Genomic DNA, 72,089 nt, shown 5'->3' with positions numbered 1-72,089 from the left:
GTAACTGGGGACGATCTCATTGAATCCCATACAGAAGGCCCGAGTTATGAGGGTGAACTGTCTTTTTCACGAACTCAACTACAACAGCACTGGACATTTCGATTTCTCACAAACAACCACGAGAAGAGATCATACAACATTAATGTTCTCCTCAGAGCTGTCGCAGCTCCTAAATTGGACAGTAGACGGCAACATTGACATCTTACATGACTGTGACGTCAAAACCAGTCGACTGGAAGGGCGCCATGAAATACAGCATAGGGAATATTTCTACCGAATCGTGGAGGCCTAATAGCAATTGTTAAGGTTTTTGTTGAGAATTGTATAAAGATACACAACTGAATAACACCATACAATACAAAACTAGAATGGGATCGAGTTGAGCCGAACTTTGGTTTATATTGCATCAGCTATTTCGACCTCCACGGAATCAGTGATGCTCAGAAGCTAACTTTCGGATGGTTCACAACACTCGAAACAAATTAAAAAAAAAAAAAACACTTTGGGAATTGCATTAACCAAATTCTCAATACATTTCTTAATTTCCATTACTTGTTTCAAACTCCACAAGAACGCCAGGTAGATGTATGTGTTCGGAATCCTCAAACTGTCCGGATGATCTCAGATGTGGCGTGCAAGCTAACCTGTTTTCGATGTCGTCTTAGAAATAATTATGACGTCATGTAAAAGTAGTCTATGTTTCAATGTCATTTTTTTTCAATTTATTATTTAAATCTACTGTCAAAAAATATGTGAAGATGTTTTTGTATACAGAATGTGCATTTGAATTCAATATTTTAATCCATTGACTATAAAACATGCGATGAATTTTTTTGTGTACAAAATGTAAATTAAAATTTCATATTTAAATCCATTTATATTATAATTTCTGACGATATATTTGTGTATATTTGAATTCAGTATTGATGTGTAAATCCATTGACAATAAAACAATATGTGAAGACGCTTTGTGTGTCAATTTTAGTTTAATATACTTAAATCCAAAATTAGCATTGAATAGACAGTAGTATTTGTGAGCATCGTTATAGCATCGTGACGTCAGCTTTTAATTTCGTTGAAATCCAGGCAGGAAATTGATATTGATCCACACTGATATAAATATTTATTCTATAACATCAAGGTGATAAAAACAATAACCATTTCGCTTAGCAAAGTGTTATATACATTTACAGTCTCCTGTTTTCAACAACTACAGAACGTATTTATGGAACACGAGGAAACACTTTTTAAATGTCAGGAACAGATCAAAAAATTAGAAAGTAAGACTAATGTTATTCCAAATGTTTTTCCATTGTGAATATTTCATGACATCGCTATATTTGTATCCAATATGAAAATTGATACCGGCACTTTTTGACATAGATAGTGATTCAGTAATATAGCTAACTGAATGTATTATCTGCTATATCCCCTATGTATCTGATCGTTTGTGATATTGACGTATACAAATGTATCTTAAATACGCAAGGTCTGATGTCGGATATTTATCATTTCCGCTAGGATTCGAACCCGGGATCTCTGGCTTACTAGTCTGGAGTTCAACCAACCGAGCTAAAGAGAAGTTCTCTCTCTAGCGGAGCGGTATACTGCGGCTAATATTTACCAGTTTTACATGACTAAAGAAAGGAAAGACAGCTCTCAGTTTTTACATCAACAATTTACCACTAAACCTTGACCGTGTCTCTGTAAATAGTGTAATTATGATAAAAGATAATCGACGATATTGGCCTTTAGCACTGATTCCGAAACCTAGGGGGATGGACCAGGAGCATGATGCAGTTAAACGCATGATTTTGCCTCTACTGCATCTAATTCTTAATTAATTAAACGATGTTAATAACTTATGAATTTTTTTTCTATGATCGTCAGTATTGCAGATTGTACGCACTGCTGGTGGATAACTAAGAACCTGAATGCTACGTTTTAATTCATTCGAAATAATTTTTGCACGGTCAAGAATTTACACGTTGCTTTTATAGATTAACATGAGAAGGAGATTATTCTTACCCTTTCGGAACACCTGGTCTTATTCTGCTTGTATTTTTTCATGAATCTTTGTATACATTTTTTTCATAATTTGTTGATCATTCCTTCAAATTTTCCTTTCATATTTACCATGACCATTTTTCTCATCCCCGGGACAAGCAAAGTACAGTATTTTTCTTCTCTAGCCAGGCCCCTGATTAATCACCAAGTTTGTGGTGTAAATTCCACGCTGTTCTTCTATAAGAGGTCCAAGATGGTAGTCATACCCGGATGGTCGGGTGGCGCAATGGTAACGCATTCGCCTTTCACCCAGCAGCCCAGGGTTCGATTCTCGGAACGGACGGACCCGACCACGTGGGTTTCCCTCCGGTATTCCCGACGGTATTCCCGAGCCGGTTTTCTCCCAAAATAAGACCTCTCGCGCGCTTGCATCCGTGCCAACAAGAGTGATTGGTATGAGTTGAAATAACTTGTTTCGCAATTGCTGTAAAATTATTCAAGTTTGTATATGTAACCGTGTTTGAATGATAATCGTACTGCGTGATCAATGCTGTTATATCAGATTTGCTCAACAATTCCATTTAATTAACCATGTAACCAGAAGGGAGCGTGATTAAGGTGTCATAAGTGATATCCAGCGCGTGACCACTATGACGTCAATTAGTAATTTGCCTACACCTTCTACCATTAATGCCAATTCGCATTTTCGTAATGCAGAGTTAACTGCTCTTGTGGGCATGTATTAATTAAATCGTGACATCATTAATTTGCGAAAGAAAAAAAAACTTTTATCATGACGTCACTCTCATAAACAAATGACGTAACAATTAATACTTTATCATAGGAGCAGATAACTCAGCATTAAGGAAAGATGGAATAAGGCACTCGGATTAGCGATTTCATGACTGAATTTGTCGCAAATAGTTTCACTGATAGGATCACACGATCATCAAGTCACTTTTACCCGTTTGACTTAAATGTATCATTGCTTATTTTTTCTTGTTTTATAGAAAATTAAATTCAGCGTGATGACATCATTACTTTAAATGATAATTGCATATCATTAATCTTAAATTGATGACGCCAATAAATTACATAATGATGATCACAATGTGCGCGTATAATGTTAATTAATATGTGTAGATGATGACAAATTTTCAAGTGAATCACGTGATTTTTTTATTTCCATGCGTGAATGAGGATTATTGATGTTGTCTCTTGTATTTACTATATATATATTTTGAAAATATCTTATTTCCTTTTTCTTAAATTAAAACAAAAATCAAAATACAAAACAAAACCAAAAAATAAACAAACAACACAAACAAACAAACAAAACGAACAAAAACAAAAAAAAAAAAAACAAAAACAAAAAAATCCCAAACAAGCAAAATAAGAAAAACACAAACAAACACAAAAAAAAAAGAAAACAAACAAACACAAACAAAAACAAAATAAACAGAATAAAATGCATATCTTTTGTTTATTTTTTTCATTAATGAAACTTGGATTACTGGGAGTGCCAAACAAATCATTGAAATTCTGACCTCTGGTTGTCTAATGTAATTACTGAATGTATCGTGTGATCAAACTCCACAGATATCCTTGCCTTGCATCCTGTTACAGTAATTATTCATCCTTTACATTAGTGTTCATTACCAGATGAAACATGTTCATCTCCCAATAGGTCACTCCTGATAACTAAAAAAATTAGCAAAATTTTCCGGCAAATTGAGCCTTTGGAATGAATATCGGCAAAACGTCAGACTCGTGTGAAATATAGCATAGTAAAAAGCCATGTTCTGAGAGCTGTCAACAATTAGTCTGGTGACCGCTGTCGTTCTCATTGGACATTAGTTAATTCCATCGAGAGGTATTCAAGTCGCCGGGATGATGTCCGGTTCATCAGGGTCCGCCATGGTGATTACGGCTAGAGATATAGGTGTTAATGCATCCTGTGGTTGATGGTATCGGAGGAAAAACACACCGGTATCATACTAAAAAAATCACTTTATAAGTCAGCCTTGATCGTTTGGCGTACATTTACTTCACGTGTTGTTATGAATTACACAAACCGTTTTTTAATGTCAGGAAATCCGTCTTCTGATGAGGATATTCTTTGGTCGTCGGAAATCATTCACTTTCGTTTATATTCAAAGCAACACGGCTCTAGCCATAGTTACAATTCCCTAACGGCTTCGTTGTTCTCATTTGAGAACTAGTATAATTTTGGATTGACCAAGGTTTACATGGCCGGTGTCGTCGATGAAGCAGAAAACGCTTACTCTTCCCTAACTAATGGTCTTACTTTCCATGATTTTTTTTTCAGAAAACTCTGTGAAAATCGTTCTTTTGTGCGTGTTTTTTTTTAAATTAAGATTCAGTTAACATATCGGAATTTTCTTTGTTTTGATGAGGACACGTGTGTGTAATATACTAACCTACAGACCTGTTGACAATTACGCCTAACCTGTTGTTGGCCAATACGTTGTGATTATTAGCAAGGACAATTCCATATCAACAAAAAGTTCATAAAGTCCCCTCATTCGAGGGCAGATCGATAAGTTGTAAGCCCCATATTTCAAGGTTTGACTTTTGGCGGACATATTGAATCCCTTTTTTCAACATAATCTCCTTCAGTATAGAACTATACACTTTTGCCAGCGATGTTTAAGGGCCTCAGTACCACTTTTAAAGAAGTCATTTTCTTAACCGTTCAGAAAGTCCTTGACTGCATGTATGATGTCATCATGTCACCGTAAGTGGGTACCGGAAATGGTCTTTTTCAATCTTGGAAATAGATGAAAGTCTGATATCACATGGAATAGATTGAGTTGACTGTGGCACTATAAAAGGACATAGTAAAGACTTTGTCCATGGTTCCGTTTAAGTACTATGTTCCTATAGTTTCGTTTACGTGATGTTCAATCACATGACTGCATCATTTTGGTGAACGTATTTGCGATAAATATATAGCACCGCTCTGATTGGTCAGTATATACAATACATCTATATGCTCTCACAAGCGACAGTATTCTGAAGTCGTTATGAATTAGTATTTCATCAACATTTCGATGCACCATACAAATCTGTAAATCTTAACCAATCGAAATGAGAAACATCATGTTCCTATATCATAACAAGGATAACGAAAATGGAACACGCTCTATTCATAATACACATGGTAATAGAATACCATCGAAAAAAAATATTATTATCATTATGTTTAATGTCGATCTGCGCAGGAAAAATGCACACTGTGTGTACATTATACAAAACCTGACGTAGTTTAACGTTAACACAAAATCCTGAAAACTGATCTCAAGTTGAAAATATGACCTTGATCTATTAATGATATGTCAATGCCCTGTGTACGAACCTCTCAGCAAAGCTTTGATCATCAAGATAGCGAAGAATTTGGTTGTCAGTCAGATTTGAATATCAACAGATCGTGAAATGATCTGTTGTTCAGAAATAAATTTGCTAGTAAAACTTGAGAAACATTTCAAGCGTCACATTGATTTTAAACACAATTTCAGAAAGATGAGCCGTCTGCCCATATAGATTATTGATGGACATTTTCCAATTTGTAGCCATTTCAGTTTGATAATTTCTTAATCAGAGGGTCGGTCATGCATTATTATGGACGTTTTTTTAATTTCAGAAGGGTAGTATTATTTTGTGTGTTCGATCATATTTACCTTGTTCCACCTGTGTTCTGTATTAGCAATTAATATCAAATGCAAATATGACGTCATACACAGATCATAGAGGCCACAAAGCTGTGAATGAAGACCTCAGTGACAGGTACATAAAACAGGTAGTCACGGGAAAACGATATAATCGCCGTAATATGAGAGGCAAACACTTGCTTGATGAATAAATTATAGAGCTTTTTTAATTGATTATTATAATAAAAATATTTAATGTTATTCTTGTTGGTTAATATCAATATCGGGTTGCTATCAGTGTTTTATGTTACTGATATAAAATACAAACTAAACAAATCAGAATTGATTAGTATGGCGGTAGACGTAGATTGAATTCGATCTCGGATAACAAGTCCGGACGTACGATACGATTAACCGGGTGGGCGAGCTAATTGCGGTTCTAACTCTTAGTGCGAGATGAATTTGGACGTGTTCGGTACTGGTTGATACTGTTTATACTAACACTGCCGATGGGTTGCTGTTTCCCTTGTTCTCACTTGTGGAACATGACATTCATTTAATTTCAACCGACAAAGTTTTCCTCCGTTGGTGTTATAGATAACGAAATAAACTTATCTTGTTCTTCTGGAACACCTGGTCTTAGCTCCTTGTAGTTTTTTCCATGGGTCTCGGTGTCATTTTTTCTTGTTTTGCTATTTTCTCCAGTTTTATCGAATTTGAGTGTAAAATAAGATTCTGCAGACATATCAGTGTGAAATGTATTTGACAAAATATTTTTGGAATACCATGAAATTTTATCCCAGTGAAAACATATTACATTAAATGACCACACAACATACACTCCAAAACGCATTGAGAGGATCTAACATATAGCAATATGATGAAAATACCATTTTATAATACTGTAGAAGTATGGATATTTCTTATTGATAAATATAAGTTGACATTTCCATCTGTTAAAACGAAAATTTAAATGATATATGTCCTCAGATCATTTTGAGACAAAATGACAAAAATATGTACTAATAAAAACATATGTCATGGATAAATGATCGCTTAGTCCGTCCGTCCTCCCGTCCGTGTGTGCGTCTGTTCGAATCACACTCGTGTCCACTTCATAACTTTGTAACCATTCAAAGTAGCGACGTGAAACTTTGTATGGCCCTCAACTACTCTGAGAGCCGCTTAAGTATCATGTTTTGTCCTTCAAAGGTCAAGATCTTAAACTTGGGGATTATAATTTTACACTACATGATTAAGTACAGAATGCTGTGTCTGCTCAATAATTTCAGTAAATCTGATACCTTGACCAGACATACCTGTATAGTAAAGAAAAAACAGCATTAATGTATTCAAGCCTGGTGCCGTGTACAACAATATAATAATGTATAGAATAATGCTTCTAATTGCCTGTGATTGGATATGGCACCAAGTAAAATTTTCCTTTCAAATTCTGTCAAATGGGTTTAGCCAAATATATCATTGCACGATACTCTTTTAGTAATGTATCAAGCAGTCTGTTTTTGGCTTTGTGTGTGGATCTTAACTGTGGTAGTGAAGAACTACGGGTTGCGCGGCCCTTAGAGATGGTTTCCAGCAAATTTCATCTAGTGTCTATGATCATTTTTGCGACAAACTTATGAATTATAAAGAAAAACCGATCTAGCCGATACAACACAGATACAAATTATGCATAGTCAGACAGAAAATACTTCAGATGCTAATGATGCAAAATATATTAGAACAGTCGCGTCTGTTATGCTATGAACACGTGCTATATTGGCTTCATAAAGAGCCCGTCTAGAGAAAAATAACAAAAAATGTACAGACTATTTACTAATTGCTGGTTAGTCTGCCGCTGTTGTATACCACTGTCTCATGCGGGACTACGATATTTCTTACTTGGATTGAACAGGATTTACACAGCAGGTGTCGTCAGTGAAGTTGACGACGCTTACTCTTCCGAAACACTTGGTCTTATTCTCCTTGTACTTTTTCAGAAGTCTCCATGCGAGTCTGAGCTTTGTTCGTATATATTTAGTATTAGTTTCGTCGACTTTTTGGAGTTTGCATAATGATTATGTTGATATGTTGGCATGTTCTTGTCGGTTCTGGAAAACTATTCCAATGTGTTGGACTGATGTTCTTGACAGAGTGTTCAAACATCTCTGATTCATATTTTTTAGACATTGTACTTTTCCATTGTTGAGGATCTAGTTTGAATGTTGTGGACATTTCTCACAAGGGTATTGCAGTTTAAGTAGTCTAGAGAAAGTTTTTTGTTATTATCATAACACACAGCCAACATATCTAACTCTCCTTGCTGAAAGACATCCAGTTTAATTTTTAATCTACATCCAAAATTATAAGTAGTGCTCTTGTTTGGCCACTTTCGAGTTGTTTTTTTCACATGCCTTAATACAAATCGATATATGACAGAATAGATTATTACGATCGGTGATTTGTGCTGATGATGGAAGGTATTTGTCATATTTGACAGAGTTTAAAATGTATTTTCTTCAATACATTTTAAACATAATCACGATACCATGTAATATATAATTACACACAAACTTCTGGAAACGTACAAGGAGAGTAAGACCAGGTGTTCTGAAAGAGTAAGCCTCTTCTTCTTCGTCGACAACACCCGCCATGGTCAATCCAAGTAATAATGTCACGTTCTCAAATTAGAACCATGTATAAAACAACGGAACTAACAAGAAAACTAACGAATATTAAATACGTCCAACTTTATATTACACAAAAGAAGTAGAATATTTCTCAATAAGATCACTATAATGACCGCAAAACTTCCCTATTAACATCTGTCACCGAAAATAAAACACACGTGATACACATTTTGTTGTTATTTACGCTATATTAGCATATCGTTTTGCCTTTGACATATTGCCAATGACGTAAATGCGACATATGTATATGAGTTAATCAATTAAGCTTGAAAGAAATTTATTGATGCATGACTTAATATATGAATTCACTGGTGACAAACTGAAACTTTACTGATACCGTTGTTTTATTAGTGCTACATCAAGCTGTTCTGTGATACACTAGTTTATACTGTGATATACCAATTTATCATGTGATAGGCTGATTTATTCTGTGTTATATCATTTTTTTCTGTATTATATCAATTTATTCTGTGTTATACAAAGAAAATTAATGCATAACCTTTGTAATATAGTTGATATTATTGAAAATAAAGTAAACTTTTCGAAACATTTGCAAGGTCATTATGTCATACTTTTTGTTTCATATCGATTGACTGATTTATTGATCTGTCAATCGATCGACTGATTACATAATCGATAGCCCCATCAATCATTTAAAATAATCAATATCCTTATCGATCCCGTAAAATAATCAATAAGTTATTCTCAGCTCTTAAGATGTAATTAATTACTCGAACATTTACTACCGCCAGTTATACATGTTTACTCTGGTGCTACAATGATCTCATGACGTTGATATGGAAACCGTGATGGCATTATCGCGTCTGTTTATGAACAAATTTTAGTTTTATTCCTAATTGAGTTCACTTGTCGTGCTTAATTCTCAGCTCTGTAACTTGTTGTTGTTTTTGTGTTGTTCTCGAGATCGCTGTCCTCCTGAAGGTCAAATACGGTACAGCTCTGAAATTATATCAACAGAAGTGAGAAGCGAAATGCATTTTCAAAACGTAAATCTTCAATTTTTACAACATGCAATGCAAATCGTAAAAATTTTCACTTCAAGAATAACGGTTTCTGTAATAAGCACTAGTTAATCTATTATGAAATATGAGGAAGTTTTATGGCCGCCATAGTGTTCTCATTTAGAAATATTCTATTTCCTTGAGCGATATGTAGCTAGGCGGGTTTGATAATCGCTAGTTTGCCGGTTGGTCCCGCTGAAGAACACCGTGTTACCCTTTGAGATCGTGACATTACTTACTTGGATTGACCAAGATTTACAAAATCGGTGTCGTCGCTGAAGCAGCAGATGCTTACTCTCACGGAACACCTGGTCTTAATTGCCTTGTACTTTTTTTTTTTGAGTCTACGTTTAGATCTTCCTTTTGTTCATATTTGCCCTTGTTTAATGGAATTTGAGTTTGGATTATGATTATACTGCAATATTGGTATTTTCTTGATGTTTCTTGTTGACTCTAGCAATGCTATCTCAGGAGATCTAGTAAGGCGCATGATCAAGAGGACTCAAGTGAAAAACAATGAATAACAGAAATTGATAAGTAAGATGTTTAAAGATATAAGAGATGCTTAACTTTATCTAATATAACATAATACAATTTAGATGATATTGTTAGAAATGCTAATTGGTGTCGTGAAGAACAGCGCCATTTTGATACAATTACTTTACAGATATCAAAATCTCAGTTCATTGTTATATTGTTATAAAGACGGTATAGTGTAAACTATTCAACTGTATTTTGTCTGCAAAAATATATTGTTAGTTTTAATCCTAGTCTTGGTTTTAGTTTTTTAATATACGTTACACTTTTTCTTTCTCTTCCGCTGAAAGGTCAACAGGGAACGAAAAACCCTTTGAATGAAAAAAATAAATAAGGCAATATCAGACGGCAATATGAACATAACAAGCACAAAACAACAGCAAAAATGTCATGAAACATATGAAATGAATTCCTCGTATCACAGCAAGAAAAGTTGAAGTAACGGGGAAATAAAGTTCATTTTTCTTACAGATGTTATTTATTTCCGGTTGTGATTATCTTCTCCTCGGCATGTATGTCATTAAGACCTATCTACAGGGGCTTTAGCCTGCATTAGATTCTGATAATCCGTTTTCAACATCCACCGTCATGAATTCCTGTGCCTGGCTAATTTGTACTCTATGGCTTGCCAAAGCGCTGTGAGAAATTTCCATCGCCAAAGTAAACATCAAAGAACTCTGGGTTTCTCTGGGTACGTTCTCATATCTATATCTTTTCACCGGGTATATTAGCTATCGTTTTGATCTTATATATACCAAACATTAATAGTTTAGACATAGAAAATGAAAGGTATATGATCAAATGCATGTACAACAAAAATAAACAAACAAACAAACAAGCATACCGGTTAAGTGGCATCAAAAGGAAAGCATTCATAAAAAATGATCACAATATATTTAAGAGCCATAGTATAAGTTATGAGGGATTCCGAAGGAAATCTAATCCTCCATAACTGTATATGTGATTTTAACGAGGAGCAGACCTTCTTCATCTTTTACCGCAAAGGTGATAGGTGAAAATGAAACCAAAACACTATTTCAATACTTCTTTTATATATCGCGGTAAACACATATTCAGCCATAAATTCAATTACACGTTTCATAATCAATAAAAGAAGGTTTTGTAACACTGAATCATATCTGTTGGTCAGTTGTTGTATATCTTGTTTTCATGTATTGGATTGACAAAGATTTACATGGCGGGTGTCGTCGATAAAGCACATAAGACGCTTACTTCTTCGGAACGCCTGGTCTTGTTTTCCTCCTACTATTTCGGGGGTCTCGATCTAAATCTATCTTTTGCCCTAGTTTCATGGAATTTGTGTTTTGGTTATTAATCTGCTTACTAGTTGGTATAATCTTGTTTTGCTATTGAATCATATCAGTTATTCCACTAAGTTCTTTCATTGAGATTCATTTATGTATTCAGTAAGTATTTTACAAAAAAACACATTTTGACAAATCAATATATAAAACTATCACCTACAATTGCTCGATTAATCTACAATGTAAGTCATGAATGACAGCGACTATCAATTCGGCATCAGTTCAGTACTATCATACGAAGGCTTACATGGTCAAATCACAGCCTACTTAAACTGCACTCGATGCATGCATTCAACTCTAATACAAAGGAAGATGTAATAATACTGCAGATTCTGAAACTAATATACCAAAAACAAATCATGCATTCCTCATCAAAAATATCTTTTGAGAAGGGACCCCTTGGATTTGTCGCTGTATTTGGTCCACAAAAGACAAAAGATGACTCTGAGCCTACGAACAATACTCTGTGATCGTTATGCCTGAAAACGCTACCGATAAATCACATGTTGTACAAAGAATATTTCTCTTTATTCTTATGAATACTGGGAAATTGTGTATACACTCTAATCTATGTCGCTGAGGTCTTACCGTCATACGTCTGCACTCGTCGAGTGTTACAACACAAAGGACGAAACAACTGTGTAATGCAATTTGATTCATGGTTTGGCACTACTGTATCTAACTCTAAATTACTAAAAGGTGACAATTACTTGTGTGAACTGACAAACCAGATATTGAAGAAGAAAAATATTAGGAATACAGAAATAATTCAGATACGAATGGTGACATTTTGATAAGCGAAACAGAAACTGGTGTCAATCTAGTCTTAACCGTATATTTATTTAGTTTGCATTTTTTAAGGAATGTTCATTTGTTATTGGTAAATTAATCCTTGTTTGTCACATTTTGCAAAGAAATAAAATGTGTTTCGACACCCTAATGAAAATTACCGGAGTTTTCGTTGAGATTCAGTCCTTCCCCACAAGATCTAAATATATCAAAGGTGTACTGACATTACATGTTAATCGTAAACGGCTACAAAGCAAGTCGAAATATGCCATTTATTACATGAGTTGTTAAGTCAGGCTGAATTTAATTTGGGATCTTGGAATCAAGGAAATATCACTTTTCGACTAATGATTATGTACAAAAATGTAATTTTAAGAAAGTTATATCCTTTGTGAACGTAATAGCAACAGAAAATTGTTCATTTAAATGCGGAAAATCAAATATCAGCGAGATATATGAGATTTTTTTTGCCGGCAATACTTTAGTATTTCACAGACATTCTAAAATTAATTCCATTTGAGTGACGAATCTCCAATCTGGCTGCACATGAAGATCGATTCTCGTTTAAAAAGCCGAAGTAAATGACTTCTACGGAATCAAACGAATATGTACTGGAGTAAAATGTCAACACACGTTTGACAGAAAACGCCTCCGGCTGATCTTAATGGGTCCGATGATTGTAGCCGGCCAAAATTACGGAATAATCTGAAGACTCTGCGGACAAACAGCAACGGTCTGATTCAAACAGCGGTAAATATACGCGATGTTTGGGAAAGAAGAGCAGAGGGGCGTTGACGAGATTGTAGTCATAAGTGTTAGCCAATTTTCTCCGTGAAATATGTTTGATAGAGCAGAAATATTGGCAGTATATATGGCTCTGGCAATAACCAACTAGCGAGATTTCTTATTTCGCTTGAATGCTTAATAAGTAAACGTCTGCGATGTGGATATTGGGAACACAGCGGCTTACGAATATCAGACCTAAAGCCATAGTCTGACATTAAATATATATATAAAGATCTGTTCCTGGCTTAATTTCCACATAATGCCTTTCAGTTGCCCATGCAACGGAAACAGGCAAGTGGAAAGCAGGACCTGTATTACAGATAACAGACAAAATACAAACACTGCAATTATGTAAACTGCAGACAATTTTATGTGTTTACACCGAATAATTGTTGATTTTTTTCGGCTTGCTTGACCGACTGTTATTTCTATACAAAAGCACTCCGTTCATATCAAACCTGATGTCCATTGCTAACAAGGTTGCCAATCAAAACCTGCAATAGCTACGTTGACATTGTCCCGATTGTTAAATATCTTTTGATAGTTACAAACAGAGAAAATATATATGGTAGGAAAGACAAGGATGTTCTTATAGCATAATAAAGAGGCTAAACATGTCGTAATATGGACAGGAGTGGAATAGTGTCAGGGATAAGAAGCCAATAGAATATCTTATATCTTTCTTAAAAATAAAATTGATTAAACAAGGGAAAAAATTTAGATTTACACGAAACTCCAAAACTCGGTTTGAAAGAATAACACCATGTGTTCCAGAAGTGTAAGCGTCTTCTTGGTCATCGACGACAACCCCATGTAAACTTCGGTCAGTCAAAGTAAATAATGTCATGTTCCTAAATGAGAACAAGATAAACAACAGCGGAACTTTAAGGCATACTTACACACTTCTTTATATTGAACAAGGAATTGAGCATTTCCCATCGAGATCATAAAGACGACAATCAAACCCATCATCTTCAACAATATTCTGAGTAAACAAGGTAATTCTGAGTAAACAAAGTAATTCTGAGTAAGCAGGGTAATTCTGAGTAAACAAGGCACTTCTCACTAAACAGTGTAATTCTGCGTAAACAAGGTAATTCTAAGTAAGCAAAGTAATTCTGAGTAAACAGGGTAATTCTGAGTAAACAGGGTAATTCTGCGTAAACAAGGTATATCTGAGTAAGCTGTGATGGTTTTATGTAAAATTTGATCTGCGTTTCAATTTCTTGGTGTGTTTTTGGTTTTAGCAGCTGTACTTTTATCAGTTATGTGTCAGTTTCTTTTCCTTGCGTGTAGAGGCGGTGGTATCTATTTTTGACAACTAAATATGAAGCAGTAATATAATACTTCGAGTACAAGTGTACGCAATGCTCTATTGTATCAATGCTTGACCGTAGCTTTGCACATGTCTACGATGACTGAGCACGACGTAACAAGTGATGGCCTCTATCAATCGATATCAGAATTTATAGAACCAGGGAAACAAGCTTATAATGAAAACTGACAACGGATATAAAGACAGTGTCTAAAATGATGTATTTCCACGGATACCGGATTTATTAACCATTGACTAGTGGAAGACTGCGTGATTAAGTCTGTGGTACAGATTGATCTTACCGCTTACGTCTGTAAAAATTATCTCAATCAAAGCGGGGGACCTGTGTGTAAAATTGCAACCAGATTTATTAATCAGTACTACAACCGATTAAACTAGTAGTATAACCTATCATGTATTTGAAAGAATTTTTGCATGCCACATTTCAATTTTTTAATTGTTCTTAAATGATTTCATGTACGAAAATGACGAAATTTGTATAAGTATGGGGCTACTGCATCTCCTTGTCTAGATTTTGACTTTTCTTTCCATCACTTCGAATTTTCTGCAGTCGTCTCATAGATTTCAAAATCTAGGCCCCAAGCACCACTGACGAGTCCTAGAAGTACGAAACAGCTGTATGATGTAGCATCACTGACGAGTCCTAGAAAGACGAAGCAGTTGTATGATGTAGCATCACTGACGAGGTCTAGAAAGACGAAACAGCTATATGACGAAGCACCACTGACGAGTCCTAGAAGGACGAAACAGCTGTACGAAGTAGCATCACTGACGAGTCCTAGAAAGACGAAGCAGTTGTATGATGTAGCATCACTGACGAGTCCTAGAAGGACGAAACAGTTGTATGATGTAGCATCACTGACGAGTTCTAGAAAGACGAAACAGCTGTATGATGTAGCATCACTGACGAGTCCTAGAAGGACGAAACAGTTGTATGATGTAGCATCACTGACGAGTCCTAGAAGGACGAAACATCTGTATGATATATCATAACTGACGAGTCTTAGAAGGACGAAACAGCTGTATGATGTAGCATCACTGACGAGGCCTAGAAGGACGAAACAGCTGTATGATATATCATCACTGACGAGTCTTAGAAGGACGAAACAGCTGTATGATGTAGCATCACTGACGAGGCCTAGAAGGACGAAATATGTATGATGCAATTTAATTCATTGTTTGGCTTTATTGTATCTAATTCTAAATTGATGTCAAATGGTTTTATTCGCTTGTGTGTCTTTTATACAATCTATGAAATGGGTTTTCGCGTAATATATTGCGAAGTTGTTTTGAGATAAACACGGGATGTGTATATTATGTTTGATACCAGCCTGGCTTAACGAAGGAATGGGAATATATTCGACTGTTGTTTAGCGAAATGAGATGTTACGATATACATCTGCCTGTGAAATTAATATCAAACGGCCTTGTTTTTGTAGCACACGTGTTTGTATGACTAAGACAAAGAGAAGGCGCTTGTTTATGTAAGATATATAGGTATATATATTGTACGTAAGTATCGATATACCAATAAATGCCATTTAAAATGAAAGAAAATGTTTTACAAAGTCTTAATCGTGTGGATTCTTTCTTTGTGCTTCGTGAAAGACGGATTACATACTGTTTTAAGAACAATACAACATCAATACCACTAAGTCATTCTAGCTGAACCGATAAACAAAAGCTTCAACAAACAACAAACGTGTATATGGAAACCTGTACAGAGCGCACACAGAGTAACACTATGTGTAAACAACGTCTTCTACTTTATCTACAACACCCATCCGTAACATTTACGTAGAATCCGAGTACTGCGATGTTCTGAAATTAGGAATTGAAGTATTGTTAAAAAAAATACACACACACAGCGTGGCATATAAACGTAAATATAAAATGTCATATTCTTTTCTTGCTATTTTGATGTCACCATGGTGACTTGTATACAGCTATCCCCCGCCCCTTCCTTAAGCTTTTGTCTCCTACAACCTTGTAATGTTACTTCTTGTTCTAAAAAGCAAACACTTCTATACAAATAAAACGAGAGTCAGTGCTTAAAGTTTAATGATCGACCTTTTTAATAGATATCTGATGATTACATAATAATCATCCATGCGTAGAAGAATCGAAAATTCTCGTTGACTATATTAACTTACCTTTTTCTGTTGGTTTTGAGTGTGACATAGCTCCTTCTTTAGCTTGGTTTATTCCATTACTGTTTCACGTCCTATCAACAACCATGGTCATTTAAAGACGTCCTAGAGAAAAAGACCTGGAGACTGCCTCAAGTATGCCTCAAAACTGTGTCCCAGAGATGGAAGCCCCGATACTTGGAATGCTTCAAAGAATTCTACGAGGAAGTCATGCTGGGTGTATGCATTTTTTAAAATTCTATTTTATATTGATTTTTAAGGGAAATGCAAATAATTTACAATTACAACCATGCATGTTTATCGTGCTTAGATGCCACCAATTTTTTTAAAGTCTATAATAATATTGACACTAAATCGTTCCAGAAGTTTGGAAGTTTACAACGATGTTTGGTATATACCAAATGTTTATTTAAGTGTTGGCCGTACATCAGTCAATGTAAAATAACTTTCATTCCTGTGTTTGACCTAATATACGCCCTCTCAGCAGACACCTTGGAAATCAAGCAACAATATTTCTACAAAAAATAAGACTACATTATGCATATACTGCAGATGCGAAACGACCGTGCTTACCAGCCGTTTCCCCTCCATCAACAAACCATAAACAATAGAATGACGTATGAATTAACTATCTGGGCACTAGACCTTATTATTTACGTCAGTGTCTACGCCTGATAGCATGTGTGTTTCGCTAGACGTACACATAAATACAATAGACACGTACCATTTGTAAACACGGCTCATAAACAACAACAACAACAACAAGGACTCCGATTTTATTATTTTCGTCTTTGTCTCACAATGCATTGCTGACTTCTCTGTGTATTTGTTGGTGTTTGATAATAAACATATATTTGTCAAAGCCGTATACAAAGTATGACTCATGCTTGCGAAATATTACCAGGAAACAAACAAAAGATATTGTAGATTACTTCTTTTATTCGAGTTGAAATATCCCTGAAAGACATGATCCGTTTCAGAACACGTGCACCGGTATGATTCCCACAGTGAAGGTGGATTGTTAATAGTGTGATATCGTTAATCTGTCATCGGTTCCATTTCATATTTAAACAAAATCAAGTTTTAGTACCGGATTATTTTATTTATGTGATGTAAAATTTGAAAATACATTTCCTGAGAGTCATGTGACCTGACTAATTTTATTTATGTGATGCTAAAATGAAAGTACATGAACAGTCATTTCCAAACAACATGCCGTAGGAAACGAGAATACTTTCTACGTCATTCTTTTGAAATATGAAAATATATAGATTATTACTTCAATGATATGTTTACCTGCCTCGGAAAATCGAATTTTTAGACATGTAAAAACAAACGAAATGCAATTTCTTCCCTTTAGCAAAACATGTAAATTGCACATGAAATATATAGTCTGTACTCGTGTATTTATGGATTAAAATGGTTATTAATTCAGTACGATCTATATATTCAGTTCATGAACTGAATTGAACTAAATATCTTTATTTCCTCCATATGAAAATTGATTAGAAAAAAATATGATTGTAGAAAATTAGAAAATGAAACAAAATGTATAAAAATGGTTTTGCCGTTAGCATTTAAACTGTTACAATAGAATTATTGTTAAATATTAAATGTGAATTCACATTACAGGCGCCGCAACCAATACAGAAGTGTAGATTTCATTTTGTATATTGTCTTCGCGGATTCAATCATAAGTAAAGTCCAGTGTTCGAGACTGATTTCCAACGCCATAGTTTCTCTTCCAAGTATCAATTTATTATTCGGCTATCATCATTTAACATACTAACGCTCTGAATACCCGGAAGTGCATTCACTATTGTTGTTGTGAGACAGTCTTTTTCATCAAAATATATCCGACAATCTATTAATAAATGTTTAAATGTCATCAAAATTTTGTTAAAAAGAACCGCAGATACCACCGGTAATCGGAAGGGTTTGACACGAAAACCCGATTTCTTTACAAATGTTCGGTATTTTTCTCTGGCACAGTAACCATAGTTTATGCGGGGCGATGCAAAGATTGATATTCTGAAAGCGAGTGAAATCAATCCGTTTTAAGCATGCCTCTAAACACAGATTTACCAGGCGGAGATCCCGATGACAATGATCCTATTGACATGTTATAATTGACGTTTCTCCCCTCCCAGCGTAATCAGCTAATCAACTAATTATTAAGTCCTTTTGTGGAAAAATCGTACTGTCAATTTCTCTGATTGTAGTCTCCATTAAACGTCTGATGTTCACTGTAATGAATTTCGGGTGTGTAAACGAGGAATTACATCAGAAATGATTTTGACAGATAATGTATACAAATAAGCATTTACACCTTTAAGCCATTTCGGCAACACCTGACATAGACCTTCGACACAAACGAAGCGGACGGAGCTTCTATGTGATCAATTGCTGTTAGAAACAGTTTGATTGGCTAAGAGCAAATGAGAGTCAGGTTAGAATGTATTTCGTTAGAAGTCGGTTTTTGCGATTTGTGTATAGAATAAAGATGACCATTATTGGCACGGTATAAGATCAAATAAGCTGCATTCTTAAAGGGAGGTCTGTCATCTTAGTTCCTGTTTCCTTTTTTAACAGAAACTTCACAGTCATGAAAGTGAACTCGTCTTTTAGAATACTCCTCAAGTTTTGCGACATTTCTCAATCTGAAACTGTCGAAATTAACGATGTTCAATTGCGATGGTAGCTTCCTGAAATCGCTTTGTTTTAATGTAGAAGATACTAATGCTGCAATAAAATCGATATTCATGTTTTTCACAAAGTGTAATTCAAAAACATCCTAACAAAATCCATATATACAATTATTTCCATCGAGAAGGGCTGGTCAGTTTACCTGCATATTCCCCAATTGTTTTGTACTACACTGTTAGCATGCCCTGCTCTGTACTGTTCTCCCCTCTTCTATACAACTTAAGCTGTATTTGTTTTGCTATGCATGTAAAATGGATGCACTGTTAACGTTGATAGACCGAGACGCTGATATGTCCGCCGTTAATGTGAGTCTGGAGAATTCACTATTCGTAAATTGAAATCTAGCATGTTTTGTTACAATTCACAATGGTACACCGAGACAGAATTTCTTTAACGAAATAATGAATATGAGAACATATTGTTTCCAATCGATAATTCCCTACTACGTTCTTTTGTCTCAACTCAGATCATGTTGTCTTAAAATTTTATTATTGTTTATTACAAAATTCATTGTTAAACAGGACGTTTTTCTCATTTTCACATTTTTTTTCATTTTTCAATTATAATATTTTATCTGGAGAATGAGGTTGTCACCTAAATATCACATCCATATAAGATTGATTAAGGTAAGAGATTCTGCATGTCATTGTTGTGTTGTTTGTCCTGGTAGATACATGAAGTTTATGATATAATCGTATATATGTACAACAGACAAGAATGTCTGGTTATAGCCTATTGATAATTCTACAATACAGTCTCATGTGCATTAACAATTGGGCGTACAGTGCTCATTAACACCTGTATACGTTATTGCGGGAGGCAGAATGAATGTCAATTTTCATCAACAGAGAAAATTGATATTTTTAGTACTCTGGTATTTACACCCACCTCCTGTGGGGATACATAACCTTAGCATAATAAATACAATATTTCTACTGTTGTTTTGAATCATTTATGACCAATGTTAAGCGCTTTGTCACCTAGAAGTGGAATTGCCTCTTCCAACATAATATCGTATGTAAATAATTTATTCGTTGTGGAAAGTGAATCAATGCTGCGCTTAAGTGTTTTTGGGGACAAGCTTTAATATATATGCAACTGCGTTTCTGTCTGGGACATACAATGCCTTAGTTTTTTTTATCGGTGGCATGGGTTGGTAATGATTGGGGAACATTAATCTTTAATGAATATCTCATTGTCGTATCTAATTCATTTTATTCAACCATTATTAAAATGTTAACCATGATGCGTAGATGTAAAAGGAATCCAAAGAAAATATACTGTAAAGAAATCTCAATGCATTTTGTCAAGCTTCGTCCCATTCTAAATATATATAAAAGTGGTGCATATATTCTGTGTTGTGTCTAGACTAAACTCACACACAAGATTTCCCCCATGTTTTGACTTGTACATACAATGTATCTATCCAGGTTCTTTATATCTGTCCGTTTGCCTTCATATTCGTTCTGTATGTTGAACTGTTTTCATAACTATGATATCAGCCTATGGTCTAATTTAAAAAGTTATTTTCCTTCAAGATGTCGATGTATTTATAACTTCGTTTACACTGGACAAATACCTTAGTATTAATAATGCATCATCTCAGAGAGTGAGAACTCATTACTTGAGGTTTAAGGTTAGCAGTGGAACCTAGACTCTTCTTATTGATTTGTTTAAAACAACCAGCAGCAAATTAACAAAAACACTAATTAATCCTCATTACTTTAGATATTGATGACTAATAACTCCTCATTTGGATAATGATGTTATGCACGTCAAAATTATCTGTCAGAATGTCACTGAGTGTAATACAGGAACAAATTTACTGCCGGTGTACCGTTAAAAATTAATCCCCGTTGAAAATGGACCATGCATCTATCTTCAACGTTACACTGGCGAAATAGAAAATCTGATTTCGCTAATAATAGCGACACATAGTTTGTATACTGTTATTAGAATACATGTCTGGCTCCTTGAGGACAGATGTGGAGCATTAGGTTTCATATGGTATACCCTATTTCGTAAGACCAAATCTAATGTTACCATTTTCATGCAGTTAAGTCACATGTGTTGATAGAAGTCAGTGTGGTTCTGAATAGTGATCTGTTCTATAAGATCAGTTGACCATTTACAAGCAATCTAATATTTACCATGGCGGCAGGCATTTGAATTCGGTAAACTGGATAGTATCATACAAGCAGGGTTATCTTAAATATTGAAAATGAACATAGGAGAAAGCGCCTTAATTTCAATACACTTTTATAAGTAGATTCAACAGAATGAAATGCATCAAATTGCACTATACAGCAGTTTCGTCCTTCGAGGATTCATCTGTGAGGTACTATTAAGTATATTTTGAGGCCTGGCAGATAGAAGTGGGTCATTTGAAGATAATAAAACCTTGATGAACTTAATACAAGCCAATAGCACTGAAGAGATATCAGTTTTGTATCTACCCTTGTTTAAAAAAAAAAGAAAAATATCAACATGTCGACGTTATCATAATCCAAACTCCAATACAATTTTCACAGAGACTCCTGAAACAGTACAAAGAAAATAAGACAACGGCGGAACTAAATTGCAACACTCTAAGCTTTGATTAGTTTAGATACCATATTGTAAACTGCATGTACATATACTCCATACATATATATAAAGCAAAGCAGAATTAATTTCTAAGTGTTTGACATAATATTTTGTATTGTGTGAGAGTGAGAAGGAAAAGGGACAATGACAGGTAAGAAAAACCACTATACCTCGAACATGCATGTATTAATCTTCGGACACATGTCTTATTATCCATGTACTTCTTTTGTTCATATTTTGCCCTACTTTTACTGAAATCGAGTTTGGATTAAAATTGCGTTGACATGTTGGTATTTTCTTGTTGTTTTGTTGTTTAGATAAATAGTACAAATGTTTATAAATTTCATTTTGTTTAGACTAATATTTCTTTGGCTTAGTAACGAACACCTGCTTAATGTTTATTGCTTAACGTGGACATAATTTGACTTACCCAATAAAGTATTCAGGTTCTGTCAATATACATTACAATATGATCATAATAATTAAATTTTTCATAATTACATTTAATTAATTAATTGTAATACCATAAGGCTTTTGTTAATTACGTTAAATCATTTCTTTTTCTAATCAATATTAATATAATTATTGACGACCTTAATTGAAATATTCTTTAACACTATTTTTGAATTTTATATTTCTTACGCACATTGTAGGAACTGAACTGACGGTATGTTGTCAAGCTAAACAGTATGGAGTATTTGGACCCGGTATAAATTTGTTCAGAGAGAGGTCTTTGTTCCTTGGAGACAGCAATGCCTGGAATACACTATATACACTTACTTTATCAATTTCCGGTTCGGGGCAGCTTTGTAATTAATAAGGATGTGTCTTTCCCGCAGGTATACTTATGTCACATTGGCCTGATATAACAATGGATTACAGCCATGTAGTGATTACTAAGCACATTACAAGCGCATCGCTGTGTCAGTGGTGTCATAACGCCAAATTCACTTTAACGACGTTCAAGCCAATATAGAAAGCATGCCAAACTCCAATTATTCTCTGTAATACTGTATATTTTTTCTTTATTCACTATTTGAATTACATAATTCATAATGATTGATATACTCATATCCGTATACACTGTACAGCAAAAGAAAATACATTTAAACGTAAATGATTAGAACTATATTAGACAAATACGTTTATAACAATGACATATACAATGACATATATTATAGTACAAAGTATGTCCATTATCAACTAGATATAATCAATTTTAATCATTTTCAACTTCATCATGATAATCCATAACGGGGTTTGGGGTACAAATACAAACCGAACTGATAACATCAAAAAAAAAAAAAAAAAAAAACTCTTTTGGCCTAAATGTCGTCCTATTTTGACCTTGACCTACAGTTATGTAAGTACAAGATAAATTTATAATCGGCTTATTCATGGAATGTAGAATTTCATATAGTTCACTGAATCTTTTCCTTTCCTCTAATACCTGATAAACATAGTGCAAAAGGGCATCAAATGAACACATAGCGAGAGTTTCACCATTTTTGTGTTGTTATATAATTGGTTATAATTTCTTCAAGAAACAGCATATTTCCACTTTTCAATTATCATTAAAAACTATCATCATTAAAACACTGAATATTGGGCTCGCCTGATAGCAGCCGCCGGTAAACGTGTGCCCTTAACAATTGTCACAACCACCATGTATACAATTAGACCAATATAGAAACTAAAATTAAGTGTACACATCACAGCACAGGTATATAAACAGTTTGTACTCTCATTCACTGGTTAGCAAATACGCTTACAATCTTTTTTGAGTTAGCCAAAACCTTAACTTTTTTGTGATAAATATCTCGGTATGATCAATGAATACCATGCAAGTAGATTCAAGAATCATAAAGATATATTGAAAACACCAAACCAAAAGTGGAATAATTTAGTATACAACAGAAAAGGAATGATCATTAGGAGATATGTCAGGACGGTTTATGACGTCACCTTTGCGTCTCTTGGATATATATCCAAATGGTAATAACGTCATCGTTTTGTCATCAAGACCCAGTGCCCCCAGGAAGAAATGGCAACAAGGAGATATATCGGACGGTTTATGACGTCATCACTCCGTCATTAAAAACCATACTGAACCCAAGTCTCCAGGAAAGATGAACTATGTAGATATGAGCACACAATAATATTAGGTTTTTATATCAAATTAATAACATATCGTCTGGATAATCAAATATTTCTTATATTCATTCCACCAATATTAAAGGGAAGACCCTGTATCGAAGAGAAGGGACGGTATCTACAGACACACATAGTAAATATATTGAAACATCATTTAGAATTGGACAATTTATAAGTTAAAGTTATAGAAATATTTTTCTTCAAACGATATAAGTATGATACCTGTGGCCCAGGTGCGAATTGATTTCAATCCGAGATTAACGATGCATAACTGTTCATTTGTGATCAGATTATAAGTAATAAACTAAATGATATACTCTACAAGTTTTGATTTTAAGCGATTTTTATTTTCGATATTTTGCTAATGAAAAAAGCAAAGGCGAAAATAAAAATTGCAAAAAATCATATCCCGTTTCATATTTCCGTGAAAATACATCCATTTATTCTTTGAACTATTACAAATATTTTGATATGAAAGATATTTCATTTGAAATAAACAATGTTAACTTTAAAAAAAGTGCCACAAAGCCTAACATACTTTGATACTGATTAACACAATTGTAAACTATTATTGGTGGTTCCAAAATTATATGCGCTAAATGTGTTAAAGAAATGATCTGACATCATCTGTTGAATACCTGTTTGAACAAATGCTCCACTTATCAATGGCACGCTTATCTATGAGGTAATTTCTATCCATCTTTACACATCCACTTCGGAGACAATGTTCTCACCATACGAAAAGTAATCAATAGAACGTTCGGAATGTTTCTGCGCTTTTCCTTTTGTGTTCAATGTTATCAGATACGTTACTCCACTATAAACTTACAATCTGACCTTGAGGTAAAAGACAAGTTTTTTTTCCAAAGGATCGGAATGTGAGTTTAACATGATAGTGTTCTTAACATGGATCGGCAAATGTATTTCACCATATCGTGAGGATAGAAAATTAATCAACTTCCCGGAATGTTGAAGTTGGAACAACACTATCAGACGATGACGTTGCGAAATATCTTCACTAGATTATGAAGCACCCTTTATTACAATATTTTCAGTTCACTATGATCTGAAACCGTCACAAATTATATATATATACACACACAATACTTGATCTCCGCTATAATTGATGGAGGTTGTCACATGACCGTTCCTTCCTACTGCTCTTTCTAAACAGTTTGTGGAGTAAACCTTTAGCAGCTTTGAAGGAACCTTTCCTTTCTTTGCCTTTTTTGGTTTCCTCTTCTCCTAATGAATCGTGTGAAAGTTTGAGTCTAATTTGTTTTAATATGCCGACTAGAAGCTCGTCCACATGGTGGTTTAAGGCCGCTGATGTCTCGGCATACTTACAGTCTAATTTGACGGCAATAGACCGAGCCTCTGAAAAGAAAGTGCAGATTGTGGCATTACTAATGAAAAATGGGTTTTTGTTCGAATATGTTTTTCTATCATTGTTTTCTTAAAATCCAACAACAAAATACCACCATGTCAACATTATCATAATCCAAACTCAAAGCCAATAAAGTCAGGGAAAACTATGACAAGGAGAATAAGACCAGGTGTTCTGAAAGTGTAAGCGTCTTCTGCTTAACAGACGATAACCATCATGTAAACCTTCGTCAATCCATGTCAGTAAATTAAAGTATATTTATCAGTGTTAGATTATGTAATAACCCCCTACTTATGATATGTACGTGCTCTGATCAAACTATATCATTAAATAATACATATTTTCAGTTATTCCACTGTTGGATGACATCGTTAACTTACCATCGGCACTGACTTGACGTTTTCGCGCCAAATCTATTTTGTTTGCCACGAGGATAATTGCTCGGTCCGTGGCTACCTCGTGCCGGAGCTGGTACAGCAGGTCACTGGCTGCCTCAAATGTTCGTCTGTCATTGGTTGAGTATACAACCAAAAACGCATCGACTTGCGTTTCATCAAGGTCGACCTGAAAGGTTAAATGTATAAATTATAATGTTACCCAGTCATCTCTTCTTACAGCTCTTCTAATTAAAACGTTCATTTACAATAACGTAAATACTTATATTCTAGAGGAGGGCCAGTATTGCACATACCTTTTGAAACTTGTAGGTCAACCGTTGATCTGATTAACACATCAATCATACAATTTTAACATATGTCAGTTTACTTTGTTTTTGTCATATTGAACAATGTATCTGTCTTGTTGAATGTCATCAGCTTGATTATTCTTCTCTGAGCAGCATAAAAGCTAGATTAAAATTTATCTTCTATAAATGTCTCAGATTTATAAATGTATAGATTTATAAATCAGATTTAATTTCTTCCCAATTTCTCTATTATCAAACATTTATATTGATAGACTACAACGCCAAAATTACGTTTCTGATAGGACCTCTGTGTTTGGTATAGTTAAAAAATCGATAACAGCATCCGAGGTTAAATTTACTTATACAATTGTATTACGGCTGTAATAAAATCATAAATATGGATTTTAGTCCTATATTTGGATATAATGATTCCCAAAACTTGTCGAAACAACTCACTTGCACCTTTTATCAGCGGTTTCATTGTATAATGATGGACTTCAATGATGAAAATATTGTAGGAATTATTGCCAATTTATTGCAATTATCATGAGAATAAACTTTACTTGAAGACGAAAGTAATATAATTTAAGAAACAATATGACGGAAAAGATGAAGGACGACAAAGACACAATGTTAGAATACGGATTCTTGTGAGGAGACTGTAAATGTGAGCAAAATAAATTCTTCGTTGGTAACTTTTCGGAATAAATCCATATGATAAAGATTGTACAAAAGTCACAAAAGTGAATAGCGTCTTTTCACAATTTAGACTGAAATACAGTAGAGGCAGACAATGAATTAAAGATTGTAGAAAAGACACATAAGTGAATAGCGTCTTTTCACAATTTAGACTGAAATACAGTAGAGGCAGACAATGAATTAAAGATTGTAGAAAAGACACATAAGTGAATAGCGTCTTTTCACAATTTAGACTGAAATACAGTAGAGGCAGACAATGAATTAAAGATTGTAGAAAAGACACACAAGTGAATAGCGTCTTTTCACAATTTAGACTGAAATACAGTAGAGGCAGACAATGAATTAAAGATTGTAGAAAAGACACATAAGTGAATAGCGTCTTTTCACAATTTAGACTGAAATACAGTAGAGGCAGACAATGAATTAAAGATTGTAGAAAAGACACACAAGTGAATAGCGTCTTTTCACAATTTAGACTGAAATACAGTAGAGGCAGACAATGAATTAAAGATTGTAGAAAAGACACATAAGTGAATAGCGTCTTTTCACAATTTAGACTGAAATACAGTAGAGGCAGACAATGAATTAAAGATTGTAGAAAAGACACATAAGTGAATAGCGTCTTTTCACAATTTAGACTGAAATACAGTAGAGGCAGACAATGAATTAAAGATTGTAGAAAAGACACACAAGTGAATAGCGTCTTTTCACAATTTAGACTGAAATACAGTAGAGGCAGACAATGAATTAAAGATTGTAGAAAAGTCACACAAGTGAATAGCGTCTTTTCACAATTAAGAGTGAAAGACAGTAGAGTAGAGACAGACAATGAATTAGACTGAATCGTACTAATTGCTATTGGTGTATTACAATATGATATGATTAATGACATTATCATTTGCTTTTAAACCTAAACTCGTTATGAATACAAACATGAAATACTGTAAACCTGTTTTAAATTCTATATATAGCATCCCTTATACGTGTATTGTATTCTTTAAATAGATTGATTTATAACATAACACAGTAAGATATAAATAACGTAATCCTGATACCTCTAAACTGAATTATTATTATATTTATTACTGCGGGAGGAGGGGGTGCCGTACGAGAATTAATTTATAGAAAAACAGGTCAGAAAGAACTTTTTGATAGATTGTTGACGTTTTGTCTTTAAATAACATAAAAAGAACTTTTGTTTGTATAAACAAACAGGAGCTGTAAAGTCAATGACACGACAAACTCTTCTACATCTGCCGCATACCTCGATAATTTTCATCAACGGAGCCATCATGTACAGCTTTCTACCAAGCTGTATGATAAGTCATGACTGCAATACTTCTGCTGTGAATTTTCCTTTACTGGATAGCAATACATCCGCATACTATAGTGTTTGCATGTGATTCGATATTTCGGGATCTGTTTCCAACATCAGAATTTTAGAGCAAGATATCGACAACTAATGGACAAACTCAAAACGCAGGTTTCAAGAGATACTGATTGATGGGGGTTATGAAGAAGTTTAAGGTCATTATAATCTCATTAAGAAATACCTTATTTCTTTGTGTGATGAGAAGCTGGACGTGTTTGATGTTCGTTAGTTTGCATGGTCGCTCCGTTTATTAATTTGTTCTCATTTGGAAACGTAACACTACCAATAGGTTTGACCAAGGTCGTTATGTGTCGTCGATGAAGCAAAAGACGCTTACCATTCGAGACTATCTGGTCTTAACCTCCATGTACTTTTAAAGGAATTCCGTGTAAATCATTCTTTAGTTCTTATTTTGCTGTTGTTTCATTGGAATTTAGTTAAGACTATGTTAACGATATTTCTTTATCATTTCTGGGAATCGTCAATAATGTTAGAGGACAAATGTGTTGAAAAACATTTCAAAACCCAACGAAACTAGGGCAAAACATGGGTAATGAGAATCTTATGCTTCATCGACGAAACGCGACACATAATAATCTAGGTCAAACCAAGTAGGTAATGCCACATTCTAAAACGAGAATAAGATTGACATCAATGATGCCACAAGCCACGTTCACAAGAGTCGAACAAATGTAATATTTCCCAAATACTTGACATCACGACTTTTCATTAAACTAATGTTCAACGACAGACAGCATAACTCTCATAAAAATAGAACTTCATGAAATATCCAATATGTAGCCATATCCATCACATCACAGAAGTAGTGATCTTGTCTGGTCGATACATCGCAGGCTAAGCAAAAGGAGCTGATCAATTAGCTACACACGAAATCAGAGACATTATATTAACTAAGCAAATGCCGAGGTACCAAAGGAGCAGTTTGATACTACATCGGCATGATGCAGTCATTGATTAATCAACCACCATATTCCATTTTACCATTAGAACCATCCTGTATCTCTAACAACAACGCCAAAATTGATTCATTTCTCTTAAAAGAAAACTATACTGCACTTCCCCATTAAGAATTTGCCATTTCTTCTTTTTTAAAAATGAAAAATAAATAAATAAAATCAAAATTTTGATCCTAACCTTACTTTAAGAGTCCTAGAAGGGCGAACCAGCTGTATGATTAAGTTTAATTCATTGTTTGGCTCTACTATGTCTAATTTTATTGATGTGTCTTATGTATAATCATCTTGATTCATTTCTTTAATGATGACTCCATCTTGTGGTCATCGATAAATGTCATTGCCTGCTGTAAGAATTTGTAACAAATGAAACGTATAAAATGTCAATCAGTAAAAATGGCATATAAAATAGCTAGCTCCCAAACAGCAAAGTAACCGCTACCAAATCATCTAGTTGTGTTTATATTATTGGTACGACATTGATGCCAATGGGACATGGAATAAAACGAGCTTATTTCGCAAAACTCCAATCTCCTTTAGTGTCAAATCTGCCATCTTATTCTTATTATCTCATAGTCATACTTTTACCATCGTGAGAGGAAGTTTACACACAGTGTGACTCCCTTTCATTTCCATTTCCCAAATAAATCTCAATGGTGCGATGTTATAAAGTTCAATGTCGATATACAGTACCATGAGTATAAAGTATCAATATCAAAAACTTAATGCGAAGACCTTAGGTCTGCATAATGTTGTCGTCCTGCTGTTTCATACTCTTTCCTTATCGGTTGAAAACTAGTAAGTTATTTCCTACTCAGTCTCTCGTTATATGGTTTGTAAAATTTCAGCTTACAACTTAGCTTATAAGTTACTGTTTTTGGTTGTTAATTTTACATAGTCGTTTCTCTAAGACTCAAAACAAAAGTAAAATGTATATTTTTCTCATTACCATATAAATAACTTCCCATCATTAAGACATTGTACTATATATATACACAATAGTGAGCCTGGTGTTATTAGTCGATTTGATCGCCAATAATAAATCAGTTCTTAAGATAAAAACATACTTGCTGTGTACAGACAAGACAGTGCAGATGGTGCTGATTTCTGACGAGTATTTGTCTAGGGAATGGACGAAAGATAGGATGTTTTCTGGTTTTTGTCGAGCAAAATGAGATAGTTGAATGTATATTCTGTTGTGTTTGTCTGGACTCATGTAATACGTGTTATTTGTCAGTCTATGCTAACGACATTTTTACGCCTTGCAACCATACATATACTGCTTGCCCATTTGTCATTAAGATTCGAGAGAACTGTCGCATGGAAATATATTACAAAACAGGACTTATAGACCAATGTCTTTACCTCTATGGCTTCTTCGGCGGCTTCAGACATCTAGATGTTTGGTTTTTTTTAATGAACTAGACATCAATATTGATCCTGTAATTGTTAACCTCATCATTGAATTAGGCGAAATGGACAAATTTCCCCTACCGGTCAGGTCATAGTTGTCATATCTCTTCGTTAGAAATTTCTATCGACAGGTCAGAAATGACAGCCCTTCACAACGGGGTTATCTGTTGTAGAACTTGATTCGATAACAAACGCGATATCTTGTATATATCTCACGAAACAGATCAATACTGTCGCCTTCCGGTATGGACTTTAATAATTCCGAAACATAAAAAGTGCTCTGATGCCGTGGAAAAACCAAGAAGATTTCCTTGAATAGAAACCTTTTATATATCGCAATTTAGTTATATTTTATATCGGATTATTCCATGAGTGTCTTATTTTATTCGAACTATTTGCATACTTGACTTTTACGAAGAAGATGAACATTGTGCATGATGATTGTTTGAAACAGACGTTGATAACGCCGGTCGAAAACGCCTCAAGACGATTGTTTCCCTAATGATGCAGGACCTATGTCTTCTTTTGTCTGAAACAATCATTGTGTTTAAAACATTTTGGGATACCTCAGCCGCTTATCTTGATCTTTTCCTGCAATGGAACAAACGTGGACATCTTTCCACCAAGCTTTAAGATAAGTGGGATAATTTCAATTTCCCTTTATTGAGTTTTCGATTTTTGGATATACCTGCGTACCTGCTTCCCTAACCTGTGCTTATATGTTGATTAGTATTTCAATATCGTGTTCCCGTTATCAGGATTTTCATACAAGACACAATCGTAACATAGGGATTTAAAAGATGCCAGTTGATGAAAATTATGGGGACGTTTTACAGTCGTCATAATATTAATCTCATTGAGAATTTTTCTCTGCTTTGTGAAGCTTGACGTGTTTAATGCTCATTGCTTTGCCTGGTGGCTCCGTTGTTTTATACTTTTGTTCTCATTTGGGAATGTGGCATTACTTACTTGGATTGACTAAGATTTACATTAATTACTTTAATGGAGCAGAAGCCGCTCACTCCTCTGAAACATCTAGTCTGAATTTCTTTTTTCAGGAGTCGACGTGTAGATCTTTCTTTTGTACATATTTTGCTTTTGCTTTCTAGTTTTGTTGAATTTGAGTTTGGACTATGATTATCTTGACATGTTGGTATTTTGTTATTGTGTTGTAGACTATTTTCACTAGAAAAAATGTTGTTTAATTTGTATACTTTACTATTTATTCTGTTTACATGACATTCCAAATGTTAGCCCCAGAACAATGGTTACCTGTCAACATCTCGATGTTGACTGCTTACGTCACGGCCATTAATGCTCGGTACTTCCCGGTCATCATCGACAATTTCCGCCATTAAGCAATAGTGTCTAACCTACTGTTTTGAAGTCCGTTTAACATCAAACATTCATTGACTGGACTTTCGGTCAGAATGTGTTATATCAACCCTAACATTTCATTAAACATGACACACACAGTTCATTACTTATGACGACAAAAGATGTTTATTAGAAAAAAAAGCGTTTATACAAATCCATCAAGCATGATAGAAAAATGAATCAGTTATCATATCACCTGTCAATCAATAAGACTAGTGTGTGGGACCATGCTTAATAGAAACAAGTTAAAGGGACAATTTCGAATTAACAGAACAATTTTCTAAATATCAGACATGTTTAAAAGACCATCAAAACATTCACAGTATCTGTTATATCTGAATGTGTAAACCGGTCGATTGCTTTATATTGTGTCTTGGTAAGATCAATACCAATGTCGTAAAAAGGGGGAAATAAACTTCCCTTTATCGAAAGACTTGAGTACCAAAGAAACCTTGTATTTCAGCAAGTTCTTTTTTTTAATTATCTGCTACATAGCGTTCGATATTTTTCGGACGAGTGTAATTGTAATGAATGGCTTGATCAATGAAATTAAGTCGGGTGTTAACAAGCGATATTATTGTATAATGAAGCAAGATTGTGCATAAACGTTCGATAAAGGATAATGAAGTTTAATCTAGTGTAGTAGTTTGATAGGCTTCTTTTTCATAGAATGAAGCTATGTGTACAGCTTAATCGATATGTGATCTACCCTGGCCATTCTTAGGATTGTCTTAATGCTGCATCGCTCGTATTCACTGAGCTATGAACGTAATATCATTCGACTTAACTGGAGCCTGACCACAATATCACTTAATTATAACCCAGGACATCGTATTCCTATATATCACAGTCCTGTTTATTTGGTATATACGTTCTGAAGAAATATTTAAATTCGATAAAACCTATCACCATGTGTCATTAAAATGATCATATAATAGCTTCGATGTTGTGGAAAGTGATAGCTCGTATTTTGAAAAGGACGTTTACCTCCTCCGGACGATCACAGAATACAAGTGTTGATTCCTCACCATCCAGCAATACCGTTATCATCTTGTCTTCTTCAAGATCAACTGGAAAAAATTCATATAGGTTTGTTATTAGGTATAGAATTACGTAATTATGGATATTGTTTCATCAACAGTCTATAAGCGATATTCTGTTGAGTATTAATAACGAAATGAAGATGATAATGGAATTATATATTTCAATTTCCACTTCTCATCCTTATCAACTATTTTTCCTTACATAACCACATATCATTCGTCACTACTCTACCTTCTCTACTACTCATACTTTTCATCTACTAACTTTTCTCCACTACTCAACTGTCTCCACCATTCATCATTTTCTACACCTCATCCACTATTAACAAATATCGACTTTTCACCCTTCTCCACTATTCAGCCTTAACATTTTCCACAATTCATCTTTCTTGGAACTCATCTTCCTCCAATATTCACCCTTCTCACCACTTTCGACCTTTTACCCTTCACAACTTAAAGTTTTCTTAAAATCATCCTTAACCACCATTCACTGTCTCAACATCTCTAGCTTCTCAACAACACACCTTTTCCCCATCTCTTGCCTATATTGCCTATTCACCCTTCTCCACTATTTACCTTGATTCCCTATTCATACTTATCCACTATACCCCTTTCAGAACTACCCACTCTCCGCAACTCACCTTTCAACCATTCTTAGCCTTTTCCGCTACTCACCCTTGTCCATCCTTCTCTACTTGCAAGTCTTACTCATCAGTGTTCATCCTTCTCCACAACTCATCAGTGTTCATTCTTCTCTACAACTCATCAGTGTTCATCCTTCACTACAACTCAACATACCCAATGGTCGCTGTAAGTCATCCTTCCTCACTTCTTACACATCTCCACTATCCATCCCTGTCCACTTTCTCACTTATCCACTGTTCACCGTTTTCCACTACCTCTCTTTCTTTACATCTAGTCTTTTTCCAGTACTCAATAACATTTTTTAATCGACAAGTGTTTTGTATTTCATTCTCTTCTTCTGTGGCAATGTTATTTTTTCGAAACATATCTTAATACCACACAGGTAGGTCTGTACTGATCACAATACACATCCACTCATGTAAATATGTATTCATGATTTGCAGATAAAAATGAAACAACGCAACTGTACCGACAAACACTACAGCCGGTTTACATGTTCATCCTTGGTTTAAAATCTTGGGAAATCTACGGATTATGTTCAAAGATAGTTTGATTCGAAAATTAGTTAATACTAAAAATGGTGAGCAGTATTAAATGTGCTGTAATTCGTAATGAACATCGCCCCCTTTTAAGGCCCTGTGCATTTACGACATGACAATAACATCAACGAAATGATTCAAATATTGCGCGCGTGTTTTGTCGGTGACATTTCCCTGACAAGTCTACTCGTTACTTAGGTTTTAAAATCGAATAATACATTCTTTGTAATTGTAATCAATAACACAGGACAACTCTAAAGGAAAGGTATATTCACGTTTAACATATCGCAGTGAACGCTGAATTCCGAGAATGAAAACCAGTATTGGGAAGCATGATTAAGTCTGAATCTCTTAAATACTGCATATACTGCAGAAGTGGGCTTGAGCATAGAAGACTGTATATACAGTAGGATTTTGTCATCTCCAAATCGGGTTACAAAGATTTTTAATCTACTTGAATCCTACATTGTATCCAACAGATCTGACAAAAATTGATACACTCCTTCAAAAGTTTTTTTTAAAATAATTATTCTTATGTATATCTTGATTAGATATAAAATAAGTTTACAATGTACTTTTTCTGCGTTTCAATCTTTTTAGTACACCGCACAATCTTATCCTAGTTTCACTCGTTAGAAGTGCATGAAATAACTGTATGGCGCTTGACTTTTGATCTGAACCTGGTCTATTATGATTAACAAGCCTACCATTGCCATCTCATCAACATTGACAAGATACTTTGCTGTCAGGTTCAAATACAAACAATAACATCTGCTTGTGTAACGAGCGGAAGTGATGTAGACAGGACGCTTGACGTGTGATCAGTTTGTTGTGACAGCGACATAGTCAGTCAACTCGTGTAAAGCTAGCTTGTACATCTCAGAATAAATTCATTACTCAGTCTGATGACTTCGATGATGTACGTAACAACCATATTTATAGTTTGATAGACATTGCTATCGTAATAATGAATTGATAAATATGTATTTAATCTTATATATTTAGCTACTGTGGCCGTGTGTTAAAGAAGTCTGAGAGCCTTTATCACTTGCCCTTCACATCTGGTTCGCAGGTTCGGGAATTACGTGGGGCATTCGCCAGGTACTGACCGCAGACAGGGAATCCTGTTTTTTCTCCATCTAAACAACTAAGCCTTTCAGGTTTATAACAAAGTCCATGTGCAATGAGATATAAATAACAAAAGTTTATTAAGTGTAACAAGTAAACATGAACCATGTTTAACTGACTACGAACGGATTGTTTGTAGATATGAAATTGTTGCGAAATGCATTCCTATTAAAATTGTTACTTATTACGGTGGGGGAAAAAAACAGATATCGCAATAGCTTGCGGAAGGAATGAAATAATTCTTGCCATATATGTTTAATGATGATAAAAATATGTTTACTTTAGGTTTTGGAAAAACCAAGAAGGCGCACCCAAAATATGAAGAAAAGAAATACACAAGGAATCAAACAAAGTTCTTTTGAGAATGAAGACCAGGTGTTCCAGAAGAGTAAGCGACTTCTGCTACATTGACGACACCGAGCATGTAAATCTTGGTAAATTTAGATGAGTAATGTCACGTTCTCGATTAATTGAAAACAAGTATACACACTTGAACCAACAGGCAAACTATGGTACATCGAGCAGGTCCAGCTTCATGTCGCACAAAGAAATAGAATATCTTTCTCAATGAGATAAATGTGGCGGCCATAAATCTTCCCTATAATTTTCAACAACATGAGGTAGGACATTAGAAGAGGACATCAAAAGATGTGTAAAATAAAGATATCAAACACGAGAGGAAAAAAAATTAAATGTTGAAATACATTTGTGATTGTTTAGACACCGGAGTGGTGAAACATACCCCAGTATAGCAATTATGAATTCCGATCGAGATATGAAAATCGTCCTAAAAAGTTTTACCATAAAACAAAGCAGCAACAGTCGAAATACTTTACGCTTCGCCTCTTTGGGAAATGAATGTATTCAAAAACCTCACAAAGCCGCGGTAGTGATGGGAATTATAATCATCCTTTATCTAGCACAACCAATGCAGATGCCAGCTATTCTGATTACATCTATAAGACGTGAAAGGTTGAATTCCAATTAATATTGCTTTGAAGACTACAATAAATGGCCATGTTATATCGCTATATATTATCAATCAATGTGAATTGTCTATTCATCTTTATGACTGTTCTACATCAAAGCGGTTACTTAGAGTTACCTTAGATAAGGATGCGCTGTTCGATCTCAGATGTTCTTACCTATAAAAGAGCAGGACAAAGACGTCTTGACCTATGTATCGATTACTTCCGTCCCGTAATTGCGTAACAATAGTTTAAATAACGAACAAAAAATCCAGACATATTTGAGTTTATCCTCTTAAGGTAATCATACATGCTTCCCGCAGAATAATAATTGCTCCTATCAATCGACATTTACCACATAAAGGTATCTTGAACAAAATGCATAAACCATTCCATATTTGTTACAGATTCAGACAATCATATTATGTAAACGGCATGAGTTTAACATATGGCTAAATGCCAAGTAACAAAATAGACACTAGGAAACATGAAACCAAACATGTCCATGATAGGTTGATAGCAGGGATTTTTCGTTTGGTTCTTGGTTTTGTTTTATCGTATTTCGTTAGGTAAACACAATTTTATTCTCTAATTTACAGTTTGCGCAACCGATGTCGTCAGCTGAAGGGAAAAGACCTACAACGCTACCATCCTAAATCAGATCACCATGTCCTCGTTAATGTCAACAATTTGACCAATTTGAGTGCTTGTTTGTTTAAAATACAGAGCATAAACCCGACGTATTGCTTATACATGAATAGGTTTGGCGGATTCGTTGTCATTTCCCTTGCTCACTTTTTGAGAACATGATATCATTGAAATTTATTTACACTAACATTGTGGGTGTTATTGATAAAATTGAAAAAAGATATCATTCCGAAACGCCTGACATTATTCACATGATTTTCAATTAATTATTGTTCAAATTTTGGCGTCAATTAATCGTTTTTGAGTTATAAAATACTATTTTGATTACAAATCGATATCCACTTGTTTTATAAAATAAGAAAAGGTAACATAGAAACTTTAAAGAATACTGAAAGGAATAAAAGTTCAATTTCCCTATATTTTTGTGCTAATGAATTTCGTTTTGTTACTCTAACAATGAGAATAATACTTAATGGTTTCCCATTTAATACCACATGTATTTCTCGAATATGGAAGACAGTCTCTATTGTCACAGCAGTGAAATAAAGATATTTGATTATATTATTACGGGATTTTTTTTATGTAAAAGAGGCCGATCTAAGCATAAAATAAAACGGTTTTCAAAAAAGTTTGGGAATATATTAGCGCATTCTTGGACGTCAGATTGTTTGACGTTACGCTTGTAAACCAATTTTCATATACAAAAAATTGGGAAAAAAACCCTCGAAAGTCCTCGAAAAATGTTTTCGATTGGTATGATATCATTGTACAAGCCATGTGCTGTGCAATTCTTTCTTTCGTTTTTTCCCCTAGTTTGATCGAATGACAGTTTGAAGTAAGAAGTTGTTGACATGTCCTTTGTTATTGCAGGTTTATTCATAAAAGAAGTAGAACGCAATTACCTCATGATGAAGGCAAACAACGTTCAATCAACGTCGTGTGCTGATTTATGACTACAAACGGAGCTGACTGGCTGTAAAAATTGACAGACAATATTTTGATATGAATATACAATGAACTTGTTTTTAGAGACATGAGAACCGATACATGGACTCCAATGCGTTACTTTGTTTGCATAATTGCAGCAATCTACAAACTTGTCAAGTGGTTTAGTGTTGCTCTAAATCCCATTAACAGCCAGGGTCATTTAAGGACGTGTCATGTTTGGATAATGAAGGAAAAATTCCAGTAGAGGGCATGTGATAAAGGCAGTCAAACGCCGTAACCATTTGGCCATTGCTACTTGGAACTATATACAATGAATAAAATCTAAAGCAGATGTTTGAGATTAATAAGCAATAAAAATTTATTGTCACATTAATCAGAACACATAAAATATATTTTCTTTTAAGCAATGGCAACATGCAATCAAGAAATGTCACTTTCAAATCTAGCAATGAAGTAACAATGTAAATTAGAAGGGAATGTAGCTTTTTTTTCTTTTTTCAATTTTATTAGTTTAGTTAATTAAGAGGTGGAATAAATGGTTCCACAGACTGATTTGAATCTTACTTGTATTTTTGCATATCATGCTAACATTATTCTTACTTTCCATCACACTGACAAAAGCTCCTACAGGAGACGTAATTTATAGCTGAAACAATTGAAACTATTTTTTGAGTATCATATACATCCTAAACTCCTGTTAATTCAAATGACAGGGTATGATAAATGCTAAATATGATGTTTTTACTGAATAAGTTCCCAGTCGTGAAAATGCCTTTTTTCAATATTTTCCACCACATAGACATTGCAGCAATCATTTAAGCATCCTGGTAGAGTGTATATGCTCCTTTTACAGTTCAAATTGTCTTCTGGCGGTTAAGTGGTGCAGGTCTAAAATGGGATTGCGTGATGAAAGATAATGATGTTGGTCCATACATGTTGTCAAAAAACGAGATCGAGGAACTTCTAATAACATAAATCGCTCATCAAATGCTTCAACTCAACATCCTATAAGTACGATTGACCTCCATCCGTATGTTCTTCATTAACAGTCGGACATCGACCCCTGTGTTCGTGAACAGTCCTATAACTACCGGTAAACATCAATATTGGTTCACATTTTCAATATTGTGTTTAAATACCATATAAATAGACGAGGAGACCAGTCATGAAGGACAATGGCCGCGACTAGTTCTCAACAAATTTGCTCCTTCATTTTTTTCTAAAACGTGTCAGCTTTTTGTTCCATATCGCCTTCTTAAGTATGTTATCAATACCGATTTTCACGGCTCTTATAATACAAGGGTACGGATAGGGAGTCTGATGTTGGTGTCCAACTTCCTGGTTTCTACTTCCGTTTAAGAAAAACGGAACTTGGAACCTGCCTCTGCATCCGTTTAAGTATAAACTGAACTGAGATCCACACCCCACTTTTTTTTACAATGTCGAAGTTAAGACCACAATTGAAACAATATACTTTATACTGTGTATGTTTTTGAGTGTAGTTTGAAAATTAAAGATGGAAGCTTTTAACCAAGAAATATTAATTAAAAGATCCACGCGTCCTTTCCTCGTAATATATCTTTCTATTACAACGAATGTATTACATCAATTTGTCTCAATGTTAGATATAAATATCGCATTCTGGATATCAAAGGACGTTATTTTTAGAGTAGTATGTATATATATACCATATACAAACTACAAAATATAGGGTAAGCGTATGATTTACTTCAATGTTTTGACGTCACTGCAGCTGTGACCTGGGGGCCAGTTTTACCTGGTTAGATTAAACGCGACAGCTGTTCGGTGTCGTTCACATGTAAATCCGAAACAAGGTAGTGGGTGTTCACTTGTATAGTCTTAACAGTTGGATAACAAAAACCATATGGAAACATATTTATCTTCAATACGGTCTATTTTCCCTTTATGATAAATAAATGAGTTTTTCATTGGCAAACACATCCTCGAAACCCTCAGGAATAAGCCACACAATGTATATAGCACATAGCAAGGTGTCGAGGGATGGTTCGGTGATGGCGTGACACACGCCAATCTCGTGCCATATCATGCATCTCGTGTAAATGTATGTACTGAATAAAAATAGATGTTCAATAATAAATTTAGTAATGTGATAAACTGTTTATTACCAGCTCCGGAATTTCACTGGGATTTTTGATCAGCAACTGCGCAATAATATTATCTTTACACATTAACACACATACTTTTCCAATGATGCTGGGCAGCTTGTTTCTTCACCATTCCTCTGTAGATATGAATGAAGGGAATCAACAGGTAGCATTTCATTTACAACATCATTAGCTTACATTTCGAATGTTTCGAAAACGTACTGTAAATCACTTATATTTCGATTGGGAATAATTTTCGCTCAAGGAGAATCAATCACGAATTCCAACCTATCAGGATTATTTGTACAGAAACAATTCTTGATGGCATCCATGTTGTTTCGGTTACCGATATCGGAGTCCATATACCTTACAGCACGTCATTCGCGAATTTAAAGTCATTTCTAGGACACCGTTCGCGAATATGCCTTAAGAGATTCGTTCACGAAATAAAATATTCGCGAAATCTGAGTGGTTAAAACTATATTGTATATCAATGAACAATTCTTTGTTGGTCATCATTTACTGAAAACAATTATATGCATGAGTCCTCTGTGTTCGTCACTAAAAGTGCGTACAAAGGTCAAGAATGATTGACTCCCTCCCTTCTTCTGTTAAATAAGTAAAATTCAATCCATCCCTCGTCGTCATGTTAATTTGACAGAAATCTTTTTTCGTATTCCGTGCGTTCCAGCAATGATGAATAGTGCCTCTAGCCTACCATAAAGAACACCGATATTTTTTTATTCCAGTATGAATCAGAGCGATCGACTGGAAACAGTGTCTGTCTCCATCATTTTAATTAGTAAATCTTTTAACTCTTTTCCCGAATTCGAATTTGAAATTTGACATAAATACACATCATACACGCTTTTATCTGATGGTTTTACATTTACATAATGTTCAATGTAACATCTCGTTGTATATTACGAATACGGCACGTTAAAATTATTTGACCATAGTCAGTTCGGTATGTGGGATCAACTGACCAACAAAACAATTTCAAACAGAAACAAACTTTTCTGGGATAGAAGTTTGAGGTTATTTTCATCGCTTGCTTAACTCATTGAGGATGGAGTCAAACTTCGTTATCTCGAATTCGTATACCTGGAAGACTCCGTTTAACTCGAAGTATTTTTGTCTGTCCCAAACATTTAACTAAACATTCCATCTTACTGAAATCCAATACTCGGACAACTTGGAAGTTTTCAAACGGCCACACCAACTTTTGAGAATTCGAGAAAATAAATCGAATTGGAAAATTTAAATGAAATCCACGAATCACGTATCACATTTTCCTTTCCTTTAACTATTAATAAAATCAATAATAATGACATCAATGCGACAATTTTTCTCCACAATGAATGCCTTGCAGATCATATGCAGATCCTTTGTATGGTTAGCTTTGATGCTCGTTTCTCTAGTATACTTATGAATTGCAAAATCGTTGCCATGACAGTCATTTTGTCGCAAACTCAAATATGGCTCAAACATACAGATCTAACTTTTTTGTTGAGTTTCATTGATATTACCTTAACTGTATCACTTTTCGTCTCAAATCATTTTAGAACGGGATAGAGTAATTGTTTTATGACTATACAAAATATCATCGTTTTTATACAAGTCGGAAAAACGACAAAAAAATAATTAAATATACTTAGAATAAAAATTCTTCCGTTATAATGTACCATTAATTGTGTGAATATTACAACATGTCACAGTTGTCTTTTTCGTTCTGCACGTGCTGTTTGTTTGTTTGCTTGTTTGTTTGTTGTTGTTTTGCGTTTGTTTGTTTTTGTTAGTTACTCCTGAGAGATTATCGAGTCTATTAATCACTTTACAAATAGTTTATCACACGTGACAATTGAAGACAATTTTGTCATGAAGAAGCTACATGCTTATTTACAGTTTTCAGGATGAACCGATTCGTCAGGTCGACGTCTATTTACATTTTAACAGTGTTGTCAATTTATCAATATACTTCTTCACGTTTTCCAATATACACTCCATAATTAAGTTCTTGGAAAATCTTATTTAACGATCCTAAAATCATTTGTATTTCAGATAGTGTATGTATTCCTCAGAATGTTTATACATGTATATATATATATGACTATACATGTTCAATAAAAGTGATAATATCTCATTTGGATGAACATGTAGAAGTCCATCCGGCTGTCCTTTGTGTAGTGGAATCAGTCAAATGAACCTGTAACACGGTTCTCTATACAGATAAAGATCATCACACAATCAGTTCTTAAAGAAAACTCATTCTTATTGGATTTTTTTCCACATTGCGTGGAACCGATATTGCAGACCGGAAACACCCACGTTGTGATTAAATATGATTGGTTGATTGTCAATGTTTGATGTGATTAATCCGTCCAACCTCAGTATCCCCGGGCCTTAGATAAACCTTTGACGCGGACCACCAATTATCTCCTTCAAAATGTCGATATATCAAAATATTGTCTTCAAAGATAATGTTCATTTACTAAATTAATAGGTGACATTTCTCTATCGATACGACTTTTCATCTTATCATAATAACGAATTTTGAGTGCGTTTGGCGGAATCAAACACATACCAATTATCTAATATGTACAAATATTTCATTGGTGTAAAAGCATGCCTTGCGTCTACCACATTTGCAGTAAAGCAATAATCAAATTTCCTTTCGTTACTTCTATTACTGGTATTTTTTTTCTCTTTGGCATTGTTTTGGTTTTGTTTTCATCTAACAAGGCTGGCATTCGTGCAAATCAAATGTGCTTAAAGTGCATGCTTGTTTTTTAATTATCCGACTTCACCAATATTTGTATTTTAAGGGGTCTTTGTGTAGCTCCTTGATTTCGTTTGATCGATTGTGAGTTTGGATTAAAATTTGTTTCCATGTCAGGTTTTTTTTTTTTTTCAAGAATTTCTTGTAATTTGACTAAAATCTGCCTCAAATTGTGAAAGGAATGAATAATGTTCTGCATGTGTAAAATGTTGAAAAATCCAATCCCGGGTTGGTTCTTCTAATTATCATTGCCATGGGGATTACTTATGATTTGTAGTTTCAAACGTACGGACTTCCGTAGGATGTGTTTTCCTAATTTGAGACACTAATTAGTAAAAAAAGCGTTGAATGATGGTGTATGATTCAAATGAGGACAGCTGCAGAAGCCACGCGTTTTCCTAGCGACTAGTTAGGCGATAAATTGACAGTTCAACAAGTCTTTTACTTTCGTACTTGTTATTTTCTTGTTAAATACGAGGTGTGTTATTTCTATCATTTGACAACTCGTAAAACAGGGTTGTTCACTACAAATCTTACGTCACCGAATGACATGTTTAGTTTGACGTTAAAATCCTTTACTATTGATATATAGTATTTTTCTCCCGGAGATACATCACTTTGAAATGTTACATAGATATTAAGACATTCAAATATAAATATATTCGTTAATTTTCAATTGATTGTGCAGGCTTTAATAATATTGTATCCACTTTACCAATAAGCCAAACTAGCGATTTTCCAGTGGTAATAAACCCATTTAAAAATTATGCTGTTTAGTGGGTTTAGAGTTTTGTAAGGTTTTAACAGAATCTTTCATGTTTTATTTTCTTTATCAATATTTACTTGATCAACAACGAATAAAGAAAAAAACATACGGACGTGTCCAAACAAATATTAAATCTTAATCAAGATTTAAAAATGAATACTAAACACCAACGACAGGTAATGTTACTAGGTATAAGAGTTCCTAATGATATAGAATTTAATTTTGTATTGTTTTAAAAACCTCTTTGTTCTGGCTACTCTGTACCAGTTTATTATGACATAAACCATTTCCGTGAATGCACACTTCAAGAAATATTGATAATAGTAATCTTCATAAATGAATTATATTGGAAAAGTAGCAGCTGTAGAATCAATGAAAAGATGTAAATATGAACGAAAACACCCTATTTAAATGCATGACACAAACATTTATTTTACAAACGATTGAATAACAATGAAGGTATTTGTCTACGGTGTGGTATATCCCAATATCGCAGTGTTATATAATGTTCTTGTGTAATGGTTCGCCTGTCTCCAGTCCAGTGTCTGACAACCTGTGTTTATGTATGTTGGAAATGAAGAAGATGTTTACATAAGAATACAGACAATGATCGATACTAAAAGCAGCATACAGGAAACTCTACTTAACGAGAGTTGAAGAAGTGTATTGTTGTCCTAAAACAATAAAGTCACGAAGTATATGAAATGTATTCGGTAATGACTAGTCAACATCAACATCCATTGTCAATGATATAAGGTTACCAGTTGGTCGAATCGCATTTCTGTTTTGATCTTGATTAAAAATATTATTATTCAACATGTGTCATCGGCATGCATTTTAAATGTAGATTATTGCATGGATGTCTCGCTAAGAGATTTATTTTCTTACATAACTTTTTTGTAATTCTGACTCATTCGTGTCCTTTGTAGAGCGCATTATTTCGTTAGGAGTGGTACTTGATAACGGTTACGTCACATGTCCTATCTAGAACCCTTGAGAAGCTTGCGAAAGCTTCAACGAGTGTGATCGCAATTAAACTGAAAACTTTTCTAATATGACGTGTATTGAGTGATCAAAGTCACACCTTTCAGGTTTTTTTTTATATCGGTAACTACTTTTTGGGGTATGGATATGTGGTGTATTTTTACTTAAACAAGTATGTGTGTTTATAAGACCATTTCATAATGTTGTAGACACTAACGCAAAGAGAAGCCATGATCGCAAATCAATAGCTAAATGTAAAGGGATAGGAAGCTAAAACGACTCTGGTGATATGGTAGATAGATAAACAATTCAAGATTTTATATGGAACAACACCGTTTGCTTTCTTTACAACTAGGATCAAACGACCAAATTACTGGTTGACAATTTCTCTAATAGACTATAGGTTTACCCATAATTGTGCCTTACGTTTTTGCGAACTTGTCTTTATGAAATGTTGAAGACCTTATCCACCAGACAAGAAAGGTTATACCATGTGTTTCAATTTTACTTTTATATATAACTGATGTCTTTGAATAAGATGAGATATCTACCCACGAAAAATGGAAATCAAGGGAAAAATCTCTGTTACAACACCCATTTACTTGTATTTTGATTTTGCTGTCCCTGGTATGAATTTTCCTTTTTTTGATAGTAGTATCCCAGCAATCACAACTAATAGTATTTATATGAAATAGGTGATTTTCTATTCAAAGAATTGTTCTTTATATCAAGATTTCCCGTCAAATATGCCAACAAGAGACAAAAAATTTGGAGAGACGCAGATTGATGAAAACAATGGAGAACTTGAAGTCCTTAAAACTCCTTAGTTACGCTGAGGATAGAAATTGTTGAAGCTTTGGAAATCCATGTCAAAGCCGGACGGGACGCTGTTAGATGTTTTTATCTAAAATTTGACAAATTCTATTAGTTTGCATATAGAATAATTCCAAAGAACGTCAGATACATGTGTATGTTCAGAAACGTGTCTCGTTTTCGAATCGATTAAAACCAGAAATTCAGGCTCCAGCAAAGCTCGGACCCCAAAGTCTTCTAGCAGTGTCAACCTGTCCAATTTTCTTTTGTAATATGAAGGATGGTGTGTTCAATGTTTGTCAGTACACCTGGTTATTGAGACGAGGTGAATGAGACGACGCTCAGCAGTGGGTTCGTACCGATATAAAAAAAAACGTTCTCATACATTTTGAGCTCACACTCAAATACGACTTGTGAGAAATTTTATATTTGATTTCATATGTTTCGATAATTTGAATTTTTTTTCGAAAAGATGTCAAACAAGTCATCAATTTCTATGTTTAGGTAGTCTTTTTCACTGCTATTTCTTGTTTTGAACGAGTTTATAGAAAGTTCGGTTGAACTCAAGTTTTATTCCTAAGTTTAAATAACATAGCGGCATTTCTTGTTTATAATTGGTAACCATGCCAACATGATGGGTGCAATGTTTCAGTAAGTGTTTCAAGAAAAGAACACAAATGTTAAATGATAAATTAGCCAATTAAGACACAGAATTTGAATGGTTCATGAATCAGAAAGTACAACCAAGGAGGCAAGTAGTCGATGAACTAAAGCATTTTAAAATCTTATTTAAAATAATAATATTTAAAATATAAAAGCATCTTAAAATGACTAAACTGAGGTTAACAGTGATAAATCGTTGTGTGAAATATGTATTTGGTTTTCTGCACAGGAGTTCGATGGATTTTTTCTCGATACTTAAGAGTGGACGGGCGCCCGCCAAGTTAACGGCGTTGTGTTAGCGAGAAATCTGTGATAAGAGTTGGGTTTGTGGGAACGTGAATATTCTGGCGATACTGATCAGTTGACGCAACGAAACAATGCATTCCCGGGGTCTCTTAGCGACAACACGCCTAGTCTGGAAATTTATATCACACTTCCGCTTTCAGCCGGATGTGGCAGGCATTCGGACAGGAAGTCTATTAGACTTTTCTAAGAGTAACCCATGGTAAATGTTTGTCCTGATTCAGACTCTATCCTTAATTGTCCAATCACCTAATTCAAGCTCCAGGCAAGTAGCGTGAGCATTGTGGTTAATTTTTTCAAAATAGCTTATATATCTCTGTTGTATTGGGATCAAATTAACTCGTTTTTATATCTCTCTCAAATTACATGTTGTCCTCAATTCTAGTCGGATTTCTGTCCATTCTGGGTATTAGCAAACCACCAAATGAGATTTGTTGTGTTGTGAAATGGTATTCCCCAGACGGGAAACATTAGACTTATCGACACATCCACATTGTCGCGCGTGAATTAATTAGTACATGGCCTCAATTGAGTCGTAGGTTCACGTAGATGCCGAGACATGACCTCTGGAAATACACTACTCCTCTTCCGAATAGGAAAGTTACAATATCCTTTGTCAATCATGGCATTTATCAATTAATCTCGTTGAGGATTACAAGGCATACCTTACAATCATTATCGCGGCAGCGAAACTGCGTGGATATCATTGTATCTGTGTCAGACATTATACCACGTACAAGCATCTTCTGACTCCATAACAAATGCTATACGAGAGATGTTTATCTGGTCAATTGTAGATCCGTCTTCAGAGCAAGTTGAAATTAAATTAAAATTGAATTCAATAATAAAATGAAATGTACACATATTCAAAGATTCCTAGACGCAGATAATTGAATTAATTTAAAATTCTAAACAAGGATTAAAACATTTCTCATAACATATTTCTGGCCAACCATCTATGCAACTCTTGTTTTACATTCGTTAAAATCTCACTTATCACTCATCTCGCATGGCGGTGCTCGTTATTTTGCCTGTTTGTTCCGTTGTTACCTTGTTCGCATTTGAGAACATGACATTACTTGCTTGAATTGACCAAGTTTAACATGGAGTCTGTCGCCGATGAAGCAGAAGACGCTTACTCTTCCGGAACATCTGGTCTTATTCTCCTTGTACTTATTCCATAAGTCTCTGGGTAAATCTTTCCTTTGTTCATATTTTGCTCTCGTTTTATTGAATTCGAAATTGGATTATGATTATGCTAACAAGTTGGTATTGTTTTGTTGCTTTTCTACAACAACTAGTTCTTTTTTTTCTGACATTCTATACTCAAGAATAAGCACTCTTCTTATTCCAATTGTTGCAAATATTTTCTGGGCGCATTATAATGTTGATTGCGTCACATAGGTAATAGTCACCTGACAAATTATTAAGGATTTATAAACAAAAACAACATTTTTTTCTTCATAGCATTTTCCTGACAAACTCAATCACTAATGTGACTGTGGATATTCAGCTTGTCTGATTTCCACACACGCATTCTTTCTTAGACTGTATCCGATCAAACAATTTTTAACCGGTCGTCTTTTACGCAATGTGTGTGGTGACATGCTTTAAAAATTGTCATACTCCTTTTTTTATTGTGGTGTTTGTATGATTTTCAATGCATTGTCTAGATTTACATTTGACTTGATAGTGAGATCGATTCCAATTTCGTCGAGGGAGCTGAAATCACTCACTCAGTGGGCTACATTCAAGTAGAATTACCCATTAGAATATACTACCCAATATCTATGTGTAAAATATCTAAATCTGAACATAAGGCATCCGTACAATGCCTTCCGATCGAATATTCACACTTCCGAAGCACTGGATTCCAAATTGTGCTTAATTCATTGAAATCAAATAATGGGGAACGGTATTCCACGTCAATGTGTGGAGAAAGCTGAATGAAATGTAGTCACAGAAACAAAACATCAGGACACAACTACAAATTTGGTAATATTGGCCAGCATCTCTAGTATAAACTTCACTGTTGGCACTAGGCTGTGTATTCGTGTTTTCCCTTGAATATAGTTTAGAGAAACTTTATCCCCATTACAACGCTTCTATCGTAGAAATATCTATAACGTGTCCAATCTGTATACAATAAAATCCGATTACACAGCGATTGTGTTATAAATACTTTAAATGCATCTGTTACAAAGAATGCAATGTTTCTGTGTTATCTGTGTGTGTTCCCTTGTGGAAAACCATTGTGTAGTTGTTAACAGAGTAGTAAGACATTACCTCACCTCGAACAAAGTCACATCGGTACCAATGGAGATCTGTGAAGCCATAAACTCTCGCATTTCTAAAGGCATAAAACGCTGCTTGTACTCAATAACAGTGCCTATCGGCTAAACAATGCGAAAGATTCGTCTAATATATTTTTTCCAAACGGCATAATTGGGCGAATTTTGAGGAAGCAAGCAAAGTTCGAATGCTTTGAACCTCCTATTTGGCTGTACACAGCAGATCTACAGCGTACAATGGGCAATTAAACCATGCAACGATTCCTGGCGGCCGTTAATATATACAAAACAATCAATACTCTATTGACAGGTGGGCCGATCTACTGGGACTGTGGTTTAACGGAACAAGACCACATATCCTGGGCCAAATAACACCTGGAACAGGTTAATTGAAACGCTACGTTACTTCTGAATTTTGTCGATTTAATCGCTTGAAATACCTGGAACGTTACATTTTTTTTCTCTTTGAAATTCCTCTTTCCTTACCACCATGATGGATATTTCGAAGTTGAGAAACAGATGTTCTTGATATTGATCAGTTTTGGTGATAAAATGTTCAGTTTCGTTTTAGAAATGAACTGTTTTTAATTCCATGCATGTTCGCAACATGCCAAGGCATCATTTCATAGAATTAAAATGCACATTATACAGAAAGGTTTTTTTCAAAAAGCTGTGAGCTCACACCATTATAAATACATTTGGACCTGATGGCGAAATATCGCAGACTGACTCAATTCTAGAGCAATTTGGAAATGCGATTGGAGAAATCTGACACCGCAATGGGTTAATTTATTTCAACCAGAAAATAATTAATTGAATACTGAGGTGAAACATGACATGTCAAACGTTTTCAGTGTTATTCAAAATTTAACGACTAATGACGTCATTGAAGAGAAATGATTTCATTATGGTTGTTTGACAAATTTGATTTCCGAAGGCTAAAACAATCTTTCTAAATCTAGATTTGTTTCCGTATTCTCACAAGGCAAAGTAACTTACATTTCAAGATATTACATCGCCCAAGCTACAAACTGTGCTATATAAGAACAAATCAGCATATATTTTTCGTATACGGAAACGTCATAATAATAGTATGAACTAATAACAGAATTATTTTGCTTATTGTCAGTAAGTAAAATAAGCAAAAAATATTGCGCCTTAAGACATATTAAAGGACATTTGAAAATTTGTCACTAATATCGTTACTTTAATTGTGATAACGTGAAGGCTACAATAAAGGTAATCCATTTTCATACTCCCTACAGTTTTAGATTGTTTGTATTTGTGATAATGTTTTCAATCCCAGCTGTTACATATATCAATCTGTGTTATATATATTTGAATCCCATGCATTTAAAAAAGCTCTCTTAAATCTTATCAAAGCAATGAACTACATGGAACAATCAAAACACCATCATTTCTTCTATAATTGGATAGGAAAACAATTAACAATTCCTTGTGCAACTGTCATTTGTTTCCAGGTATGATAAAGACTTGCTTGCGTAACTGTCATTTGTTTCCAGGTATGATAAAGACTTGCTTATGTAACTGTCATTTGTTTTCAGGTGTGATAAAGACTTCCTTGTGTGACTGTCATTTGTTTTCAGGTAGAATAAAGACTTGCTTGTGTGACTGTCATTTGTTTTCAGGTATGATAAAGACTTGCTTATGTAACTGTCATTTGTTTTCAGGTGTGATAAAGACTTCCTTGTGCGACTGTCATTTGTTTACATGTATAATAAAGACTTGCTTGTATAACTGTCATTTGTTTCCAGGTATGATAAAGACTTGCTTGTATAACTGTAATTTGTTTCCAGGTATGATAAAGGCTTGCTTGTGTAACTGTCATTTGTTTTCAGGTGTGATAAAGACCATTTGTTTACATGTATGATAAAGGTCATTTGTTTTCTTGTGTAACTGTCATTTGTTTTCAGGTATGATAAAAGTGTACTTGTTTGATGTGTGATAAAGACTTGCATGTGTAACTGTCATTTGTTTTCATGTATAATAAAGGCTTGCTTGTGTAACTGTCATTTGTTTTCATGTATAATAAAAGCTTGCTTGTGTAACTGTCATTTGTTTTCATGTGTGATAAAGGCTTGCTTGTGTAACTGTCATTTGTTTTCATGTATAATAAAGGCTTGCTTGTGTAACTGTCATTTGTTTTCATGTATAATAAAGACTTGCTTGTTCAACTGTCATTTGTTTTCATGTGTGATAAAGACTTGCTTGTGTAACTGTCATTTGTTTTCATGTATGATAAAGACTTGCTTGTGTAACTGTCATTTGTTTTCATGTGTGATAAAGACTTGCTTGCGTAACTGTCATTTGTTTTCAGATATAATACAAACTTGTTTTTGTAACTGTCATTTTTTCAGGTGTGATAAAGACTTGCTTATGTAACTGTCATTTGCTTTCAGGTATGATAAAGACTTGCTTATGTAGCTGGGATTTGTTTCTAGGTATGATAAAGTTTGATTAAACAAATTTATCTTTATAAGTAACATACAACTTATTAATTTTTAACCTTTGTCTTCCACTACAATCCATGATTACGGAGAATTGGCATATCTCATGATTCATGTAAGTTAATAATGCCGAACTAACAATAACGATTGGCTTATCAAACGGAACAGGATCACGTGGGATTCTACTACACAGTTCAATAACAGATAAGAAGTTTTATGTTTCATATCATCAGCATTTGAAGACGTATCTTTTACAGGGCCGCCATGGAAATTCATCTCTACGTGCAATATCTGCTTAACACGAAATGTCAAACGAAAAGTTATCGGTATGATTTTATCAAATGAAGCTAAGCACATACACAACAATGCATTAGTGAAAATATAGTGAATGTCGTGCGCATTGCAGGTGCATGCAATCTTTCTCAGACAATCTATTTTATGGTATAAATTGGAAGACAACGTTTTATCATAAGAAGGTTCATCGCATTTTACCCAAACTGAGTGTGATCCCGATACGTTGAGTACAAGGTAATGACATTTGAATTGATGTGATATACAGTTTTGTACATTTTCAAAATCAAATATAAATAATAGAATTGATATATATATAATTATTTAAATTTGCGACGATTAGAACTGTTTTTGAATTGAATAAAATGGATATTTAGTCTTTAATTATGCATACTAAGATATAATTGCACTCTCTAACATGACAACTGTTTTTTTCTATCACTTCAAGAACGCATTAATAGATGGGAACGTTATAAAACTATGTCAAATTAAAAAACGTGAAAAATAATTTCATATATGAAAATATAGAAATATTACTCACTACTTCCGGTGTCGGTGGGCCCTATATACTCTGACGTCATAAACTGGTCAGTAAGGGCCGTCTTCCCGACCCCATCTGACCCCAAGACAACCACCTGGTAATACTTTGGGATATCATCACTACAAGTCGACGTGGATATCTTTGGGGTCGATCTGTTACTATGGTTGTCAAGATTTTGGAGTTCCGGGTTTTCATCACGTATAGTAACTCCCGAAGCTAAAACATCCTTGGAAGATTTCTTTTTATAACTATCACCACGATTAACTACTCCTCTGGAGGTAGTTTTAAAGGACCTGACCCTCCTCAAACTTTGAGGTTGTTCATTCTCTGTATTGTCAAATAAGTCATTGAAGGACGACGAAAGGATTTGATGTCGCGCTCGGGAAGGCATGCTGTTCCTTCGCGGACGTTCACAGTAGTCCGAATCTTCAATGTCGCGAGTCCGGGAACGACTTTTAAATGATCTCGCACGGGTGTGATGGATACCTACAGCTGAATCAGGCGAGAGGAACCGTGAAGACGGCGAATCATTCATTCTGATAATTAAACCTCTTATTTTGTTCAACACAATTTCCGAACTCACAAACACGATAACAACTAATCCCTCATCATTACGTTAGTGGCCTCTGTAGATTAACGCTGGGCTTAATAGCGACGAATGCAATATCTATATCACGCTTCGGTAGTTAGAGATGTTCCAGTGAAGGCTCCTTCTGTCGACCTGGTCGTGTCACCATTATGACATGGCCTATCCCACTCACAGGCCTAACTACTGAAAGTCTCCCCACCGTCACACTCTGCCCGTTTTCTGCTGTTGGGGATTCGATCGCTTCTGTGCGAACGGAAAAGAAAAGTCACGTGACAAAAACTATCGATAATTGGTTTCATATCATATATGTAGTAACCCTCCCTACTACAACCTTTGAAGTAAACGAAAAAATTAAATCGCGTGTACCTTTGTAAACGAGAACTGTTATAAACAGATTTTCTCTGTGGTCTGACGTTCGATTTGAGCGTAAAGAGTATATATGCGTGTAACAGACTGCAGCGAGGAATGATGCTGGACCACGTGTGTTCGATCTCTGGGGCCATTTACAAGTATGTTTATCATAAGCGGCAAATACACACGCTGCTGATGTCGGCTGCTTAGTAATCTAAATCACGGGCGATCTCACCTGTGTGTTTACCTTGTCTTCATTAACACTGCCTGCAAATCTTTTTTTCTTTTTGCAAAACCGCAGCATATGTTACACCAGGTATCATCTAGAGAGCATTTATATTATATTCTGTGTGTTTCAGTAAATTATTTCATTACGGTCACGAACCTCTCGGTTTTGTCAGAGCAGAAATAACTCGACTATCGATTCATGAAAGGTACATTAATATTTTAGATGCTAACACACATTAACCTTCAGGGATATGCATGACCGTGTAATAGAAGTGATGAAATATGAGCGGGAAAGGGGACAAGACAATCACGCGATATACCTTTAGGAATATGATGTACAGGTGTATTGTATACCGAGTATTAATTAGCAATGTGGGAAGGGTACAATAAAGTGTGGAAGAGTAATTAAATAGTCAATGGTACAGAACAAGGGGAGGTAACTCGGTAGTCAATGGACAAATGTTTCGGGGCACCAACTACTGGTGACTGGTGTTAGAGACCAGGGGAGGTAGCTCGGCAGTCTATGGACAAATGTTTCGGGGTACCAACTACTGGTGACTGGTGTTACAGAACAGGGGAGGTAACTCGGCAGTCAATGGATAAATGTTTCGGGGTACCAACTACTGGTGACTGGTGTAAGAGACCAGGGGAGGTAACTCGGTAGTCAATGAATAAATGTTTCGGGGTACCAACTACTGGTGACTTGTAAGAGACCAGGGGAGGTAACTAGGCAGTCTATGGACAAATGTTTCGGGGTACCAACTACTGTTGACTGGTATTAGAGACCAGGGGAGGTAACTAGGCAGTCAAGGAACGAATGTTTCGGGGTACCAACTACTGGTGACTGGTGTAAGAGACCAGGGGAGGTAACTCGGTAGTCAATGAACAAATGTTTAGGGGTACCAACTACTAGTGACTGGTGTAAGAGACCAGGGGAGGGAACTCGGCAGCTAATGGACAAATGTTTCGGGGTACCAACTACTGGTGACTGTTGTAAGAGACCAAGGGAGGTAACTAGGCAGTCTATGGACAAATGTTTTGGGGTACCAACTACTGTTGACTGGTATTAGAAACCAGGGGAGATAACTAGGCAGTCAAGGAACGAATGTTTCGGGGTACCAACTACTGGTGACTGGTGTTAGAGACCAGGGTCACATTATGGTTTGAAAAAAAGACATATGTCATATATAGTACAGATAAATTATACCATGAGGTCGCATATTTGCATCTTTTCGGGAAAATTGGTGTTCTAGGATCAAAGATAATATCCAAGCACAAAAGTATTGATTATAGAGATGGATAGATTGATTTTCAATCTGGGTTCACAAACCGGAAAATGACCTGTTTCTGCACTTGGCAATGCGTCACTGCTCAATCATGGTGTCTTATAAGGGAGAATGAGTTTCTTCACAATGTTGTCAATATCTACAAAGCTGTAAAGTATATATCCACAGACAAATCACCAACAGAATACTTATTCCGTAATTTTTGTTTCACAAGGATGTATTGGTAATTAAGTCCTTTAGCTTGTCCTCCTTCCTCCGATTGAGGTCATAATTGCTCTGATGCTTTTCAGGTCTTCGGAACTTTGAACGATCTTGAAAATTACACCGTCAATTTGGGTTTTCTTATCGGTTTAAATCTTAAATTCAAATCGCTATGGATTTTTAATCTTCAATTTTAAGGGGATATATCCAAAGACCGAAACGGTAATAGATATTCCATATACAATGGTTTCTGTTCACTTTACAAGTGAAAGGGACCATGTTATAAGCAGTCCTAATGTTACTTCGAGGGTTTAATAACACACAGGGACCTGTAACTATATATCTTGGGAATGAGAGTTTGTATGGTATACTTAATCTAGTAAATTGGGCCAACGAAAGAAATTCAGCGGCCTCACAAAAGTCGTCGGCATTCGGCAAAATACAGTTCAAGTTTTACATCTTGTATACCAAAATGTTCACAAATTGCTAAGCATCCAGGAAAACATCTCTTGGAATACAACAGACTAAATTTACATACCTTTCGCTCACTGAGAATGCGAAACAAGACCGGTGATTTCCCTATGTAGCTATGTCTGTTCGCTGAAGTTCATGTCAGACAAAGCTGATATCCAGTGAAACGCCTTATATTAACTCCAAATCGTCAGTCAGGTTTCAGGTTCAAAAATAATCACAGAAAATAGACACCGTTTCACTGAATTCAAATAAAACCAGCTGCCATAGTTGATGGTATTACCAAAATAGGCACAGGGAGATATCACTTTCGAGGACACAATAAATATAATCGACAATTGAAACACTAAATGGTGAATATATCATGTTACAATTTAAACAATGAATAGCAATATTACAACAGCAATATTATAACTAAAACGCTAAATATTACACCTGCAATATTACAACTGAAACGCTAAATATTACACCTGCAATATTACAACTAAAACGCTAAATAGCACACCTGTAATATTACAACTAAAACGCTAAATAGCACACCTGTAATATTATAACTAAAACGCTAAATAGCACACCTGTAATATTACAACTGAAATGCTAAATAGCACACCTATAATATTACAACTAAAACACCTGCAATATTACAACTAAAACGCTAAATAGCACACCTGTAATATTACAACTAAAACGCTAAATAGCACACCTGTAATATTACAATTGAAATGCTAAATAGCACACCTGTAATATTACAACTGAAACGCTAAATAGCACACCTGTAATATTACAACTAAAACGCTAAATAACACACCTGTAATATTTCAACTTAAACGTTAAAGAGCACACCTGTAATATTATAACTAAAACGCTAAATAGCACACATGTAATATTACAACAGAAACGCTAAATATTACACCTGCAATATTACAACTAAAACGCTAAATAGCACACCTGTAATATTACAACTAAAACGCTAAATAGCACACCTGTAATATTACAACTTAAACGTTAAAGAGCACACCTGTAATATTATAACTAAAACGCTAAATAGCACACATGTAATATTACAACTAAAACGCTAAATAGCACACCTGTAACATTACAAATAAAACGCTAAATAGCACACCTGTAATATTACAACTCCTGTAATATTACAACTAAAACGCTAAATAGCACACCTGTAATATTACAACTAAAACGCTAAATAGCACACCTGTAATATTACAACTAAAACGCTAAATAGCACACCTGTATTATTACAACTTAAACGTTAAAGAGCACACCTGTAATATTATAACTAAAACGCTAAATAGCACACATGTAATATTACAACTAAAACGCTAAATAGCACACCTGTAACATTACAAATAAAACGCTAAATAGCACACCTGTAAATTACATCTAAAACGCTAAATACCACTCCTGTAATATTACAACTAAAACGCTAAATAGCATACCTGTAATATTACAACTAAAACGCTAAATAGCACACCTGTAATATTACAACTGAAATGCTAAATAGCACACCTGTAATATTACAACTGAAACGCTAAATAGCACACCTGTAATGATATATTGAAGCTGATTTTACTAATTTGAAACGACGATAAAAGGGAATATTTCTATATAAATACATATTTAAAATAGAATACAAAAATATGTTCGTGAATCCCCAGGATAGATCTATTGAGAATGTACATTTTGTATGTGCTGGTACAGCTCTGAGATACCAGCGCAACATAAATGAAAGCTATAGAATTTCTTTATGGTGAATTTGTTTTCTTCAAATTTAAATATGTACACACTACTTTAGTTTCGCTCACGTACTGTCTGAATTTGACAGAAGATTTAATTATATGTCTGCATCCTTGTAATAATAAAAAAAACAGCTTCTATGTCGTGTCCATATTAATTTGAAACTGGTCGTATTTCCTGACTGAAGACGGCACCACGTCAGGTAACCGTTGAGTTAGCTGATATCTGTAATAGCACTTAACGAGGAGGCATCGACCACACTCTGACGTCATAAATACGTCCGAGTATTCCTTAATGCTGATGAACCAAAAACACCCACATTGCCAATTTTTTTCTTATTTGAAAAGAAATGATCGGCTTGAGAGATAGAATTGTGGGATTTTTTTTAAAAAGGTGATTTATAAAATTGAGAAATCTCCCAGATAGATTTGCAATGCGTGATATCTCCGCAACTGTCTGATAAACACTAATGAAATGTCTCTCTCACTTATCAGCGAAATACTTTCATCTGCTGTAATGGTAGTTTGTATGGTTAAATTTTTCGAGGTTTTGCCAAACCTTTTAGCTAAAAGGATAATATTTCCTGAAGTCATGAGATTTTCTCAGCTAATTCCATCTTAAAGTCACCATTTTCGTGATTTCACTTCAATCTAAAAAAAATTAAATAAAGAACCCGTGGACAATAACATCCTTTACAGTTTCCGGGAAGGCGTTTTAAATAGAGGTCTCTCTCACACATCAATGATATTTTTAACATATTAGTAAGATCACGTTTATAAGATAACCCCAATCATGTTAAAGAAAGTGTTTCTTTCTTGAAAAGATAATATCTGCCATGCTCACTTAAGGTTTTCCGGAAACTGAACGGATTTCACCGGATGTCGCCCTTATTTACCCCTGTGTACTTCTAGGTGTTATTTACCCATGTGAGACCCAACATGTGACCCTGTTCAACGAAAAATCTTGTGTAAATACTTCACAAGTCTCCTGCAAACAAAATCATTTGATATTGCCAAGCACTATTTACAACATAGTGCGACGGCGTCATATGTTGTCCTAGGTTGTAAGATCGATATCAGCGATCGAGATGCATTTGTGGCTCAGCCTTTTGGTGACAGGACGTGTGTTTTGTCGTTTTATACATACAGTCATACCCCTACAGATCCCAATATATTATTGTATTCATGATAGCCTTGAAATGCGACATAAACAGATGATATTAACATATCAGGTGTCGATATCATCTGGCCATGTTTAAAAATACACCAATCATGTACATATTAATTAGCATTGTTATTCTATTTGTTCGTTATGGATTTTTGCCGTTGTGTACTTGGCCAACATGTTTACATTTAATTTGTATTAACAGAACATGGATACCTATGTTTACTGGAAATATATCTAATTACGAATTTTGTTTCGTTTGATCTTTTTTAGTTGTTTATGAATGTTGATGTAGCTTTTTCAAAAATTAACATTCGTTTTGAGTTAAAACAGCTAGTGGCTAAAATCAACCATGTCGTTTTTTCTATATATTTGTTTTTTATATATTATTTATTTATTTATCTTTATTTTTTTTATTTCGTTTTTTTTATTATCATTTTTTTCTTGTTTTTGTTGCTGTTGTTGTTGGTGTTGTTGTCGTCGTCGTTGTTGGTGTTGTTGTTGTTGTTGTCGTCGTCGTCGTCGTCGTCGTTGTTGTTGTTGTTGTTGTTGTTGTTGTTGTTGTTTTTGTTGTTGTTGTTGTTGTTGTTGGTGGTGGTGGTGGTGGTGGTGGTGGTGGTGGTGGTGGTGGTGGTGGTGTTTGAATTCCATCAAGTCTAGTAGAACTGGATTTCCGGATCGGACGTGAAAAATACTTTGGGGTCAACTACCCAACCACATGGGTTTTTCCCAGGTACTTCGGTTCCCCTCGAAGCAGAACGCCTTATGCCCCTACTACCGGACAAACAAGATCGATTAATATAAATTATCATGACTTGTTCGACTGTCGATGTAACTTAAAATGTATACAATTGTAGGTTCCATTTATCTTAATCTCTAAAAGTTTTTCTTTTTAAATTTTTTTTTCTTCTCAAGGAAAATGAAATGAAATCGTTTAAAAACCATCGTCAAATCAGCATTGAAAATATCGAGGAAGCAGGCAGGTCACTTATAAAAAAGAGAACGTTCACAATAATAGTTTTACTTTTATACCCTTAATTTTTTAAATTTTGTCACTCGCTTTTCCCGTTTGGTTGTGTTGTAGATAAACGTATTATCAGTGGCTGATGAAGAAAAAGACAGCAGTCGTTGTCAATGTTTTTGTCCATGTGTTTACATAATAGTTATATGATCTTAAATAGGATTTCATTTCAGGGCAACACAACGGCGAAATATATCAAATTGACATTATTGTATGGAAAACTCTCCCCGTGTCTTCCGTTCGATTCAGATCAATTTTAATTCGGTCAAACACAGGATCGCCATCTGTCTTTATGGATTTTTCAACGAGCTGTTGACAATCGTTCCGTAATATTGAACAAACGAAAAAAATCCAAATCTGTCTTTAATGTCAAAATTTTATCAGAACTAAAAATACTGACAAGTAGCAATGTTTACAATGATATTTCCTAACAGAATCACAGCATTGAGTATATTTGAATCTGCTAAATTACAGATCAACCGTGGTGTCGAGAGACCCGTCCACATAACGTGAACTGTGTTACAAATTGATCTTACACAATTTAACAAGAAGTGGTTGGCTTTTCAATCTTGTGTGAAGAACAATGAAAAAAAAAGCTGGCAACTCCATCTTGACTGGGTGATGCAAAGTGACACAGATGATTTTAACACAGAATCCAATCATTTCTCCGGATTTTATTTTCAATCTGGTTTTAGATAGAACATACTTCAGTATTGTTCACAACTACATTGTGTTGCTCTCTTGAAGGTTGAACGAATGTATTCTTTAAATTATGAACTAGGAAAATAGTGAAGGGTGATGAAGTTAAAAGTTCTATAAATTGTACAAGACGAAAATTTAATCAAGCCTTATATCTGTTAAACATTCAAAGTCTGTTAGTCCTCTTTTAGACTAAACATCGCCACAACATCACAACAACTTTGGTTCAATGACACAAATATTATCAAATTTAATAAAATATATTAACACTGTTCAAACTTGTTCCAGTGAATATTCAGATTTCATTCAATTCAAAAGTATAGTAATATGTCCTTAGTTTTAATAATTAACGGCCAAACGATAAAAAATATAATACTTATCCGCTACTACATGTAACCAAAATATTTGCATGATAATAGTTTCTAATGTTTTCAGTCAGGGAGTGTGTTTATCATAAGGAATTTAAGATAAGGTAAGGTTGCTTTACATACAAACAAACAATAAAAGTGATAGTAAAACATATTGTTTTACGAAGGTTCACATCCCGGATCGTATTTACGTGTAAATAAATCGTTTATCATTCAGTCCAAAACTGTTGAAGCTTATCCCAAACAGGATATTCGATAGCGTTTGTGAGTTAGACTAAATTTTTCCCCTTGTCTATTGGTACAAACAACATATTTTTCCCGGCAAAATTTGGATGGTTTGAGTGAAATTAAACGAAAATTCTTCTCATTTGAAGCGTTACTACACCATATCAAGATTTACGCGACGGTTCTTGTTATTGCTCTTCTTTTTGCTGCTGCTGCTGTTGTTGTTATCGTTCTTGTTGTTATCGTTGTTGTTGTTATTGTAGTTGTTGTGTTGTTGTTGTTGTTGTTGTTGTTGTCGTTGTTGTTGTTGTGTTGTTGTTGTTGCTGTTGTCGTTGTTGATGTTGTTGTGTTGTTGATGTTGTTGTTGTGTTGTTGTTGTTGTTGTTGTTGTCGTTGTTGTTGTTGTTGTGTTGTTGTTGTTGTTGTGTTGTTGTTGTGTTGTTGTTGTTGTTGTCGTTGTTGTTGTGTTGTTGTTGTTGTTTTTGTTGTTTTTGTTGTCGTTGTTGTTGTTGTGTTGTTGTTATCGTTGTTATTGTTGTCGTTGTTGTTGTGTTGTTGTGTTGTTGTGTTGTTGTTCTTGTCGGTTGTTGTTGTGTTGTTGTTGTTGTGTTGTTGTTGTTGTTGTTGTTGCTGTTGTTGATGTTGTTGTTGTGTTGCTGTGTTGTTGTTGTCGTTGTTGTTGTGTTGTTGTTGTGTTGTTGTTGTTGTGTTGTTGTTTTTGTTGTCGTTGTTGTTGTTGTGTTGTTGTTATCGTTGTTATTGTTGTCGTTGTTGTTGTTGTTGTTGTTGTTGTTGTTGTTGTTGTTGTTGTTGTTGTTGTTGTTGTTGTTGTTGTTGTTGTTGTTGTTGTTGTTGTTGTTGTTGTTGTTGTTGTTGAAGATGAAGACACTTAGCCCTTGAGAGGCTGTTTCAACGTTTTCCGTGTAAAACTTTTTTTTATTTCAATTTTAAAATCATGTAGATATTTTTCTTGTTGCTTTTGGACTCTTCAAAAAATAAAATACAAATTCTATATAAATTATCTAGATAACAAACAACTAAATTTCTCCGACGTTACCAAAGTTTTCAGAAAGTGTTTATGGCCGGAACACATATTATCTCGCATAGACATGTTATAGATACAGGGAAGATATCAAAGTCTGTAGGACATGAGGACGGCAACAACAGCAGATGAATATATTGGACACACAATAGATAAAATGGATTCGCACTTTATCATGATGACACGCGATCAGATAGTGGTAAAAATCCTGATATCTCTAAATATTTAGGGATAACTTACAATATTCCGTACAGCTCTTCTTTGATGGAGCTGTCTCTGAAATGCCTGGGTGATATTTTCGGTTTATGCCCAGTGTATCCGTCCTGTGCCATTACCGACGAATAGAAGCAGATGGTATTTATTTCCAAAGAACAGTCTGGTTTTCAGTTTCCTTATCCTTGAACACCTTGCGTGAATTCATCAGAAGTCCATCTTAATTTTCCATCTAAGGAAATCTTGTTATTGAGGGAAGCTTGTCAAATGTTTAATGTCGTGTTTTTAATCGTTTTCAGTGATAAAAAGTGATTAGCTCTGTACATTTTGTGTCATCTCTTAATATCATAATACTTCTTTCGAACATCACATACTTCACAATTGGTAAACATATAAAACTTGAAACGGTTTATGAAGTAACGAAATTATCGATAATATTATAAGATAATCAATTTCAAATTCATTACCAAGTGCAAATGGTCCGTCGCTTTTACTTCGGCGATATTCTGATAATGTAAAATTTTATCAAAAATTTGTAAGAACGTTCAAAACATATCTTTGTAAGGATTCAAAAATCTTCTGTTTTATTTAATTGTGGAAAAGCGTTCCTAAAACTTGTTTGGTTTCGCACATTCGACAGATAAGCACGCACGGAGGTCCAGTAGAGACTTCATACATTGCTACATAATCGCCTAGAGAAAAATTTGGTAGACAGAGACTGTAGATTGTCGTTAGCAGTCGACCTTTAATCGTTAAGTACAACTTTAGTACATTTCTTCCTAAAGCTTTGCCTAGTAATCAATATCGTAAATTAGGCCGATCTAAATACCATGTTGGTCAGATGACTAGATGTGTCGCTTCATTGCTGTCTAGCCATTATACAATCTCGTGGGATTTGCTCGATCTCGCGGGAGCTGATCTCTCTAATCAGGTCGCCCTTGCATTTAGCCGTGAGTGGAAGATAAAATGGGAGAAAGACGATAATGCTTTTATTTATGGTAGACGGAAGTTCGCGCTTGGTTAGCGCCAGGAAAGGTCACTTTGCTATCAAAATTTACACAATTTTCCTTTTGGCTTGAATTTGGGAACGTTATTCCATGAAGTCATCACCAACAACAATAACCCTTTCCCCTCTAATTCCACCAACAGTTCTTCCCCCTCCCCCCATCCTCTCCTCTCTCTCTCTCTCTCTCTCTCTCTCTCTCTCTCTCTCTCTCTCTCTCTCTCTCTCTCTCTCTCTATCTATCTATCTATTTATCTATTTTTGTCTCTCTATCTCTATCTCTCTGTCTCTGTCTGCCTGTATGTATGTCTGTCTGTCAGTCTCTTTCTGTGTCTGTCTGTATGTATGTATGTATGTATGTATGTATGTATGTATGTATGTATGTCTGTCTGTCTCTTTCTGTCTCTGTCTGTCTGTCTCTCTGTGTCTTCTCAATCAATATATCACTGCCTCTCCCTCTCTCCCTCCCTCTCTCCCCCTCTCTCTCTCTCTCTCTCTCTCTCTCTCTCTCTCTCTCTCTCTCTCTCTCTCTCTCTCTCTCTCTCTCTCTCTCTCTCTCTCTCTCTCTCTCTCTCTCTCTCTCTCTCTCTCTCTCTCTCTCTCTCTCTCTCTCTCTCTCTCTCTCTCTCTCTCTCTCTCTCTCTCTCTCTCTCTCTCTCTCTCTCTCTCTCTCTCTCTCTCTCTCTCTCTCTCTCTCTCTCTCTCTCTCTCTCTCTCTCTCTCTCTCTCTCTCTCTCTCTCTCTCTCTCTCTCTCTCTCTCTCTCTCTCTCTCTCTCTCTCTCTCTCTCTCTCTCTCTCTCTCTCTCTCTCTCTCTCTCTCTCTCTCTCTCTCTCTCTCTCTCTCTCTCTCTCTCTCTCTCTCTCAGCACGTTGGGTTTATTTTTACTTTTTATCACAATATTCTGTTCTTGATAATCTTATTGTTAGAAGGAAGCTTCACCATTTGCTTGTGGCTTATTATTGGTGTAACTCGACATGTCATATTTGCATGATTAGATTCTCTACAGAAAAGACTTGAGCCGTAGATATTATATAAAATCGATTTTTATATTGTCTGTTGTAGAAACATTCAAATCTAGTTTGGTTTTGTAAATGACTTTTGTCCCTCAAGGAACAAATTGTGTTTCCATGTAAAGGCTGGCGGTTCCTTGAATAATCCAACTTCAGCAGTATAATCCCCACATCTCTCCGGCATTGCGCCATGTGTAACAGTAAAACGATGTTCTGTCTCTTTTTTCTCTTTTGGTATTAAAAGCTATCTACATGTCTTAAAAATGAACGGAGATTTATACCAAATGTGAGCACATTGAGATCCCTTGGTGACCTTTAAGCACAGTATCATTACTTTTTCTCGCGTCGTTGTCCACGATAAGACACCGGACGAGAAAAAAAGTCAAATAATGAAAGAGGAACCCGCTTAAGCTGAAAAAAACGAAAACTCGCGAAATCTTAATAACGAAGCGTAAAGTAAAATGGCGTTTTTATCCCGGTTTGGCGTCTTTGCGTGATTTTGTTTTCTTGCACGGCAAGCGAAACACTAAACTGTCAGGCAGAAGCGCCATATCTTCCGCACAACATTAAAATATACTTGCATCTTTATCGCAATTTGCTGTTCTTGAAACACGCAATTTATAATTTGTCATAAAACACGGTATTCAATCACTCGAAGGCATTGCCTCCAAATAACGGTTGTTGTTCCAAAACAAAAAATTACAACAAAGTTGTCTCCAGGCTTCAGTTACCGTGTCAGTGAGAAATTATTTATGAAATCACCAAAGATCGTATCACATCAACATGTAACTGACTAGCACTTGATAAAGAATCTAGGAATTGACGTAACATCCAGCCTTCTATTATTCTTCAGAACGGAAGATCGGAAATTCCAAATCGATCTAAATAAATATACCCGAGATAAAAATAGAATTATTCAAAAGGTCCAATAGTGAGATGAAGTAAATTTTGGGGTGTTGGTTTACACACTCATGAATGAATCACACACGAAGGGTCTTATTTTCGAGAGTTTCTGTTTTTCGCTGTTTTGGAGAGCTTTCGTTTTTCGGTATTTTGAAGACTTTTTGTTTTTCCTTGTTTTGAAGAGGTTTCTATTTTTTCGTTATTTGGGAGAGTTTCTGTTTTTCGTTATTTTCGAGAGTTTCTGGTTTTCGTTATTTTCGAGAGTTTCTGGTTTTCGTTATTTTCGAGAGTTTCTGGTTTTCGTTATTTTCGAGAGTTTCTGTTTTTCCATTATCTTGGAGAGTTTTTTTTCACTATTTGGAGAATTTCCATTTTTTTCAGTATTTTCGAGAGTTTCTGTTTATAACTATTTTCGGATTCATGTATAAAAAAAATCGCAGGTATGCCAATTCCTCACATCTATTTACTAGTATGGTCGAAATGTTCTATTACATAATCTATATATACGCATGGTGATAAATGAACGCCTGTTTTGTTTGTAATTATTGGACCTGCCAATCAATGGTTTTCTCACTGTCTGGTACTGGTCTTTATTTTTGTATTAAAGCAGTAAACACGTCTATACAACATGACATTTGACAGTTAGATGCATGAGAAAGCGTAAATTCATACATTCAGCACATGCAATGCTCGTTGTCACTTCGCTGTATTTTGATATCAATTATATATTTTAAAAAACCTTAGTTATCGGTCCCATCATAACATCGTTACAAAACCACAGTATAAATCTCTGGATGTGATCAGGTTTCCCGCCATCAGCGTCAGCTTAGTGTTTTATGGGACCTTGTATTAGACATAAACGATACTCAGTAGGAGGCCGTTCGCCACGATCAAATTGACGCAGCTCAACTTTATCGATAACAAACGTCACAAAACCTGATCGGAAAGCAGAGGTATGAGAGCCCCACGGAGCACGCATGGTTAGCCCGGCGATGGCAATACAGCTACATCATTAGATTGGTGTAGATAGTTATCGTTACCAAATAGCCTTCTTTTGATGATAGTACACACAGTACGAATAAAATTATAAGCTTTGCCCACGAAGCAGATACAATCTTCATTGACCAGATAGAAATATTGATCCTTTCTCTCTCTAATAGCTAAGATTACATGGAGGTGTTGAAAGAGCCGATAACCTTCGTCATTTGATTACGACAAAGGGAGACCGGTGTTTAGACCTTATATGGCAAGGTTTAATGCTTCAACCCAGCTTTATTAGTAAGGTGAACTCTGTCATGTAATTGCTTCAATGCTTTGTATAGGGAACAATGTCGTATTTCCGTATATATCTGGCTATTTTTAGTTGTTTTGATCTAAAATAGCTTGTTTGTTGCCAAATATAGCACAAATGAAAGGCTCCCCAGCCAATTATAGATCGATGGTGTTTACCTCCCACAACGCTTGTTTACGGTTCTATTTACGCCAGCGCGTATGGTATTGAAGGTTGAGTCATCTGATACGCCAAACTCAATTACGGATTTTAAAAAAAACTTTCTAATTTTAGTCTGTGTCACTGAGAAAGCAAAGAAAACGACACATTGAAGAATTGGTCGACTGTTTTTTCATGCGGGTGTTTTGCTACAAATGTAAGTATTTTCAGCTAACACTTTGGTAGCATTGTATATATTGTATAAATCGTTGAATAACTTTTGGGCCTTGGTGTAGTTTGGCATTGATGACGAAGTTTCATGATTCTTTTGTAAGGTTGTTAGACTCTTATAACGAGTATCCATAAAAAGATTGCACAAAAGCACAAACCTAAAATTAGATACAATTGAGCAAAACAAAAAAAAACAAAAAAAAAAACAAAAAACAAAAAACACGAATTAAACTACGTCATCAAGCTGGTTTGCCCTTTTTAGACTCGTTAGTGATATCAAAGTCATATGGGTAAGTTAACAAACCGGGAAAATGGAGAAAAAAAGATGAAACAACTGTGCAAATAGAAAGATAACAAGAGATCCTTGAAGACGAACTGTCAGGTATAATGAGATGTCATTGTCAAGAGAACAAAGAATCCGATACACAACGACATGATCAAGTACGTCAAAATCGGCAATCATGTGATCACGGCATCATCACACAAGACTGAAATAGAACATTGTGTTAGCTTACAAGATTGAAAAAGATACATGCATATAAGTTTTCACACAGACCACAGTACCAGCTGTATTAAAATAGGTCACGGTGTCGTCAATGCAGAAGGTTTTCAAAAGGTCAAGGCTTCATCAAACAAGATTGTAATAAACCACAGCGATGTCAACACACAAGGTTTCAGAAGACAACAAAGTAGTCAACGCCACAGATTAAAAAGTCCACGGCGTTGTCACTATTTGAGATTTCAAATTATCATGACGCCATTACGCAAGATTCAAACAGACCACAGTGCCAACACACCTGGCTGATGTAGACCATAGCGTTAAGCAGACAAAACATACAGTGGCAAAACACATTGGTAGTTTTTAGTGATTTAGTGTTCCAGCTTAAAAAAGCGACAAAGCACACGGTTAAAAACCCCACAGTGACATCTCAAAGATTTAGCAGGACCTATGATTAACATATTCAGAATATACCGTAACACCGACGTTATAATATATCAAAGCGTTAACGTTAAGTATTAAAATAGATCACAGAGCCAACACTAAAGGTTGAAATAGACAACGGTGGCAACACCAAAGGTTGAAATAGATCACAGCACCAACACTAACGGTTGAAATAGACAACTGTGCAAACACTGAAGGTTGAAATAGACCACAGAGCCAACACTAAAGGTTGAAATAGACAACTGTGCTGCAAACACTAAAGGTTGAAATAGACTACAGCGCCAACACTAAAGGTTGAAATAGACTACAGCGCCAACACTAAAGGTTGAAATAGACTACAACGCCAAAACTAAAGGTTGAAATAGACCACAACGCCAAAACTAAAGGTTGAAATAGACTACAACGCCAAAACTAAAGGTTGAAATAGACCACAACGCCAAAACTAAAGGTTGAAATAGACTACAACGCCAAAACTAAAGGTTGAAATAGACCACAACGCCAAAACTAAAGGTTGAAATAGACTACAACGCCAAAACTAAAGGTTGAAATAGACCACAACGCCAAAACTAAAGGTTGAAATAGACTACAGCGCCAACATAACATGATAAAACTGACCGCAGCGCAAAAACTTAAAACGTTAAAATAGACCACATTTCGCATTAAAAAGACGACAGCGTTAACATACAGTGTTAGAAACGACAAAAGTGCTAACATTTGATTATCCTAAGATATGCCACACTTCTAACAAACAAATACAAATACGAGTCTACGTGTTCATGAAAATCTCCGTCGCATCGCCTTGCATTACTCTTCGGATTATCTAAACCACTCTTGGGACGAACGAGACGAAGTAGACAGACTACAGCTGTTATCAAGACCAATACAGCAATCCCTATGTCGCCAAAACTGCCATATATAATACTGCTTATGTATCCCTGGCAACACAAACAAAATCACGGAAAACATAGAATAAATCATTTATCATTTTATTTATCTTTATCTCGTTATTTTCATGCTTTTGTCACTACGAATGTTATTCCATCCCAAACATAGTAACATATTATACACTTTTATGTGGGTCTATACCATCAACACGTCTGGTCGAAATGACGTGAAGTTTGAAAAGAACCAAATCTGTGTTATTTTGTAAACATCAAAAACACATTTTCCACACCTGATAATATATAGAAGCATCTATTGGTATTGGAGCGCATGTGCAAACGTGAAAATGCACTTTGTAATCAGAGAATTTGTCAGAAATGAACTTTGATAAAGGTCATGATTATAGAATTTAATATTAGTCGGTACCTGTTCATCATATGTTGCTCCATCATAGTCAATATTAATAGATATAAATCTGAGCTTGGCAGATGGTAAACTGATCAGAACTTTTTTTCCATAAATCTCATTGGCAATGACGCTGAAACAGAAAAAAATGGCTTAAAATGTGACGAAGTATACACGTATAAGCAAATTACTATCACTAAGCTTTCCTCTGGGAATATCACCAAAATGTATTAATTGAGCGAACGCAGGGAGTGTACTTATCTCTGGCCTAAACCACCGGAAGTTATGAAATCCCTTGTGTGTTAGGATACTAACGTATGCTCTATGGTGGGGAACACTTTGATATATCCAATATGATACCATGTGAATCTGTTCAAGGAGAGAAACATCGGTATCGGACTTTCGAATGTATTTCTGTTTTCAATATAGATCTTGTACATACGGGATACCAGCATACCACCAGTGTTCCTGCACCCTCACTTGATTGTCTAAAAAGCCACATCAAGGCAACACCTTTTATGTTACTGATTTTTATCATTGCAATATATATATATAAGTTTTTTCACCTCATGAATAATGACATTCGGTGAAATGTATACTTAAAGAGGTAAGTTAAATAATCATAAAAAAGACATCCTTATCTGTTGAACAACAGTCTAGATATGTTAATTTTGCGTCAAATGCAAAATGTATGAAAACGCATGCGCACAAAACACCGTCCCCTGTACAAAAAAGTCTTCCCGCGTGAATCGGTCACGACAATGTTGGCAATTAATGTCACTTGTCAAGTAATTCTGAATTCACTTAGAGTTATCGAGTAACATTTGGTACACTCATAACAAAATCTGGTACTGACAAAAACAGAATTTTGCTTTCTGTTTTACTGCTGTCGCTGTCATTTCCGCTCGCCATCGTGGGTTCGTGTTTACAAAATGAACTGACTCGTTTCCAAAACTATAAAGTAACGTTATCAGCGCTAAATTTGACATTTGAAATCGACTGTGAAAATAGGATCGTAAATGGAAATGCATAAAACTCTTACAATCAGTGACAAACATGTCCCTTTAACCATGTTATTTCACAATCACAGAATTTTTCATTTCTTTCTCATTGTTTAAAACTCTAATAGTCATTCATTTCAATGTGGACAACACCTTGACATTCATTCCCGATATTACCAGTTTCAACAATCTTATTTGCAATGTTTGTATTCACAGTTAAAGAAATACCTTTCTTTATCTCTTATTTTTTTTAAAACAAGAAGTGAAAACAGAAAGATATAAAGCCTGACCTGGCCAATGCGATGTCGGGGCCATAACACAAAGAAGGAGAAACGGAAATGGAAAGCAGATCAGAATGTGAAACCGCAGTAGATTAATAATACCAAAATGTACAATAACACGTGTGTCTTAATGGAGTTTAATTGCAACACTGCTCCATTAACTGTACCAGACGGAATATTCTGAAGTAGCCACGGTCCGAGCTGACTGCCAAAAAGGGGTTATCGCTCAATAGAAACGACGCATTATCTCCTTAACACAAATAAATGGCGTGATGTTAAGCATAGGGTGGAGATATTTGACCGCTAGGCATAGGCCATTAGGAGGAAAAGGTCGCCGTTAAGAGACCATTTTCAAACGAATGTAATATTTATTGGAAGGTATCGCATGCTACAAGTGCCATTCATGATAATGATGCGGGTTTGCTATTGTTTAAGTAATGAATTAACACAGTGTGTAAACATTGACCACAAGGCCATATGGACAATGTTGTGTAGTAACAAGTAAGGCACTGTTCGATGTCTCGCTCATTCTATTTCCTTTTCGTAATCTTCCTTAAGCTGCTTTACTCTTATTTTGTATTCTAACGTAAAAAATTAATCATGGTTGGTAGCATACACAGTTGTTTCTGAGTCGTATGATATTTTTTTTATATTACATCAATACAAATATTTCAAACAAAACTAAAAATTTGGTGTTTTGAATACAGATTGCCACGTTTTATTTCATCCGAAGAGTGGCACGGTTCAGACTTGATGTACTTGACATTTTTCTAAAATTATCTGATGTAATCAGTTCACGATCTTTTTAATATGGGACTAGTTCACCTCTCCGTTTAATTTTGACATTCCGACCGATCACTTTGGATTTTCCTCAGTCGCCTCCTAGATACCAAAATTAAGGCCCCTAGCATCACTGACGAGTCCTAGAAGGATGAAACAGCTGTATGGTGTAGCATCGCTGACGAGTCCTAGAAGGATGAAACAGCTGTATGGTGTAGCATCGCTGACGAGTCCTAAAGGATGAAGTGGCTGTACGATGTAGCATCACTGACGAGTCCTAGAAGGACGAAACAGCTGTATGATGTAGCATCACTGACGTGACCTAAAAGGACGAAACAGCTGTATGATGTAGCATCACTGACGAGTCCTAAAAGGACGAAACAGCTGTATGATGTAGCATCACTGACGAGTCCTAAAAGGACGAAACAGCTGTATGATGTAGCATCACTGACGAGTCCTAAAAGGACGAAACAGCTGTATGATGTAGCATCACTGACGAGTCCTAGAAGGACCGAACAGCTGTATGATGTAGCATCACTGACGAGTCCTAAAAGGACGAAACAGCTGTATGATGTAGCATCACTGACGAGTCCTAGAAGGACCGAACAGCTGTATGATGTAGCATCACTGACGAGTCCTAGAAGGACGAAACAGCTGTATGATGTAACATCACTGACGAGTCCTAGAAGGACGAAACAGCTGTATGATATAGCATCATGACGAGGCCTAGAAGGACGAAACAGCTGTATGATGTAGCATCACTGACGAGTCCTAGAAGGACGAAATAGCTGTATGATGTAGCATCACTGACGAGTCCTAGAAGGACGAAACAGCTGTATGATGTAGCATCACTGACGTGACCTAAAAGGACGAAACAGCTGTATGATGTAGCATCACTGACGTGACCTAAAAGGACGAAACAGCTGTATGATGTAGCATCACTGACGAGTCCTAAAAGGACGAAACAGCTGTATGATGTAGCATCACTGACGTGACCTAAAAGGACGAAACAGCTGTATGATGTAGCATCACTGACGTGACCTAAAAGGACGAAACAGCTGTATGATGTAGCATCACTGACGTGACCTAAAAGGACGAAATAGCTGTATGATGTAGCATCACTGACGTGACCTAAAAGGACGAAATAGCTGTATGATGTAGCATCACTGACGTGACCTAAAAGGACGAAATAGCTGTATGATGTAGCATCACTGACGTGACCTAAAAGGACGAAACAGCTGTATGATGTAGCATCACTGACGTGACCTAAAAGGACGAAACAGCTGTATGATGTAGCATCACTGACGTGACCTAAAAGGACGAAACAGCTGTATGATGTAGCATCACTGACGTGACCTAAAAGGACGAAACAGCTGTATGATGTAGCATCACTGACGTGACCTAAAAGGACGAAACAGCTGTATGATGTAGCATCACTGACGAGTCCTAAAAGGACGAAACAGCTGTATGATGTAGCATCACTGACGTGACCTAAAAGGACGAAACAGCTGTATGATGTAGCATCACTGACGAGTCCTAGAAGGACGAAACAGCTGTATGATGTAGCATCACTGACGAGTTCTAGAAGGACGAAACAGCTGTATGATGTAGCATCACTGACGTCCTAGAAGGACGAAACAGCTGTATGATGTAGCATCACTGACGAGTCCTAGAAGGACGAAACAGCTGTATGATGTAGCATCACTGACGAGTTCTAGAAGGACGAAACAGCTGTATGATATAACATCACTGACGAGTCTCAGAGGGCCGAAACAGCTATATGATGTAACATCACTGACGAGTCCTAGAAGGACGAAACAGCTGTATGATGTAGCATCACTGACGAGTTCTAGAAGGACGAAACAGCTGTATGATATAACATCACTGACGAGTCTCAGAGGGCCGAAACAGCTATATGATGTAACATCACTGACGAGTCCTAGAAGGAGGACGAAACAGCTATATGATGTAACATCACTGACGAGTCCTAGAAGGAGG

General features: G+C 35.3%; 1 protein-coding gene across 1 annotated transcript; it reads right to left on the bottom strand.

Moving 5' to 3' along the window:
* Positions 1 to 24,876: 24,876 nt before the first annotated feature.
* On the bottom strand, positions 24,877 to 52,145 carry LOC132543256 (GTP-binding protein GEM-like). Its single transcript, XM_060206738.1, has 4 exons — positions 51,611 to 52,145; positions 32,654 to 32,736; positions 25,527 to 25,710; positions 24,877 to 25,136 (listed from the first exon to the last, which is right to left on the bottom strand). Exons 1-4 carry the CDS (start codon positions 52,143 to 52,145, stop codon positions 24,877 to 24,879), a joined length of 1,062 nt encoding a protein of 353 aa, XP_060062721.1.
* Positions 52,146 to 72,089: the final 19,944 nt, after the last annotated feature.

The sequence above is a fragment of the Ylistrum balloti genome, unplaced genomic scaffold, assembly GCF_031769215.1.
Source record: "Ylistrum balloti isolate Yb309-2 unplaced genomic scaffold, AGI_CSIRO_Ybal_v1 Utg369746, whole genome shotgun sequence".
In the NCBI taxonomy this organism is placed as follows: Eukaryota; Metazoa; Mollusca; class Bivalvia; order Pectinida; family Pectinidae; genus Ylistrum; species Ylistrum balloti.
The sequence above is the reverse complement of the archived record's forward strand: the minus strand, read 5'-3'. Positions and strand labels throughout refer to the sequence as shown.

What these genes read in the sequence shown, in the direction of transcription:
- LOC132543256 (XM_060206738.1), bottom strand. Translation starts at nt 52,145, where the DNA reads ATGAATGATTCGCCGTCTTCACGGTTCCTCTCGCCTGATTCAGCTGTA. An exon ending in GCCCACCGACACCGGAAGTA is followed by an intron (nt 32,737 to 51,610) that starts GTGAGTAATATT and finishes AATTTTTTCCAG; the next exon opens with TTGATCTTGAAGAAGACAAG. An exon ending in TCTGTGATCGTCCGGAGGAG is followed by an intron (nt 25,711 to 32,653) that starts GTAAACGTCCTT and finishes TTAACCTTTCAG; the next exon opens with GTCGACCTTGATGAAACGCA.